At 57.4% G+C, this 70,628-nt stretch overlaps 1 long non-coding RNA gene across 1 annotated transcript; it reads left to right on the forward strand.

Moving 5' to 3' along the window:
• Positions 1–658: 658 nt before the first annotated feature.
• LOC118631215 lies at positions 659–6,794 on the forward strand. The gene is made up of 4 exons (XR_004959747.1): positions 659–1,015; positions 1,832–1,979; positions 5,678–5,800; positions 6,595–6,794. It is a non-coding gene; the product is annotated as an uncharacterized LOC118631215 (long non-coding RNA).
• Positions 6,795–70,628: the final 63,834 nt, after the last annotated feature.

Raw genomic sequence — 70,628 nt, forward strand, 5'->3', positions numbered from 1 at the left:
ACTTATTTATTGTCAATGTCTAACCTTCACTAACATATATCTAAAAGTACAATATGGTGTACTATTTCTTTTTGTATTTTGTTAAACAATACCAATAGCAACAGACACATTTTTGCTGAAAGAAATACTCATCAGGAGAGTATTTCTCAAAGGATCAGGACTCTCCTGTCCTTTGAGGGGTTTCTGAGAGTTTGTTCTTACACATCTCACGTAGACGGAGACATAGGATCAGTTCTCCCTCTCTCTGTCTCTCTCGCTTCCCATAAACTCTGAATACTTTATATTCAACTTGTTTATTTTGCCTGAGGGTTTCTAATGAAATTTTCTTGCTTATCTAGAGATCAGTATTTTTCCTTGGCAAGTAGTGACTCAGAATCTGGTTGGAGACCCACGTGCAATGAGATCGACCGTTTCGTTGGAGAATGTGTCTCTGACACAAGATTTTCCTCCACTAGAGGCTAAATGATCTCCTTAAATGAGCACATAAAAATGTCAAAGTAATAGAATTAAAAGTACATTAGTTACTCGCACTCATAATTGCCGGTGTGATTCTGTGGGTTTGACAATGGGAATTGGTTCCCGGGGGATGTGACAACGTCCGATGGTCCAGGGACCAGGCTTTGCTTTCCTTTCCGATTTCATTTCAGATGGTGGTCACCCAAAGCATCGTTCTCAGCAGAAATGTCACCTCTTCTTGCAAAGTAACGAGCGATGGCAGGACTCTTGCGGGGCTGGGAGCAGGCAGAAGTGAAGAATGATCTCTGCCCGGTTCCCACGAGGTCCAGTGTGGAATCTTGAGCCGCGATGCAAAATCCCAACCCGAAGGGCAACTGCGTGTTTTAACCTGTGACCCCGGTGTCCTTGCCACGCTCACGGACTTCCACCAGCAGGAACCGGCCGGTCGCCGGTCTGACCGGCTCACCTCTGAACCCGGCTCTGTGGTGTCTGATGGGCTCTCTCCAGCAGTCGATGACCCAGAGGTATTCTGACCACAGAGAACGCAGCCTCCAGGAAGGTATTTTTAAAATTTTTTGCATTTTTAGCCCTGGCCGGTTTGGCTCAGCAGTTAGAGCGTCGGCCTGCGGTCCTGAGAGACCCGGGTTCGGTTCCCGCTAAGGGCGCATACCTCGGTTGCAGTTTGTTCCTGGCCCTGGTCGGTTGTGCAGGTGGCAGCCACTCGATGTGTCCCTTTCACGTCGATGTTTCTCTCTCTCTCTCTGTTCCTCTGTCTCCCTCCCGCTCTACCTGAACAAAAAATGGAAAAGTGTCCTCCAGTGAGGATTAAAAAAATAAATAAATAAATAAAATTCTTTGCACTTTTATTAAAGTTCTAATCACCCCAAAATGTTCAGCTTTATTTCCTTCAGTCCCAGGAGGGGGTGGCCAGGGATGCTGGTCCCCAGACACCTTTCGCCATAATTTAACAACAGGTAATAGGATTGTTGGGCAGGTTTTGGTCTTAGCTCACCCCGATCCACACTTAGCACCGTGGCCGCCTCCTGATGGTGCATTTCTGACGGAGGACGAGGGACGTGGTCGGGTGGGGACCGCCCGGTCCAGAAGCAGTCACTGCGGTGACCTAGTGACCACAGCCTGTCGGGTGCTGGGGAGGCGTGTCTGTGTGCCCATCACGGACTGTAGGCGCCTGACGTCGGCTCGTCAGGCCTGGGTGACACCTGGGGAGACAGCCAGGCCTGGTTCCCCGAGGCCGAGTGGCCGGGGGCACCTCTGAGAGCACCCCCCTCCGCTGTAGCTGGAGCAAGAGACGGACTCGGGGGGATCCTTCTACCACCCACACTTTGACGTGTTACTTTTCTGCTTAAACTGACAGGAGCCTCCTCTCATTTGTAAACGAGAACAGTATGGCAGCTGGGACTGACGTCCGCCCCTCGGTGTTCCGGTCACTGCCTTCATCCCACCGACTGGACGAGACGCAGGGGGAGCTCGGCTCAGTGACCCGCGTGGCTGGCGATGCTGGGGTCAGTAGGTCAGAGCGTAGGGACAAACGTCCTCGCAGACAGCGGTGGTCAGGCTCGGGTGTGACAGCAGATGGGAGGGAACAGACTCCCAGTGTGATGGAGGCAGAGACGTCAGCCCTGCCCGGGCTTCTCCGCGGCTGTGACTGCGCGATCAGCTGGAGCATCGCTCGCCCGCTCAGCAGGTCTGGGTGCAGGGCCGGGAGAGCGAGCGCCGTCGTAGGTTCTGGACCTCGAGCGTGAGCAGAGGGAGCAGCCTTGCTCGGGGAGCGTGCTCTCCAGGGAGAAGGATGGGGACAGACCGATGCCACCGTGTCCGTGCTGACATGCTGGGGAGACGCAGGCCAGCGGCCCGGGAAGGCGGCGTTTGTGTTCGCGGTGGGGCCGGGCCTGTCAGCAGCCCGGCTGCGCTCCTCCGACCCCTTCGCTGCACGAAGGTCCAGTCCTCGTGTCTCCGTGAGGAGCACGGCAGCATCGAGACGGCCCTGAGTCCAACAACATGTGGGAAGGACAGGAGGTCACTTTGTCGAGGGAGGGTGTCGCAGGGGCGGGTGACGGAGTGACTCGCTCTGTGCATCGAGGGCGAGCGGCTTTCAAGGGGGGAGCCCCGGGGGGAGTCCCGGGGGAGCACCAGGGGAGCAGCGGGGTCGTGGCTGTGTCCACCCCGGTGGCTTCAGGGCCCGCACCAGGCTGCTCCCTGCAGAGGACGACGCGGGCCCGGCGCTGGAGGACGTCTGGAGTTTAATCCAGAAGGACAGAGACCAGCAGCAGGAGGACCAGGCGCCGAGGTTCGAGTCAGCAAGGGCTGGCGTTGGCTCCTCTGAGCACATGCACTGGCTGGAGCACCCAGTGCCTCTGGAAGCTAACAGCTCTCCACCCCGTGAGCCCAACACCACAGAAAGTGAACCAAGTGCTGGCGGAGGCCCAGGGTCGGGGGGCCCCCACTCACCTCCTCTGTCCCCAGGCCAGGTGACCAGCCTGAGGGCTGCTATTTCCCTGGTCTGGAGCCAGGTGGAACCTGCTTCTCCCTGGGAAGCTCTCGAAACAACCACTGTTTACACGGAGGGTGTCCAGAGACATGGAATGCTGAGCAGAGAGGTCAAGGTCACATGTATTTATAGCCTGCACCGTGCAGTTCTGTTCCCCAAATTGAAAACACATGAGGGCCCGGCGGCAGCCCACCCACCGCTGCGGCTGGGCCGGGCCGGCTGGTGGCCTGGTCCCTCCCAGGCCCTCCTGCCCCGGAGGTGCCTGAGCCTCAGGCTCTGGAAGGGGCTACGGGTTTGCATCTGAGCTTCCGAGAAGTGCATTTGTTTAAGACGGACTTGATGTTCCCCTTGGGCTTTGTGAGAAGAATATCTTTGACTTGAGGAGAAACAAGGAAAAATAATTATTTTTCGCACACACACTGAGGTCATTCAGTGCCTTCAAATGTAAACCTGAGTACGTTTCTGCAAGAAGCAGCCGAAAGGCCGTTAACCCCGGGAAGGAAGGTCGGTTCCGGAGGATGGGCGCCTGCGTGGGCTCGGGGGCACCGGGCGTGGTCCGCGCCACACGCGGGCACCGCCCGGGAAGCCCGGTCGGACGCTGGCTGAGGCCTGCGACGGGCGTTTCGCCGGAAAAGCCTCCCCTGCAGATGTCAGCGTGTGACCAGCAGGACACAGGCTCGTTCCTCTCGACGACCCCACGCGCAGTGAGCGTTCGAGACTATAAATGTCTCCAAATGATTGAATAGATCAGTCTAATGGCCAAGATGGGAAATTTTAGGTTTTGGTTCTTTTCAAATCAAAACCACTTACCCAGGTGATATTGAAAGTGCTACCCTCACATAAAAAGCCACTTAAATAGAGTTATAACCGTCGTCCAGATCAATTATTTAAAAGGACCTAATTAATAAAAATAGCGGCTCATCTGCCAGAGGAAGTTTCTCTTTGATGGGGACGGCCAGCGAGACACCACACGCTTAACGTCGCGCGCAGGCACCTGCTCCTGACGGTGTCTCGGGGCGCGGGGGGCCTCGGACCCGAGAGCAGGTGGGGGTTGTGCCCAGGATGGTGCGTGCCCCGCCCACCCTGGTCCCAGTGCACCCTGGGAAATGGACCTACAGCAGCTGGGAAACCCTGGATGGTCCCAAACCACCACGGGTCAGCCTGGCTGAAGTCGATAGAAACATTAACTCCTGATCAGTGGCAGCTGAACTTGTCCAGCTGAGCCGTCAGGTGAGGGTTGGGGTGGAGCCTGGGCAGGCCAGGGACCAACCCCGAAATGTCAGAGGTCACCGCACCCAGGAAGGGCCCTGGGCCAGCCTGCGGCCAGGTGAGGGACGGCCGCCCTTGGCCCCTGCGCCCTCAGAGGTGAAGTGGGCCGGATGCGAGATCTCCGAGGGCCCGTCCATGCTCCACGCACATTCAGCGTGCAGTTTGCTGACGCACCGTCACCCGAGGAAGTGGGGCCTTTCACTTTCCAACGGAATTACCTTGCGTTGCGCAGTCAGAGCCGGCCGCCCACCGAGAGGGGAGTGCGAGGCTCTAGTGTAACTGACACGTTTACGTGACGGAATAAGGACCAGAGCCTGCTGCTCAGCCCTGCGGGCAGCTGGATTCGTGGGGGGACCTTGGCAGTGTGGACCCCCTCCTGGCCCGGGGGCCCTGCCTGCACAGGACGCACCCACGCTGGCTCCTCGCAGCTCTGCGCGCGGCCGCCATGCTGTCTCGTCCCGCGAGCCGTGCGTGGGTGAGTCAGAGGGGACAGCGCCCCAGTGCCTGCCGTTGGGTTTGTACCCTCCACATTCAGGCTTCCTGCGGCCACTTATCAGCGTCAAGTGCTTTTAGGAAAGGTGAACCTCCAAGTTGAGTGATGCGTCGGGAAGACCTGAGTCGCGGCTGCAATGGTGGTGCCGTGAGCGGAAACCCAGCTTCTGTGCTGTTGCCAGGACAGAGCGGCAGCCAGAGGCCTGCACGTCTGCTATCAGCAGACAAGGAGGAAGAGCCTGTTCCAAGGGGCAGGAATAAACACTGACTCTCGGGTGAAAGCTCCCCTTTCACAGAAAGACCGGCCGGTGACACCGCAACGTGAGGACGAGTTTGCGCAGGGCCCGGGGTGAACCACCGCCGAGTGGCGGGCTCACACACGGCTGGGGTGTCTGCTCCCTTATATGTCCATGTTCGGAGCACGGCTACACAGCCGTGGGCCGCAGCACGAGACGTCTGCCGAGCGTGTCAGCCCACGGACAGCCCGGGACGCGAGGGCTCCAGGAGCTTCCCCACTGACACCAGTGAAGGGAAGACCCTTTGCCACCCGAACGCAAACTCAACACAACTGCGAGGTTCTCGTCGAGACCGACATTCTTAGCTTCCATTCGCCTTACGCGCTCACTTGCGTTCTCCCCTGGTTCCCAAATAAAGGCAGAATTCCAGCCGGCGCTGTGTGGCAGACCACGGCCACTCTCTTGGCCTCAGGCCAGACGGCTGCTGCACCCCCGGGGTGAGGACTCTCCATCTTCCCGTGGTGGCTCAGCGAGTGACAAGAAAAGCACGAAGATGTAAACAGCCGCCCGGGTGTGCAGGCGGCTGGAGAGAGGCCAGCCCGCCCTGCCCAGCCGGCGTTGCTGGGCTTGACCTCACGCGATGCGGGCTCGTCATGCTCACTCTGCCGCACGTGCTAATTATGAAAGGTGATTAAGATTCGGAATTCTGTTTCAGATTGGACTTGGCACTTCAAACGTCCTAAGGAAGTCGTTCTCCAAGGGCACCGAGCAACGGGGCTGAGCTTTAATCAACGGCAGGCGAGGTCACCAGCTCCGTCTTGTTCAGGAGTTCTCGACCGTAAGTCGGAGGAGGAGATCTCTGAGAAAGAAAACGTTTGCGTGTTTCAGGGTAATCTAGGTGGGGAGTCCTGATTCATATAGTTTAGACCAGGGCAAAGCAGAGATGGTGCTCTTGTTGGACTTGAGATTCAGCAGCGCAGACCAGCTAAAAAGACGGTAAAAGACACAGTACCCAGTCGCTGTGGACGTGGCTGGGCCCGTGGGTAGTGTGGACATGGCTGGGCCTGTGGACGGTGGGGTTAGGAGAGCTTCTTATCACACTGCTTTGTGCCTTTCGAATTCCATACCATGAGCATTTTAAAAGTTTGATTAACTTACTTAAAAGAAAGAAAAAGAAATCTACCGGCCCTGCATAGCAGGAGTCTTAACTTTTTCCTGTGAACTTTGATGGCTCCGTCTCTCTTCCCCTTTGCAATGATACAAGGTGGGGAAGCAGAACCAGAACACGGTTGTTTTAATTTCCTGTTTCTCTGCTCAGCTGTGGGTGTCCTGGGGGCCGCACACCTGCTCCCAGGCTGAGCAGACATCCGAGGACTTGCCCGGTGGGAGCCCTGCGCACCCTTCTCGCCTCCCTCTGCTCGTCCGCTGTTTCGAGGAGGGTTGTCCCTGGGCCTGCGCTTTGCGGGAGCCCCCGGCCCGTGGTCCTGGCTGCCACGTGGAGTCTGCTTTCAGCGTGTGGGCACTGAGCACTTGGGGCTATTTTTGGATACATCCTTCTCAAAAGTGAGTCTGGTGTGGAAACTGTTTGAAATGTCAGAATCTGCAGCTTTTGTTTCTTCCCGTGCGGTCCAGGAGGACGCGACAGGCGAAGTCAGCTGACTGTTCAGGAAGAAGCGATGAGGGGACCGGAGACCATGGACACTCCACCTGTGGCCCCACTGGAGCCCTGCCCTCTGCTAACCGTCGGGAGGAAACCGCACACCTGCAGAGGGGGCGTTGCAGCTGCGGGAGCATCCGGACGACCAGCCTCCAAACCTCTTCCCAGGCGGGTGTCTCCTGCTGTGAGTCTCAGACTTTTCCTCCATTGGGCTGACACAGCCGGTGGCAGGGCTGTGTCCGCAGGGACCCCCGAGCTCAGCCTCTGGACTATCTGAGCTCGCTCAGCACTGTTCTCGTGCCGGCACCTGTCCAGCTGCGTGAGCCCACCCCAGGCGCAGCCTCTGGGCCCAGGACCTTGTGCTCACCTGGGATTCCGCTGGGCTGAGACCCGCGGCGTGGCCAGGTGCGCCCCAGTAGGGTGGTCCGACATTTAGACGCAATATTTAAGCAGAGACGGTAAACGCAGCTTTATAAAAGTTTAATTCACGTGCTCTATGCAAATGTTAACGCACAATGAGAAGCGTGTCCCCTTCGGTGCAGGGTGTCTGACCTCTGTTGGTGTGGCTGCCGTCGGACGGCTGGGCGGTGACCGGACGTGGGCTTCGAAAGTCTGAGCTTTGCTGACAAGTCACGTGTTCTCAGCAATTCCTGATTTCCACGTGCTGACAGCGAGCAAGGGTCCACCGCCTGGTCATCCCTGGCGTGTCCTCCACTGGTCACCCCTGGCGTGTCCTCCACTGGTCACCCCTGGCGTGTCCTCCACTGGTCACCCCTGGCGTGTCCACCACTGGTCACCCCTGGCGTGTCCTCCACTGGTCATCCCTGGCGTGTCCTCCACTGGTCACCCCTGGCGTGTCCTCCACTGGTCACCCCTGGCGTGTCTGCCACTGGTCACCCCTGGCGTGTCCACCACTGGTCACCCCTGGCGTGTCCTCCACTGGTCACCCCTGGCGTGTCTGCCACTGGTCACCCCTGGCGTGTCCACCACTGGTCACCCCTGGCGTGTCCTCCACTGGTCATCCCTGGTGTGTCCACCACTGGTCACCCCTGGCGTGTCCGCCACTGGTCACCCCTGTGTGTCCTCCACTGGTCATCCCTGGCGTGTCCGCCAGCCCCAGTGCGGTTTATCCTCTTCCTAACCGGACCCAGGTGCTGGTCCCCAATAACTGTCACGAAAGAAATGTAAAGATATGTTAAGCATCTAAATCAATATTAACTTTCAGATTTTAAAATAAATTTATTTTGGATCTTAAATGAAAAGATTGGGCCCAGCCGGTGTGGCTCAGTGGATTGAACCTCGTCCCAGGGACTGAGAGGTCGGGTTTGCTTCCCAGGGCACATGCCTGGGGCGCAGCTCAATCCCCAGTAGGGGGCGTGCAGGAGGCAGCTGATCCATGTTTCTCTCTCCCATAGATCTTTCTCTCTCTCTCTAAAAAATATCAGTAAAAACATATTTAAAAAATGGCAAGATTGGCATAAAAACTGCCCCTTTCCAAGGGGAAGGCGTCTGTCTCAGGCTGTCGCACAGGAGGTTGCGAGGGAGGTGGGACAGGAGACAGCACTTGGGGGCACTGCTCCTGTGAGCGCCGGTGGGATTGGCACAGTCTGGGAGGCAGTACCGTCCTCACTGGGGTGGACGAGCCCGAGACACAGCGGCGAAGGGAGGCACCCCACTTCCCAGGTCTGCGGGGCGATCCCAGGAGGCAGCGAGGAGGAAGAGACACGGAATGAGGTGTTGGCGCCCACGGCGTGTGCTGTTGCTGGTTGAACTGGGACTGCAGTTCCGGCGTGAAGGAGCCGGCCTGTTTCGGAATCTGTGGAGGTCCGTGTACAGCGCTCAGGGTCTCTGCGTTCCCCACAGTCCGCATGTGTCTGTCCACTGTTATTCCCTAAATTTCAAAGGGCGGTGGAGGCAGAGAAGGGTGTTTGGGGGGGCATGAAGCAGGGGTCCAGACCCCCGCCCCGCACAGACGGAGCGCCCTGGGAAGCACTTCTGCTCCCCGCGAGGGCTGGTTTCCTTGGGGAACTGCTGGCTGACGCTGGCTCCCAGGCCCTCCCAGCCCTGCGTCGGCCTGCGTTCCCGGACTAGACGGACGGCGGCGCTGGTGGAAACCGGGGCGACTTGGGCCCTTGTGTGCAGGTCTCTGGACTTTCCAGGGTCTCAGAAATAATGAGAACCCCGAGGACAGAGGCCACGGAGGGAAAGCTCCCTCGGGCTCGAGTCGTCCGGTCCCGGGTTTGCCCAGAACTCCCGCGAGGAAGATGGCTGGAGAGAGCTCTCCTGAGAGCCACCGGGCTGGCCGAGGCTCCTCGCAGACTCCGCTGCTGCTCCACCTCGTCCCGCGGCCCCTCGATGTCCCAGGTGTTCCGGGTTTCATGGTCATAGATCCAGGGCCCAGGAGCCAGAAACATTATCCCCACACCCGAGGGACACCTCCCGCCGAACCTGGCAGCCGCAGGGGCACAGTCTCACCCCTCCAAAGGCTCGATGGCCACAGGGCCACCTGCCCCCCCCCCCACCCCCCGTGTGAGAAGGTTCGGTGACGCGCTGAACTCTCATGACTCAAAGGCAAACCATCGCTGTTTGTTTTTGTTCAGTTTTCAGAGTTTTATATAGCGCTCCATAAATAAAACATCGTGTTCGGAGACTGTGAGGCATGCGGACAAATATAGTGCAGCCAACAGCGCTCGGCTGTTTCTTAGGAACCCTGACTTCCATGCAAGAAAAGCTTCTGGGCTCCAAATGTTATTAAATTGACATTTTAATTTCTTTTTTTAATTTACACGTGAAGTGTTAGAAGTATTGATTATTTACGTGCAAAGTCCTTTGCTCCCACACTAATCAACGGGGTGTGGACACGCCCCGAAGCGTCGCGAGCGCACGACTCAGAGCCCCGTTCGCGGCCGTGGTGCAGTTAGGGCTCACCCGGGCCAGCCTGACATCCCCGGACACCCGGGCCAGCGTCAGGGCCGTTTCTTCATCATGAGACACTGTGTCTGTGCCCTGCGTCTCCACCCGAGCTCGCTCTGTCCACACCTGTGGGTGAACAGCCAGCAACGTTCTCAGGGGCCACTCTCCCTGGGACCGCTCTTCTCTGCTGGAGAACCTCGGGGCACTCACGTTGAAGGCAGCTACTTCTGTGTCTTGATTTCCAGCACCAACAGTGTTTCTCAGGGACATCACGGCCCTACCTGTTTGCTGATTCAATAACAGGGGTCCAGACTGGACACCTGTGAGATTTGGGGCTGTCCGTACCTCCCTCTTGATTTTCTTTTAAAGCCAAAACTGCTCTAAAAAAAATTAAGTATTAAAAAATGGGTCCTTAAGATTTGTGAATTTGCATGAAAATTTTACCTCAATTAAAAAAGATTCCTCCCCCGGCTGGTGTGGCTCAGTGGACTGAGCATCATCCCACCCACCAAGAGGTCACCGGTTCGATTCCCAGTCAGGGCACATGCCCGTGTTTCTGGCTCGATCCCCAGCGGGGGGCGTGCAGGAGGCGGCCGATGGATGTTTCCCTCTCACATGGATGTTTCTACCAATCTCCCCCTCCCCTTTCCTCTCCCTCTAAAATATCAATAAAAACATATTTAAAAAATTAAATAAAAAGGATTTCTCAGAAACAACAACAAAAGAAATAAAAACAGGCGATGTTTAGACACAAAAGTAACCACACAGAAATAAGTCCAGTGGAACCTGTCAAATCTCAGTTCCTGTAAATCGTGTCCCCAGACCCCCCCCTCGCTGGTTCCCACGCCCCACCCCCCCGGGTCCCGGGGCTCCCGTCACCCCCTCTGCAAACACCCTCCACGTCCTGGGCGCAGCGTCCTTGTCCCGCCCACGCTGGACGCAGGAGAGATGAGCCACCAGGGAGGAGCTGGGCACCTGGGGAAGAGCCCCCAGGGGAGCGTGGAGGGTTCGCCGGGGACGGAGAAGCGCAGAAGGCAGAGGACAAGCGTGTCGCTTACAAATGTCCCCTGATACTTCCAGGACCCACCCAGCCCTGTGCACCGTCACCACAACGTTATTGACTATATTCCCTGTGCTGTACCTGACATCCCCGGACTCCCAATTCCTCCGCCTTTTCCATCCGGCCAATTAAAGCGTGTGTACCTGGAAGAGAAAGGGAGGGAAGGCACACCTGGAGCTTCTTAAAGACCATGTGGAGGAAGATACTCCCTTGTGGTCAGGAATCGGGTGAGCAGTGAGTGGGTGTGGGGGTCCCAGGAGCCAGGGAGCTGCTGCCGGCTTGGGGCTCAGAGCCGCGGGGGGCCCAGACAGGGCGGCATTGGTCCCGCAGGGCACAGAGCAGGACACGGACTGAAACCCTCGCTTCCCTTTGTAGGTCAGACAAGGTGCTCCCTCTGCCTGAGGCAGTGGACGCCCGGGGGGACGGCAGGGAGGGCGGCGGGGCTGGGACCCGCCTGGCCAGCGGCCTCCTCCCCCCTGCCCCTGGGCCCACAGCCTTCTCTCCAGGGGCAGGGCCCCTCCCTTCCCTTCACAACTCGCAGGAAGTGTCCTTTCTACATTTCCAACGTTAATAAAGAAAGAAAAGGTTTAAAATAGTCTTTGTGCAGTGCAAACCAGAGAGGATGACAAAAGGTTGAAAATAACTTTGAACATGTTTAGAAATATAATTGCTTCGGAGACGCAATCTGTGGGGCTCCGCTGTGAGCACACCGGGCGCCCAGCTGGGCCGCTCCTCTGCGGACTCGGAACGGAGGCGGCAGACACGGCCGCTGAGGTCAGTGTGGTCCTAGGGAGGCCCAGAGAGAGCTCAGAGTCCTCATTAGCAGCTGGGTCAGAACCAGGACCTGCCCTTGAATGACAGCAGACGGCCGGGCCAGTCCCTGGGGGGATGGGGGGCAGGGGTCGGTGTCTGGCCAGCAGTTACTAGGCGTGTTGGAGAGCAAACAACTAGCAGACATGCACATTGGAGGACTTTGCAAGCAGAAGACAGAAAATAATGATCGTCTTAGGAGGGTTCGGGGAGGTATCAGAACCACGGGGTGAGAAGGACACGCTGTTGGAAACATCCAGAGGACACAGTGACCCTGAGAAACGGGTGAAACGTGGGAAATGTTGCCGAGGGTTCATACACAAGTAGCCCTGAAGTCACCGTGGCTGAATCATCGTTCTCGAGTGAGCGGGGACTCGAGAGAACATCATTCAAGTTAAAGGACTGATTTCCGGCTCCAAAGGACAAAACTTTCCAGAGAGAAAAACAGGGCCAAGCACAGAGGATGGGGACCCTGCCAACCCAAGCTCCGGCCTGGTAGTTCAGAACAGGGGGAGCTGGAGACTCCCAGACGGGGCGCAGAGACCAGCGACCCGCCGTCTTCGTCGCATGCAGCCCGGGTTCGGAGGAGACACGCTGTCCAGTGCGAAGCATCCCATCCTCTCAAACGGTCGTCAGATTTAGGGGTGAGGTAGCATTTTCAGACATTATCAGACATTTTGCAGGGAGCCCCGGGAACAACACACCTGTGGAGGGCGGGGCCTTTCTACCAACCTCAGGAGGCCTGAGATTCAAACCAGCCCCACTCGGACCCAGAACAGGAATAACCCTGTACATGGACTGCTCCTCCGCCAGCTCTGGCTCTTGCTGGTTGTGGCGCTGATTCTGGAGAACATTCGGAAGGTTCCCTGTGCAGGCGTGTCGTCGACAAGTGCAGATGGATCGAGTTCCCCCTTCCCCCGGGGATGCCCGGTGTTTCCTCCCTGCCTGGTGCTCGGCCGGGAGCCCCGTGCGGGGGCAGCACCTCCGCCTGGTCCGCGACTCCGGGGAGAGTCCGCTCTCTCGCGTGGCTGTCGCTGTGCGTGTCCTGGAGCCCCGTGCGGGGGCAGCACCTCCGTCTGGTTCGCGACTCCGGGGAGAGTCTGCTCTCTCGCCGTGGCTGTCGCTGTGCGTGTCCTGGAGCCCCGTGCGGGGCAGCACCTCCGCCTGGTCCGCGACTCCGGGGAGAGTCTGCTCTCTCGCCGTGGCTGTCGCTGTGCGTGTCCTGGAGCCCCGTGCGGGGCAGCACCTCCGCCTGGTCCGCGACTCCGGGGAGAGTCTGCTCTCTCGCCGTGGCTGTCGCTGTGCGTGTCCTGGAGCCCCGTGCGGGGGCAGCACCTCCGTCTGGTTCGCGACTCCGGGGAGAGTCTGCTCTCTCGCCGTGGCTGTCGCTGTGCGTGTCCTGGAGCCCCGTGCGGGGCAGCACCTCCGCCTGGTCCGCGACTCCGGGGAGAGTCTGCTCTCTCGCGTGGCTGTCGCCGTGCGTGTCCTGTGGTGCTTCGCCGTGTGGGAGACGTTCTCTTCCATCCTGAGTTTGTGAGTTTCTCCTTTACCCACGAAAGATGTTGAATTTTGTCAGCGGGGATCACGTGGTCCCTGCACCCGTCACCACCCAGGCCCCTCTCTGCCCCCTTTCCACAGTCCACCTGTGACATTTACCTGCTGCGGACTCCGAGGTCCGCGGACAGCTGGGCGGGCAGGACGCTGGCAGCTCCGGGCAGCGCTGAGGGGCTGCTGTCGCGTGATGGAGACACTTCCCAGATGGCACGTCGTGGGCACCCCCAATTCTGGGGAAGAGTCGCTCAGGGCGCCCGAGTTCCTCTCTCCTCCTGTGGAGGGGGGCCCTCGGCGGCACCCGCAGAGCCTGGGTGATTCCTCTCCCGGGCTCCTCCAGGCCCGGGACCTGGGACCCCAGTCAGCTCTGGGCTCTGAGCGCCGCCTGCTCCTGGGCCCAGGCTCCGCGAGGACAGGGACATCCGGAGGGACGCTGGCAGGGGTCCTGGCTGCGTGTAGACGCCCTGACCTTTCGAACCTGCCTGTCCTCCCTGCGTCTGTCCCTCCGCCCGACCTTGCCGGAGGGCGGGGACTCGAAGGAGGAAGAGTCAGATGGATTCTGTCAAAGTTCTGTCTGTATTTAGGACACCAGGCTGGTGTGTGGTTATTTTCCAAACACCAATTTACATGATTGGACTGAAACCCTTTAAATATTTTAGTGCATAGACATTTCAGTGTTTAAGAACAATGGCATTTTTAATTTTTAAAGAATAAAGAAAAGACTTTCACTAAAACTTTAGGTTTATTTTATAATACAGAAAGATCCTGCGAATTTTCATAGAGTATGTGAATAATTCTAACTAACTGTGTGCGCAACCATGTTAACCTCTCTGGACACCCAGTGGGTCTCGGACGCATGGGTGCGACTCGGCCCCCTGGGCGTCGCTCACGGACAACCTTCGGTGGCTCCTGTGGGTTGTGCTCAACTTTGTGGGTTTGGGGAGAGTGGGCTGGGGCTTCCTTCCCACGCCACAGGGCCTGAGTCACTAGGGTTCTCCTCGTCAGGAATTCCCCCAGGACTGGGTCACTGACTAGGGACATTTGGGCGTCATGCCCGGGTGTGGGTGCTATCATCTAACGGGTGAGGCCAGGGATGTTGTGAACACCCCACAATGCACAGGGCAGCCCCACAATAAAGAGCCATCCAGTCCGGCCTGGCCGGGGGCTCTGTCAGCATCGTCCTGTGCACCAAACAGGTTTCGGGTTCGGTTCCCGGCCAGGGTCCATGCCCAGGTCACAGGTTCCATCCCCCGTACAAAAGGCACCGGTCAGTGTTTCTCTCACATTGATGTTTCTCTTTGTGTCTCTCTCTCCCTTACTCTCTTTAACAACAACAAAATCAGTAAAGACATGTCCTTGGGTAGGGATTAAGAAGACGTCATCCAGTCCCAGTGCGAACGGCTGAGGTTCAGAGCCACCGTGTACTGTGGGGGGGCTTCTTTCCTGCCCTGGTCACGCTCCGTCCACTGAGCGAGTCTCGCCGGCGGCTCGATGCGGCCACAAAGCTTCACTAAAGCCCGAGAGCATTTCCACTCTGTGCGCGGACGTTCTCGGTACACAGGCTCCGGTGCAGGTAACAAAGTGCCCCCAAACCACGCCGCTCGTTCCAAACCCAGACGCCGTGCTGGGAAGGCTCTGGACCACTCGGTCCACATGGGAAGGGAAAAGGCTTCTTCATGAATATTTGTTCTGAGGACATTACCAATCTCACATTTCAAATAACACTATCCCCCAAATTTTAAGAACCGTGTCATTAGGGTGCTAAACATTTGAGCTGGGTGTTTCAGGGATCACAGAACCATCTGGCTCGGCGACTGTGCCCCGCAGGTCGGACGTGAGGGTCAGGCCGGGCTCGGGTCCCCTCAGCCTCACCTGTTCGGTTGTGAGGAAAACGTCCGCGTGTCTGCCTGTTCGGAAACCAGCCCACGGTGTCTGTACGTCTCACAGTGTAGACACGGAGACGTGGCTGTGGAGGAGACAGCACCCGTCCGGGCTGTGGGCTCGGTGCCTGGCTCCCCTCTGCGAGACGGGGGTCACTGGGTGGGTGGCAGGGGGCCCCACGCCCAGGCCCGGGCCTCCCGCGGTGAAGGAGGCACTGTGCTGACCCCCAGGGGCTCCCAGCCGGCGTGTCGGCGTCAGGAACCGGGGTCCGCCCGGGTGCTGGTGGGCGTCGGGGCTGCGCGTGTCCGTGCTGTGCTCTGTACCTGGCATTCGATCGGGATTTCTTAGTCCCGGGAGGACTTGGCAGATCAGCTCTAACTTGCCTCAGTTAGGGTCCTCGTGAACGGCTACTGTTTTCACCCCGAGGGGAGTGGAGAGAGAAGCCCCTCACGACGGAGCTGTGAGCAGCTTCGTCCTCCCAGGTCAGACCCCCTCCCCCGTCCAGGTTTCCAAACACGAGCAGACGAGAGCGTGCGGGGCTGGACGACGCAGTCCAAGCTGCCGTGTGCGCAGATTCAGACAGAAACTGTCAGGCAGACCTTCGCCTTGGAGCCGTGAGGACTTTGGCCACGTCGGGGACCCTCAGTCGGAGGCGCCCGCCTGCCCCGCGGGACGTGGTGGAGAAGACGCCCCGGTGGCCAAGCCCGAGGGGAGCCGCTCTGCGCTCCCGGCCCGAGCTCTCGGCTCCCGTGGGAACGGACATTAAAAGGCAGCTTCACACGTGTGGTTGCCATGAAAATGCCATTAATTACAGATTCATTAACTTTGTTTTTGTAGTTTCTTTTCATTCTGTGGAGCTATTTTTTTAACCTGAATGTGCTCTTAGCTCCAGAGATGACCGTCACAGACACTAAATGACCCCGACCTGAAGAAGAGCTGCCTGTCCACGGGCCACGCGATGAGCCCGTGACACGTGGCCTGCCCACACTCCTGTCAACGGAGGAGCCAGCCCTCCGCACGGGATTGAGACATAAATGGCTCTTTGACATTTATTAGCTCCATCGATGCATCAGACGTCGTGGCAGACATCATCCTGGGCCCTGATCAATGAGATCGCATCTTAATCAATCACGAGTCAGGCCACAAATAGAAGGGAGCGTCCTCAGCTGACAGAGGCCGTGCCCGCCAGGCTGTCCGCAGCGTGTTCTCTGCCTGCGTTTCCGAGCCCCGATCAGTCCACGGAAGATCAGGAGCGTGTGCAGGCCCACGGGGCTGGCCCGGCCTCGCAGGACAGGGGCGGAAACCCAGGAGGGGGCTCCCCGGGGACGGGGTTGACCTGGCCCCCAGGCCTTCAGGGTGCTCGTCATGTTGCTAGTTCTCATCTGTTACATCAGGACAGGAGATGGCGGGACTCTGGTCTCCGTGTCTGAGCTCCGGCCGAGCTCCCCCTGGAGGACCTCAGAGCTGTGAAGAGAGCTGCCCTGTCCCAGAGGGGAGGGAGGCTGTGCGTCGTCAGTGTCCCAAACAAACCCCGAGAAGGCCGTGGAGGGACTGGGTGCCCCCGACCGGCTGCTGCAGTGAATCCGCGGAGACGTTCCCCAGGTCCGGTCTGGGGGAGGGCCCCGGGCTTGGGTCTGCAGGGAGGGACGGAGCAGCAGAGAGTGGCCGTGAGGCGTGTGGCCTGAGCGTCTGGAGACGCGGTTTCTGTGCAGGGGGTGCGGGGGGGGCACCAGCATCACGGCTGAGAGGTGTGCAGGGCAGCCAGAAGCAGGCGACGGGCACGTGTCTGGATGGGCTGCCGAGAACCAGGCTCAGATGGGAGCGTCCCCAGTGTGTCTGCCCTGGGAACACACCTTGGAGTCCAGCCAGGTGCGTCCTTCCCGAGGTGACCTGGGCCGCGGGCCGTGAGTCTGTGTGAGACTCACCGGCAGAGGAGTGACGGGGACCCAGGGGCTGAGGTCGTAAATGAAGCATCTACTTGAATGAATTGATTGATTGATTTATAAATCCTCACCTGAGGATATGTTTTTATTGATTTTAGAGAGAAGGGAAGAAAGAGGGAGAAACATCAGTGAGAGAGAAACATTGATCGGTTGCCTCCTGTATGTGCCCTGACCGGGTTTTGAACCCACAACCACAACCTAGGTGTGCACCCTGATCTCTATTCTGCTCAATGTATTTTGAGGTTCAATGTGATGACAAAACCCTAACAGAGCGAACTGTGCACTGGTCACGTGCTGCAGGGCCACGCCGTCTGTGGAGCCAAGAAGAACCGTTTACTGTGGGTTCTGTCCAGGTTCATGGTCCAAGCACAGTTTTGTGAGATGAGCTGGCTTGGCTGTAGCCGTTTTGGCCGAGAGCTCGTTAAGCGAGACGCCTTCTCAGGCCGATCACATCTATTGGGCCAGATTATTTTTAGGTGAATCTATGGAATGTCTCCAGTGTGTAGTTTGTCCGAAGACCCTGGGGCTCTGACGTTTCCCTGTGTCTCTGTCTCTGTCTCTCTCTGATGTTATTCGAAGTAAAAATGCATTTTCGCTTCACATGTTTCTGAAGACAGAGGAAATTCAGGACATGCTTAGGGTTTTAGATGCAGGTCACAGAGGAGCAACTCCCCACCCCAGAGACGCGGACAGCAGGCCGGCGGAAGGAAGGAGCCTGGGCAGACCACTGGCCCGGCTGCCCCGGGGACGCCCTGCTCCGACAGCGTCGCGGGAGGAGCAGCTGCGAGACGTCACTTGGACAAGGGACAAGATTCCAGTGTTGTGTGTTCAGTGGTCCCTTCCTTTGTTCACCAGCAAACCCGACTTGGTGTGGACCCCGTGGCAGCCACGGAGCCACGTGCCACAGCGTCCAGGTTCCATTCACAAAGCCGCCCTGCTCGCTGCCCACTGGGGTGAGCTCAGGGCGTCAGCCTGTTCCCCATCCCCGAGCCGTGAACTCCCCGAGAGAAAATCTTCCCCTACAGACACTGGCTGGCTTTCAAGCGCAGGAATCTCGGCCAGAGGGCACGGGCTAAGTCTGGACAACTGAAAATAAAGTGAAAACTTTGTTTCTTAAAATTATTATTTTTGTTTTAAAAGCCACTTTTGAAATGTACTTATAGAGTGGACAAAATCAGGTGAACAAAATGTCACCGTTGTCATGAAAACCGATGTGTCTTTGGCCTGGACAAGATGGATGAAGAACCTCTGTGATGGCTCCTTTGACCTTCTCTCGGAAACCAAGGTACAGATGCTGTGAGCTGCTCAGTCCCCCGTGTACAGGCAGAAAGTGGCGGTGGGGTGGTGGGTGCAGGGCTGGGGGAGGGGTGGTGGGTGCAGGGCTGGGGGAGGGGTGGTGGGAGCAGGGCTGGGGGAGGGGTGGTGGGTGCAGGGCTGGGGGGAGGGGTGGTGGGTGCAGGGCTGGGGGAGGGGTGGTGGGAGCAGGGCTGGGGGAGGGGTGGTGGGTGCAGGGCTAGGGGGAGGGGTGGTGGGTGCAGGGCTGGGGGAGGGGTGGTGGGTGCAGGGCTGGGGGAGGGGTGGTGGGAGCAGGGCTGGGGGAGGGGTGGTGGGTGCAGGGCTAGGGGGAGGGGTGGTGGGTGCAGGGCGGGGGGAGGGGTGGTGGGAGCAGGGCTGGGGGAGGGGTGGTGGGTGCAGGGCTGGGGGAGGGGTGGTGGGTGCAGGAACTGCGCATCATCAGCGGTAAAAATGGGGGTTTCACGTTAAGTGCATTTTACCACAGCAACTCCCAGACCCGAGGCCGTGTGATCTGTTGGAGAAATAAGGATGATAACTGTGACCGTCACACACCATCTTCAACCTGCTTGTCATCCTTTCTTGAAAATCATCTTTTCCCTCGAGCACGCGCCCTGCGTCACCACACAGCCCACGTGGGCCTGGGCTCACCTACTGCCACGTGGCTTCCTTTTAAATATCACCTTTGTAACCTACACTGAAATATGAAAAACGAAGGCGGAATCTGAAATGGCCACTCTGGTCCCTGCTTGTTTTCCTGGAGAAAATGTGGGGTTTCACGGCCGCTGACGACCGATGTCGAAACCCGAGCGCGTTTCCTGGGTCTGTCTGAGCGGGACGACTCTCGAGGGCATTATGAGACGTCGGCAGTTCCACGAAGCGGGTTCAGATGTGGGTCATAGAACAAGGTTTTGGAAGCACAGGGTTTCAGCACAGCTCCATGGACGTCCACGCCCACCCCTCGGGACACGAGAGGCCACGGGGCCACGCGAGCAGCTGTGCTGGTCGACGTCGTTCCTGGTGCTGGAGGTGACGTAGGTCTGGGCCCCGGGAGGAGGCCCCCAGGCCACGCTGGTCCCGGGCAGGTCACGGCTCGGACGCAGGGCTGCGGTCCCACGGACACGTCCAGTGGGGGATCGAGCAGGTCTCAGCGCCAGAGCCCGGGGTGCGGCCACACCCCGAGGACCGGCAGACAGGCCCCAGAGCTGAACCGACAGGCAGCGCAGACGTGGGCTCTGGGTCCAGGCAGCTTTCTGGTATCAATTGTGAACCGTTTCCAGTAATGACACAGGAATTCATGATTGAAGAGAAAATAAGCCAAGATCAGTAGTAGAACTTGGTGTCCCCAGGGTCTGTGGCCCTCAGCTCAGCCAGGTTCACGGGGCACAGCAGGTCCCAGGGCAACGTATAATGAGAAGCTTCTAGAAGGACCTCTGTCCTGAGCATGTGACTTGCTGGCCTGGGCCTCAGAGACTCTGCAGCCCCGGAGACGTCTGGCTGTTTTCCACGTGGCCGGCCGAGGTCCCGGATTTGGAAGTGGTGTAAGGACCCGAACCACACATCTGCCTCACGCGGAAGTCTGCGTGCTTCCCGCTAGGCCTCCCCAGACACGGTCAAACAGATGCCTGGCGCAGTTCCACCCGGAGGGCTGGGGGCCACTGCCACGTCCAAACCGTGAGCCCAGGGGACACGCGCCGCCAAAGCTCCCACCCGGGAGGGGCGGTCTGGGCCGTGCTCTGTCCCCGAGGGCTGGACCGGGAAGTGGACGTGGTCTCTGAGACTCGGGGACTTCGTGCCCCTAAAGTTCCGTTTCTTTCCTTCCCCATTTCACGCAGGCAGTGAGAGAGGCTTTGAGGGTGCAGGGTTCGGAAGAATTGTCCTCACAGCAGGAGTAGCAGGTGCTGCGATGTGAGTGGACGCAGGTGGGCCCTCGGAGACTGGACGACCCGCTGCAGGTCCGAGTCGGATGGACCTGTCTGGCTGCAGGTAGAGAAATCTCTGACCCTCCCCTTGACCTCTACGTTCTGCTTTCCCTCTGCGTCCGTATAAAAACCTCTGCCTGGCCGAGGCCCTGAGGCGGGCTTTGCAACAAGAGTCCTCGTCTCCCCAGGTGACCGGAGTGTGACCCCAGGTGACCTTTCTCACCAGCATCCGTCTCACGAGTTTGGCTCTCGTGGCAACAGGCAGTGGACCTTGGGCTCTGGTGGCACCGTGACGTGACAGGGTCCCCTTTACGCCCCCAGCACCCCTGGACTTCATCCTCGACCCTTCGGATGGTGCTGGTCTAGAAGAAAGGCCTGTGAGAGCATCGGACACCCGGGACTGGTCCTGAATCTCCGTCGAAGTCACTGGCCTTTCGTCTTGCCACCGCCGTGTCTTATTGGGCGTTTAAACGCTGACCTTCAGTGAGCAGTGCGCCGGCCCTGCCCCTGTCCGGAGCGTCTGTCCCGAGGGCCACGGTCAGCCCAGACCTGCAGGAGGGGGGAGCCCCTGGCGTCCCTGTGAAGGGTCTTCCTGACATGTGTGGCTTACGACTGTGAGAATATTTTTTTAATTATTCTCCTGTTTGTAGAAATTCTTAGAAGTGCAGTTTTCTAGGGTGCTGCCTTCCGTCTCCCTGGGGAAGATGTAGTGTGAGAAGCGAGTGCAGAAGAGAAGGGAGGATCGGTCAGGTAGCGTGACCGAAAAGGTAGAGAGTACAGGAGTGCGTGAGCCGCTCGGACATGGGCTGGGGCCCAGGGCCAGGGCTCTGTCCTTCTCTGGCTGAGAGCACAGATCAGGGCGTAGCTGCTAATACCCGGTCCTCCCGGGGGGGCACGGCCGCAGCGGGACCATCGCAGCGAAGGGAACCGAGCGCTCCCTCGACTTAGTTACTGGACGCCTGTGAAGTGCTCTTTCTGAACGAAAGGTAATTACAGTGTTAATAGCAAGTCCAGGAAGTGCGTTTTCTCCTGCAACTTTGTTTCCTTCTCTTCGCTAATAGAACTCGGAGCAAAGCCACCGGCTCCTCCGCGGATCGGGCTGCGTTTGGGCAAAATCCCCAACGTAGCAGCCCCTGGAGACAGCTTTTCTTTGACGAGAATATAAAAAGAGAGAAGGCTTAAGAGAGCAGGGGAGACAGGAGAACAGGAGGCAGAACCGTTTCTTCGTTCCTGGTGCAGAAGCCGTTTTCCGAGGGGGCTCTGACCCCGGGCGCCGGGGAGGGCCCAGCCGTGGGTCCACCCTGTTCACCTGTCGGACTGGGAGACAACAAGCATTTGTTTGAGATCGAGGAGCAGTCCAACCCCACTGAGGTGACCCCTGCTGTTTTAATGGGATTTCCTCTGCTCTCATCCAGTGTGCGGTTATACAGCCATACCTGCAACATGCAGGCAATTACACACATTTTCATCCTCATAGCTCAGTGGTAAGCATGTCTTCATTTTCTCACCTGAGAGGGTCGAGAGGGAGAATCAGAATTGTTCTCATTTTACTCATCTATTTTCCACAACTTGTGTTATTTTTCATGCACCCACCGCCCCCCACACGGGAGGAGGGACACCCACTGGGTGACTCCGGGTCCTGGAGTTTCGCATTGATTGAGCTTCTTGGAGGAAACACTCAACCGTTGGGTCTCTGGGTGGGGAGGCTCAGCGGGGTGTGGCCTCTGGAGGGGTGGGGCCGTGGCCTCTCCACAGCGAGGTCCCGGGCTCTGAGCCCTCCTTCCCTGGCCCTCCTGCCCCCCAGCCACTGCCCAGTGTCCCTGGGGGTTCTCAGCCTCTCCTGACGTTGAGGAGCCTCCGTCCACATTCCCAGGTGCTCACTCAGGACACCTACTTGGACACGTCTGCCTGCTGGGCTGGGGGCGCCACACCGACAAGGGGCGCCCCTGGCTCTGCTCAGTCAACTGGAGGACGCACATCCTCTGGGAGCCCCTTCTCCTCTGGACTTTCCGTAGGGCCTCAAGATCCCCTCCTCAGACTCAAGAAATAAGAGGTCTGGGCTCTGAGCTCCCAGACCCGCCTTCTCCTCACTCAGACTGTTCCTGCCAGAGGGGCGCCCAGGCCGGGCAAGAGCCTGACCATCCCCTCCGCCCTTCCCGCCCATCGCCTCGAGGGCCCGCTTCCGGCATGTTGAGGGCTTTACTACGTGTGCGTGCGTGTACACGTGTGTGCATGTGTGTGTGTGTGTATATGCGTGTGCGTGTACACGTGTGTGCATGTGCATGTGTGTGTGTGTGTGTATATGTGTGTGCGTGTACACGCGTGCGTGTTTATATGCAGGCACATATTCACACTTTCACAACCTGACTTTGGAAACGTGGTCTCAGGAGGGCTGCTGCTGTCTCATTTTGCTCATCGGAGCCTGAGAGATGCCCCCTCCTCTCGGTGCGTTGCAGGCTGTTCCCTGATGGAGAGGGCTCTTCCCGCTGACCCGGGGAAGGTCCCAGAGGAGTGGGAGAGAAAGCACATTAGCTTAATTATACTTTTCAGTGATGTCTCAGGTTTCCTAGACAGTTGCCGGGATGGACCAACTGGATGGCGCAGGGACGCTCCACGGCCGGCTCGTGTGGCCCGGACAGAGGACACTGCCTCCCGGTCGCTGGGCAAACCTGAAGGACGCCGCCCCCCCCCCCCCCACGCCGGGCTGGAGGGCTGGGCTGAGGCCGCCCCGAGACCACACCCTCTCAGCGGGGAGCACAGCTGAGTTCCTCCCGAGGCCCCTGTGGGGAGAGGGTGCTGCTCCCGGGGCCCTCGTCCTGGGGGTGGGGGGAGGGTGTGTGACGCACGCAGTCCTGCGACATCAGCCTTCCTTTCTGTAACGTAGACAGTGTTTGAGCCCAGGAAGTCTTGAAATTGCGTAAGATAAAATAAAAAGTTATTTCCATTTACCCAAACCCAGTTCTGAAAGCTGGGGGACCCCCGAGCTCGGCTTCCTTTCTTGCGCCCTGCTGTCCAAGGAGACAGCTCGCCAGGCCGGGGCGGCTTTTTCCGACCCACGTTGACAAGGAAAACCAGCGACCATCCCCCGAAATGGCCAAGAACAGCGGGATTCAGGGCACCACGCCCCACTCAGAGCCTCCTGGGGCCCACAGGACGCCCGGGCTGGTGGACGGCCTGGTCCTGAGCTGGCCCAGAGGCCGCCCTGCCGTCCGAATGGCACGCGGGGGCCGCACTGACTGCTGCACCTCCTCCCAGCTGGGGGTTGTCACGGTGACGGAGTCCTGTCTCCATGGCCTCTCAGCCGAGCAGCCTCCAACATCTAAAAACAATCACAGAGCCGAGCGCAGATGCTGAGGCTGGGCTGCCATGGAGACGGGACATCCTCTGATCCGCGGTGAGGATGACTTCAGGGCTGCTGGTTACGGAAACGGGTGTTTTCCGTCAACAGCGCGACTCGACCCTCCAGCAGAAGGAAACCCTGTTTCAGCCACGTCCGCCTGAGACCTTGATCTCTTCCAGGCCCAGAATCAGCCAGTCACCTCCCCGGGAAGTCCGGCGGTGTCCCCTCGGTCAGCCCTCGTCCCTCCATGAAGGACCCCGATTTCACAGCTAATCTGCCTTCGCCTCCACCACTGACGACGCGGGATGCTGGCCTCCTCACAGGGCGGTTCTGGGCAGCGTCCTCCAGGCCGAGGACAGACGGCGTCTGGGAGGTGTGGCCGCCCATGTCTCCGTTGCTCTGAGGGAGACAACCCCATACAGGGCGGGGTGGACATCCTCGGAGTCACGGGGATTTCGGGAGCTATGAAAACCTGAAACAGGTTCTAAGCTTTGCTTTAAAAACTGTTCTTTAGGGACCTTGGGTCAATTGCAGCAACAGAGACTTGGATCCTCTTACGGTTGAGAAAATGTTTCTCTTTCCAGGGTAGATCTGTCCTGACGTGGACAGGTGTGGACCAGCTCTCACGAGGACCCACCCCGCGCACGTGGAAGGTGGTGGGCACAGGGAACTGGGTCTGGGCCCCCCTCCTCCAGAGCTGACAGATACTCCCGGTTACGCCCCGCACGGCCGCCAAGCTGGCTGGACCGGATTCCTGGGGAAGCGTCGTGAGCACTCGGCTGGGAACAGCAGCGACAGCGACCCCTCCCCGTCCCGTGTTTGAGCAGTGACAGCGCAGCACCCAGACGTTCTTCCGTGTCGTCTCCACGGGACCCGTGCCCTCACCCGTGTTCTCCGGGTGGTTCTCGGTCCTTCCTGTCGCCGGTTTGTCTGGTTGAGAGGTCTGAGCTCGCAGCCCTGTCCGGTCCCTCCCCAGAGCTCACTCCAGCACCAGGCCGAGCGTGACGGGGACGGGCACCTGCCGCCTCCCGGCTCACCCAGGAAACGCATCGCGCTGGCAAGTCAACGTTGTGAAGCTTCTTCACGGACCTTCTTCGACAGGTTATGCATTTTCTCCTGTTTGTTGTTCACTGAGTATTTTTTCTTTCTTTTTTTCTTTTGATCACCAGAGAACGCTGACTTTCACGAAACATGTTTCTTCTTCTGTTGAGAGGCTCCCGCCTATTTTCTCTGCGGCCGGGACCTGCTGCCCTCCTCGGTGACAGCCACAGACTCCACAGCGTGTGCCGGCCGAGGAAAGCGTATGAGCCACACACTGCCGCGAGGCTTGTCGGAGCAGAACTCCTGACGGACGGACCCGGCGGGTCTGTCCCCGTGCGCAGGTCTCTGCTCCAGACCCCTCCAGAGCGGGCCGTGCCCCCGGAAAGTGGGCCCAGGTCACCTGTCTGGGCCCAGATCTGTGACTCCCCAGTCACCATTGTCCTGGAGGTTTCTGATCTCTCTCACCGAACATCCACAGTTCCGGTCCACATTTTAACTTTTTTCCCTGAGCAGAGAATTAGTGTAACCATTTGAAAGCCCACTGCTGTTGGGACACATATAGAAATTGTGAGGGCCTTCCGTCGTCCACACTGTTCCTCTTCTCTGCAGGCTCGCTCCAGGGGATCTGTGACTTTGGGCCTTTGCTCCAGACGCGTCTCATTTGTGAATTTATGTGGAGCTGCAGGGCTTCAACGTGTCATTCTGTTCTGTGGAGACGAGAATCGTCACTGAACTAAAGAAGATAAGAAATCTCTTTAATAAAATGGCCTTTGGAAAAATAATGTCTCAGCACACATGTGCTTCCTGACACCCTTGTGTGGGTGGCACGGGGTGTGTCCTCCTGGCTCGGTCCCACAGACCCGCTGGCGCAGACACGGGAGTGGCCGGGGCGTTGGACGGGACGGCTTCAACAGCATGAAGCACTGAACTCTCCTTGGCTCTGAGTCACACGCATGTTCTAGAACACGTGTGCGGAGCGTGTGGCTGTTCACGGCTTACATTTGAACAAAAGAAAAAGTTCCGTGGTCAGAAGACCCTCGTTCTTGGTCCAGCGGAGCTGTGGGAGGTTCTGCTTTGCTGCCGAGCACAGGTGGGGCGGCTGCCCGGACCCTAGACCACCACCTGGACAGCCAAGGGTGATGCTTCTCCTCAAATATGCGGAGCAGCAGCATTAGATACTGAGGTCACGAGACAGCTGCCCGAGGCACGGCTGGCCCCGAGTGGACACTCTGATCTGTCCACCCTGATCTCTGTTTGGGACTCAGGAATCCGAGTCAGGTCCCTGGGTCTCACCCGCAGGGCCACCCGGGACGGAGGATGAGCCACACCATGAGGCTGAGCCGGGACCCGCTGTGTCTTGTTTCTGGGGTCACAGGAGCACAACTCAGGGTAGTCACACATGAGCGAGACGAGGCCGGGCCCCCCAGCACCTGGCCGCCCTTCCCTTCGCCAGGTCTCGTTACAACTGGCCAGCCCACGTCATTCTTTCTGCTGCGTGGTCTGTAGCCACGGCAGCCACGGATGGGAGAGGGGTCCCAGCGTCTGCTGGGTCATCGCTCACTAGGACTCGGTCAGCATCTGGGACGTGATTTTTGTTGTTTCTCCAGAATGGGACCGTTGCGCACCGTGGTGGCCCCGGAGGGCTCTGTAGGTGGCAGGTTTGGGCGGGGAGGGGCACCTGGCAGACCTCTCCTGGGTGGCTCTGTTTCACCCAAGTTCAGCTCCAACTTCCGTGTAAGACTGTGTCGGAGGGAAAGCTGTACGTCAGTGATGCATTTGAAGGACAAACTAAGCTTTGAAAATGTGAAATGCAGATTTTGCAGAAAACACCGCCTCCTGGAGCGTGTGCGCCGTGGCCGTGGTCACAAGCTCCCGACGAAACGCAGCTGCGCTTGAGCCCGCTCTGCTTTGTGCCGAGTAATGGACAGCAATCAAATTACGTCGGACCCAACCGCTGCCAAAGGAAATCGTTTTCTAATTATTGAAGCCATCTTTCGATGACACTGGAATTCAATCTTTTCAATTTCTTGTAAATGAGAGATTTCAAAAAAATAGATTTCTTGCTGAGTTTATGGAATCTTGCTTTTCCCTCTGACTATTTTTAAATTTCTTTTTAAGTCTTCCAAGTTTTAGATGTGAAACGGTGGGAGGGCATCTACTACCAAGTGACCCAGGGGGGCAGGAGGAGGCCCTGGTCTAGGTGAGGGGACGACACGGTGACCCCGTGCCCAGCTCCGCTGGGGTCACTGCAGAAGCACCACAGCCTGGGCTCCGGGTCAGGGCCTGCCAGCTGCCCACTGTCCCGGGGCTGGAAGCCCAGGGTCAAGGTGTGTGCAGGCTGGTGTCCAGTGAGGACCGTCCTGGGTCACAGGCGACATCTCATTGCTAAGTTCTCAGTGGGGAGGGGCAGGGAGCTCTCTGGGGTCTGTGCTCAGGCCACTGACCCATTCATGGGAGGTCTACTCATGACCTGGTCACCTCCCGGAGGCCCCACACTCAAGTATTTCGTCCATAACACCAAGAAATTGTGTTTTTAACTACACGCCCAGCAGGCAGAGGAGGGGGCGAAGGTGGCCAGCGCGGGGCGTGTCAGAGAATCACAGTCTCCGCACAGAGGCCGGATGGACGTTATCGGAGGTTCTCACACGGAAAGTGTGACAATACGTGAGCTTTGCACCCAGCAGTGTTGTGTCTGTGAACCCGTGACAGGGGGGTGAACGCACAGCTCAGCACAGGGTTTCTGTGCAGAGGTGAAGCTCACGTCCCCAGTCCACGGACCCTCCGTCCAGGTGAGCAGAGTGCGTGGCGGCCCCGCTCACGGGCCGTGTTCTGTGGACTCGGGGTCTGCGCACAGGCCGGTGTCCAGGGAGGTTCCCTGAGCAGCCACCGGTGGGAACTCCTGTGACGCTGCCCTGAAGGAAGATGCGGCTTCACAGAAAAGGCAGGGCTTCCGGACTGGAGGAGCGCGGCTCGGGGGCAGAGGCCAGGTCCCTTCTCTTCTGAAGACACGTGGGTGTGGGCAGCGTGGTCTAGTTCCCAAGGAAGAGCCCCAGAGGTCATTCTGCTGGGTCCCTTTCCTGCCCAATCACAACCCATCCGACAGTGTGACCTGCAAAGTCACCTGCAAAATATCTGTGAATAGCATGAAAAGTTCTCACGTCCACACTGTCATCCACGTTCACAGTGTCATCCACGTTCACAGTGTCATCCACGTCCACACTGTCATCCACGTCCACCCAACATTAACCTCCCAGCACTGCTGGTCTTGCCTGGGGAACCAGATAATCTCACAGTTTCTCTCTTTCCAACCTTAAATTTTTCAATTAAATGTCCACAGAAAAGTACAATTGATCTTAAATTAGCCACCGGAGCATCTATGCACAGATGGTCAGTGACGTCCCTTCACAGAGGGTGGGTTCCGACTTCCCTCCCCACGGGGGCCCTGTGTGGTCTCGGGCTGACCGGCCTCGAGGAGCCCCTCTCCCTGGGAGGTCCCCGGTTACACCGACACGTACGTTCTCTCATCACAGTGAATCTTCTGATCTATTTTCTGCTGTTCTGTCTCTTGTGCTCTGAGTTCAGAGAAATGTTCAAGCTCAGAGATATGATTAGTTATATTTCCTTGTGGTTTTATTTTAATTTTTAGCTTTTTGGTGATCTGGCTTCTATTTCTGTGGGCGGTGTGAATGGTGACCTAGTAGATTTCCTGCCAGGACATTTATAAAACACCCGCTGTGGGAAGGGCCACGGGGCCCGCAGGTCCCCGGCGTAGGGTGAACAGCTCCATGATCTTCATTATAAACACAAGACCAGGTTTATCATCAGACACTTAGTGGCGTTCATTCCCATCTCTGCTAAATGTAGATTCCTGAAGTTATTGCTACAGCTAATATTTTGAGGCCAAGAGCGTACAAATTAGGTAAATGGGCACAGTATTTCCAGGTTTGCTTATAACATATTAAGAAATATTATAAAGATGCTTTAAATAACAGGGCAGCGTTGTTACAAAGGCAGATCGATCAATAAAACTAAAATGCATCTTGGAAAGTGAAAACCAAATCGAGGCCCCACAGTGTGTACACGACTGACCAGCAGGTCGGTGTGTATGAAGGTGACACGGACGGATCTGACCGCGGAGCTCAGGTGTGCGGGGACCTGCCCGCCGCTCCCCGGGGACGCGCAGCCTGTCTGAGGAGCTCCCGTCACGGCTGAAATACGCCAACCGCTCTCATCGGCTGGCTCTTCTCATATGTTCTGGGCGTCCAGGTGGGGTCGGCCATGGTGCTGCCCTGGGGAAACCATCCGTGCGCCAGACTTGGCATCCGTCTGAGGGAGAAGCTTGTTTCTGCAGTGGCTGCTCTCGGGGGTCTTGCCTCGGCCGGAACGGGGAGCCGGCATGACCGAGGAAACTGTTCCATGGCGCGTTGCAGATCAGGGTGAGCCCCCCGCTGAGGTGGGGTCGTTTATTCAGGGAGGGGCGCAGCCAATGGGGGGTCTGCGCTGTCCCCGTGGGGAGTCTTTCGGGTGAGCCTGGGAGCGCGGGCACTTGCTTTGCCTGGAGGCTCGGCCGACGGCGCCTTGAGCACAGGGTTTGCTGGGGGTTTGGCTCAGACACAGGCAGGAACCCTTAGGTGTGAGTTGTCATCAGAACTTTGTTCAGAGGGCGCAGGCCCAGGTGTGGGGTAATCTTGTTTGTCAACTCCTTGTTGACCTAACCCTTGTATTTGTGGAAAGTACTTGTATTTACTAGGCTGAGTGATGGGCAGGATAAAAGACATGTTTTAGAGCATCTGCCACGGTTGGTGACCAACATATTTGGTTTTCAAGAGAACAGGAGAGGTGGGGAGTCAGGGAGGCTGGTGGACCTGCTGGGTCTGGGTCACCCCAGAGCAGCCTGCAGGCTCCGCCCACCCGCTTGCTGCCGGCTCCCGTGTCGGAGCCCTCGCCCCACTGGGGACCCGGTGAAAGCTGACTCTGCCCGTCGCTCCGGCAGAGCCATCTGGCGCCAGCACTGGTCCCCTCCGGCTACCACAGCCCCTTCGTCCAGACGTCCACTGGTCGCAGGCCCGTCCACGGACCTGTCTTTCCTTCGGCACCTGCTCCCTGCGTCAGAGCCGCTGCTTGGCACCGACTTTCCCGGGGCTGAGAAACCAGAGGCCTGTATGACGTCCTGCCGAGCAGTCCCATTCGGACGCGAGTCCCTGTCACACAGGCCGCTCGAGTGACAGGCGGCAGGGTGGGCCCCGGGCCCGTGCACTGTGACAGACGGCTCAGGAAACCCAATCAGTCAGTTCAGTGCCATGCAGAACATCGCAGAACCAGGGAGGACGCCAGTCTGGGCCCGAGCCCGCAGGACGTGGCCGACGGCTCCGGTGTGCGGCATCTGCCCAGAAGTGACGGCCAAGACGGCGCGATTCTACCACTGAGCAGGCCTGAGGTTTGAGTCTCCAAGGGGAAGGGGCATCTGCCCATTTACACGTCGCCTGACAAATGGAGGAGACCGTGAGAGCTCCCGCCGGGCCAGGCTCGCCTCGCTCCGTGGGCTCTGTGGACGGCTCGGACTTTCGCACTGGAATTCAGTGCGACTGGGTGAGCACGGGCCTGGCGCCGTGTGTTTTGTTTGAGAAGGAAGGTCACGTGTACGACACCCAGGGACCTTCAGAGAACGGGGTGTCGCAGGTGTGCTGACATCACTGCCCAGGGAACCCGGAGGGACAGGTCCCTGGTGACGCCCTGTGGCCTTCGCAGCAGGGGACTCCCTCCCCAGGGCTGCCTCTGTCCAGCTGCACCCGCGAGGGTGCACCTGCACCTGGGCCGTCTACGCACATGGACACTGGACACACGCCGGTCGGACTGGGCGCCCGCAGGGCTGCTCGCCTGTGACCGACAGCACCGTCTTCCTGGAAAACCAGCCGTTTTCGGAGGCTCATGGCCCCACTGTCCCCACGATGCGGGTCCACGTTGCTAAGGAGCCGGCCCCTCAGCAGCCCTCCCTCCACGGACGCTGGGTTGGCCCAGACAGTCCCAGGAGCCCCGCCCATCCCCACCCTTCCCAAGTCCCGTCTTGACCGCAGGCTGTCGGTCGGTCACCTTCTGGCAGGATCTACAGTGTCCCTGCATCTCGTTTGGACAAAACGCAATCACGTGCCCTGTGAGGCCAAGAAGGACCTGGACACAAGCCGTCAGCACGCCGTCCTTGTGTCCTCCGGGCCGGCGTCTTGGGTGGCGGCGCCCACGCCAGAGAGCGCCGCTGTCTCCGTCTGTTCTGCTGGTCGCGGGGCTGTGAGTGAAAGACGGGAATCGATCATTTCCAACTTCCAACTGCGACTCTAAAGGTCCAGGGAATAGGAGGCATGACGTGCGCGTCGGATTGGCCCATTGCTGTGGCAGCACCCCGAGATTCTGGTGCTCGGCCTGGGACTGACCCCTCCCTGCACAGGCGACGGTGCAGCCGCTTGGCCCCTGCCCCCTGTGGACACACACAGGCCCGAGGGGCAGGAGATCTTGTCCAGCAGTGAGCCCGGCAGCGGTGCCCGGGAGGAGAGTGTCCCCCGTCCTGCCCTCCACGGTGGGGACCACGCTGCCGGCTCTGAGTCTCACAGGCCACGTTGCTCCAGCAGAGACAGGACAGCAGACGGGTCCGGAAGCCGCTGTGGCCGTGTCCTCGGGGACCATGCCAGGCCCTTCATTCCTCCGAGTTCTCGAGCTGTTGGTCCCTGGGGCGCCCTGAGCCTGGGGCTGGGCTCCCACATCTCACGGCCGTCGCCAGCGCCCCAAGCGCAGCTTTGGGGTGCAGGAGAGAAATTCACCCCATAAAACACACATGGCAAAGCGATTCTGACACCGACCTTTGTACAATATAAACATAGTCTTTTAAATTAGAGATAAATTAATCAAAGTACTGATGAGAATTTTATTCTCCCACTGATTAATCAGAGAATAATAATGTAAGTTGGAATCTGGATTTTGACTATTAGACGGACATAATTTCTCACCACTGGGCTGCCTTTCAATGAGCTGTTTAGCAGGAGTCACAGGGTTTTATAAGAAACATGACTTAGAAGCACCGCTGCCCACCAGCAGGTGCCGGCGGGGTCAGAGCTCCAGCCAGACCTCGTCCCTGGTCTCGAGCCGGACACCAGCCGGCTCCATGTTGTGTGAGCGTTTCAGTGGAGTTGGCTATTCATAGTCCTGGTTTTTTTTGAAATTAGATGTTATTTTTTATAGCAATTTTAGATTTACAGCAAGTGCCCACCCTACCCCCCCTCCCCCCACCACACAGCAGCGTCGGCGCTCCTGTGGTCAGTGGACGAACCAACGCCGCACGAGGCCCAGCCATTGCCTGGGGGAACATGGAGGCACCATCCGCGTGTCCTGCCCGGGGCATCGCAGCCCAGCCAGGCTGCCTCCCCGACCCAGGTCCAGTGTCTGCAGAAGCCGACGCTCTTCCTGGGCTGTCGCCCACCCCGGGCAGGAGCTGAGGGTTTTCCTGGGACCTTTGCTGGTGGTCAGTGAGGCCCGCTGCAGTCAGAGCGGAGGGCTGGGGGTGCTCGCGTCTCCTCGTGCCCCCTGCCCCCTGCTTTCACTTGAATCTTAATTCCTTTCGGTGACGACTCTGGAAAGCGACGTGCCAGGTGCTGGTGCAGAGACACCGCTCAGCCACCAGCACCGGTGGGCAGCGGTGGGCGACCGAGGACCCGCCGCCCTGCCTGTGCGCTCTGCCCGCCCTCCGGTGGGGGTGGCGAGGCGGCCGTGTCCAGGGACGTGGAGCTGAAACGTGGGCACGGGGAGGGTCAGCCTGGACACCTGACTCAGTGCAGAGAGAGTGATCCCGGAGCAAGGGAACAGGACAGAGGAACAGAGCAGGTTGTTCCCAGCGACTCTGATGGGCCTAAATGGCAGACGGTAAACAGAGGCCCACGTGAGGACAGGGTGGCGGCCGCGGCGACCGTGGTGGTGGCAGAGGCCGCGGTAAACAGGAAGCCGATGCGAGGGGCAGGCAGAGTCACCGGGTGGCAGGGCCCCCCGTGTGTGGTCTGACGTTGGAGGTGGAGTCGCTCTAATAGCCGCTCCGGGCCGAGCCCGAGGGAACATTCCGGCCCGCCTGCTCCGTGGCTGACTTTGAACACGCTGGTGAGCTGTAGGGTGATGAATTCTAGGAAAAAGCAAACTCAATATCCAGCCACCGGCACCTCTGATTGGTGCCCTTCCGTCACATCTGCTTGTTTTCCTTCCTCTGGCCGTGCTTCAGAGACAAAATGACTCTCTCCCCTGATTATTCTCTCGAAAAGCTTTGCTTTGAAGCTCCCAGGCCAGAACACTTGTCGAGGCTGCAGAGGGGCCGGTGGCGGGGCTGGAGAGACAGACGCCACCACAGGAAGGTCACAGAATACGGACGGGAGCAAGCGTTGAGACTCAGGTTATAGACACACATCTTTCACGGACAGAAACCCTGAACGTTACACGGGGAATGCGTAAATTCACTGCATCAAAGTTAGAACCCGCTGGTCCTCACAGGGCACCTAGAGAAAGTGAACATGTGCGTGTGTGTACAGGTGTGCGTGCGCCTGTTTCTGTGTGCATGCGTGTTTCTGTGTATGCATGTGCACATGTGTGTGCATGTGTGTGCACACGTGTGCATGTTTGTGTGCACGTGTCTCTGTGTGCATGCATGGTTTGTGTGTGCATGTTTGTGCGTGTGTGTGCACAGGCGTGCGTGTGTTTGTGGCTCTATGACTGCGTATTCAGCTCCTCCTCAACAACGGTTTCGTCTGTATCTGGAGCAGTAAGGATCCGTGATCAGCCAGGTATGCTTCTCTCATCGTCCTCCCTTCCTTCTCCAGATGTCCTCGCACATGGGACACCCTTGCTGTGAACACTCATCACTCCCCTCATCAGTCCTGGCCCGTGGCGGGTGGGGGCCCCTCACGCTCGTGACTGGGGATGACCCCTGAGTGGGGCACCTCGGGGTGCTCTGCTAGCCCTTCCCGCCCGCACACGCCCGTCCTCGGCCCTTACACAGCTGTCAGGACCATGATCACTTGTCTGAACTGTCCTCTTGTTCTAAAGCAGCAACGAGTGCGTGGAAAGGGTGGATGTCATTTCACACCATTCAGTTCCGACACGATGAGCCCTTTCCAAACAAAAGTACGCCGCCAGGCATTTCACACTGTTTCATCATTTAAAATTCTGTTTTGTTTGCCACCATTTTAATATTAAACATACACCCTGCAGATGCGTATTCTCGCAGACTCAGGTTCTCCATCGCTGCGGTTCACGCCGGCTCTACCGTTGCGAAGCAGGGACCTGTCACACCCCGAAGGAGCTGGGTGCCCGCGTCTTCACGAATTCAAAGCCGAGAGAGGACCCTGTGGCAGGAGCCAGCGCCGCGCTCTGACCGTGAACAATCTCGTGACCTATAATTTCGCGAAAGAACGCACAGTCAATATCCTAACTTGAAGTTCACATACATTATGAAATTATTAAATAATATATATTATTAAAACTCAGTAGCAACCTCAGCAATTATTCAGAAGTCAGCCTACCAAAAGCGTCTTTGGAGAGGAGCATCTTATTCTTGACACCCTCGGGAACCCCAGCCCTCGGGGGTTGGACAGAGCAGCCCGCAGTGGGTTTGGTTGTCACGTATTTTAAAGTTCTCTGGCCCAGCCGGTGTGGTTCAGTGGTTGAGTGTCGACCCTGCACCAAGAGGTCGCCGGTTTGATTCCTGGTCAGAGCACACGCCCAGGGTTTGGGCCTGGTCCCCAGTGGGGGGCGTGCAGGAGGCGGCCAGTCGATGTTCTCTCTCATCGATGTTTCTCTCTCTGCCTCTCTCTTCCTCTCTCTCTAGAATCAATAAGGAAACATAAGTAAATACAGTGAAGTTTCTGCACAGCGGCACCCTGGCTGGTGTGCCCCAGCCGTGACAGGGTGCACGAGGTTTTGCTAGGAAGGGGCCCTGGACCTACAGGTCGTGAACTCAAAGTCTGTTCCCAGGAGTGGAAATGGGTCAGTGCACAGACATCACCACGTCAACGCACAGCACTTCTCCGGTGCTTCTCAGAAGTGCGGTGCGTCCATAAAGCGAAATACCTTTCCCGGCAGTTTAAATTTTGGTTATTAATTCTACGAGCCTGTCCTGTTTGACTTCTGGCTGACACATTCCCCCTCACAGCGAGGGGCTGAGTTTCTCCCCACACCCGAGCTTCAGACCGGAGAACATTCATCCCGAGAGACAGGCGGGGTGGGGGGGCTGCGCAGCTGCCCCCCTTGGCCACGCAGCGTTTCTCCGGGACCCTCTCGGGAGCTTGGTCCTGTCTGTGGCACAGCCCGGGCCCAGCGCGTCCCCACCCCCGCCCAGCTCCCTGCTAACAGGAAGGAGCAGCCCTGCCGACGTCCCCGCGGGCCCGGCCAGTCTGCAGTGTCATTTCCTCCCGTGGTCCTCCCAGACCACTTAATCGTTCATGTTGGCAATTAGCAGATTCTTGTTATTTAGTGCTAATTTTAAACATTCCACTTATTTTTGTAAGAACGCTTTTCGGTAAATAAAATAACCACAGTTTCTTCTAGGTGCTCATGCTCTTCTTTCCGTGTACGGTCGCAGGACGGCTGGGTCACCCCGAAGCCACGCGGCTCTGCTCCCCGAGACACTCACTGGTGCTCCGACCTGCTGCACAGTCCCGAGCACAGGTGGAGGGGCCGACCGCGGCCAGGGAGGCTGAGGAGCCGCTCTGGGTTGTGGTGTTGGAGTCGGTCGGCTCTGAAGGCCTCTGCAGGGCGGGTCACCCGCACGACCAGGGCCTTTGGGAGAGGAGCTCACCCCGGCGCCCTGGGTGGGCCTCGCCCAGGCAGCTGAAGGTCCGGCCGTGGCACTGAGGTTTCCTGGGGAGGGGTCCACCTCGAGACAGAGCTTCCCGCGGCCCGTGCCCCCAGCCGCCCTGCTGCCCCACGGCCTGTGAGCCAGTCCTCAAAGCAACCTCCTTGTTTGCGTCTGTGCCCCTCCCGCGGGCCTGTGTCTCTGCCACCAGGGGCTGCAACACAAGGGACGACCAGCATCAGCAGACGTCCCTCAGAATACCCCGCCTGGGACCTTGCTGACATCCAGTCTCAAGTTCTGTTGCCCAGACTGATCTGGGGTCCCAGGAACAGTGGCTGCAAGGCCCCTGCCGGGCCGGGGCCTCCTCGGGACAGGGAGAGGAGCCGGAGCAAGGGCGGGAAGCCAGCCGGCGAGCCCGGGACAGACTCCGTTTCTGGACCCAGAGGCGCTCGTCACGCAGGAATCGACAGAGACATCGAAGGTCATTAAGAACCTGTGTGTGTTGTTTTAAGATGTTCACGCAAACTGTTCGTCTTTGGCTGCATAGCCCTTTGGAAGCAGGTTTCACACTCCTGCGAACAGTCGAGACCGCTTCTGCGCGACAGCGGAAGAGCCGCCGCGGCCCTCCTCTCCATCGCTGGGGCGAGACAGGGTGTCCCCGCCGCTCTGACAGCTTCCAGGAGACGGTCAGGATGGGCCGGCTGTCAGAAGACCGGGAGCAGCTGCGGTCAAGACCATCACCTGAAACCAAGTCGAGCGTCCGTGTGGGACGGGGGCCTGCAGAGCCGGCCAGACACGACAGCCCCTGTGGGCTCACCTCTGCTCAGAGAGAAGCCAGTGGAACAAATCCACGTGGACAGACAGGCGTTGTTTACCAGCTTCCTCAACGCAGCAGCTTCTGCACAGAAGGTCGGAGGCTCTGCCACCGGAACAACCTGACGTGGGTCATTCTGCGCACCGCTGCAGGGGGTCTGTCTGCGGAGGAAGAAACCGGGATTTAGGAGACACAGTCACTTGGTCTAGGTCACCGGTGTCACCGTGGCGGGACCAGGACTGGACCCAGATGGACCGGACACTTGATTTCCGTGTGTGCTGTGAAGACGGGCTGGGTGGAGAGCTGGCCTCCCAGGGCTTTGCCGCCCGGCGTCCTCGGCGGCCGGAGGCCCTCACCGCCCCGCTCCCCTCACAGGTCTCTGAGCTGGTCCTGGAGGAAGCGGCGGGTATTGCGCAGGCTCGGCCTGCACCCCAGTCCCAGGGGGTGCCCCCACCCACAGATGGAGCCAGCGGACCCCAGGAGGGGAGGCAGCTGAGGGCCACACAGACCCCCGTGGGAGCAGCACAGACGGGTCGTTCGTGGGTTGTTCACACTGGTTTCTGCCACTGTCTCTGACTGTGGGGAAGGCATTTAGTTTCTGTGACCCTGGGTCATCACAGACACGCACGGGCACGCCAGGCCCTGAGAGAGATGTCCCGGCCGCCCAGCCCCTGCCCTCCCCCAGCGCTGTTCGTGGTATCTCCTGTGCTCGGGCTGCACCTCTGCCTCGGACGCGCCCTCAGTGCCCCAGCGGCACCTGCCCAGACCCTTCGATGCCCGTGCTCCAGGCCCTTCCCGGTGGAAGGGAACCTGACCTCGGACTGAGTCCAGGCCCTTGGCTCTCGGTAGCACTTGTGTTTAGCAGAGGGTTTTGCTTTTGGCCCCTGGGAATGACGGTTCTCAGGTGGAAGCCTGGTGCTGGGGGCTCGGAACGCACCTGTCACTGCCAGTGGCCCTGCTTCGGGGTGTGCGCCCCTGCCTTGGGCCTTGGGGAACCTGCTCTTGTCTTCTGAGGGGCGCGGCGGGGTGCGGGGAGAGCGGCCCCAGCTGTGCGCCGGGGACATGGTGCTGCTTGTGTCTCCACTGAAGCACCATCACTCTGTTTCATGCTTGTCATTTCCAAAGTAAGACGTTTGGTTTATTGGTGGGTATGAATTTTTAAATGTAATTTTGCCTTGGACAGAATCCTGACTACCCCAGAGGGGACACATTCTCTGCGTGAGGACACAGATGAGCAGTGGCTCTCAGAGGCTGATGGGGGCTCAGCTGTGATACCACAGGAGCTCGGCCGGCTGGGGAGCTCCACAGCGAGGCCATGAGCTCACCTGTGCTCCGCAGGCTCCCCACACTGCACCGGGCCTCCAGGGGTCAGCGGTCAGTCCATGCCACCTCCTGGACAGGCTGCCTCTCTCCACGGACCTTCCGGGGGCTGCACAACCGGCTGATGGGCTGGCCGTGAATTCTGCCTCCCGAGCAAACCAGTAACCATCCGTTTCTGCACTGAATGATCAGCACGGGCTCCACTTCCGCCGTGAGAGGGCCGGCAAACACCGCGTCTCCCTGGAAGAGGGAAGCGAGCTTCAGCGGCAGAGGTGCGTTAACCGCACACGTGCAGCTCCGTCCTCTCCAAACGGCCCGCTTCCTGGGGGCAGGCCCCGCAGTGAGCACGCGGCCACAGTGAGGCCGCATCCAGGCCGGGCTAGCGGGTGAGCCGCAGGGCACAGGGCCGCCGCTGCCGGATCCCAAGGTCCTCCGCTCTCAGGGCTTAGAAACACAGGGAGCACGCGGTCCACGGCCCAGTGCACGCAGACTCCCCAACCCACCCGGGGTCGGCTTCATGGGCAGCGAGTTCCAGGCGCTGTGGTGGATTCTTCCCTCGGTGCCCTCAGAGCTGGGCTCACAGGGAGCAGTTGGGAAAGTGCAAACCTGTAGCACAAGGAGCTCCGCTGTGTGTCACCGCCCGGCGTCCCAGACACGGAGAACGCTGACGCTGACGTGCAGCCCACTGGAGGTCTCTGGCCTCCTCGACAGCAACGATTTTCATGTCATTCGTTTTAATTTTAAGACCAGGGTTGAGCCCTGGCCGGTTTGGCTCAGCGGTTGTAGCGTCAGCCTGCGGTACAGAGAGACCCGGGTTCGGTTCCCGCTAAGGGCATGTACCTCGGTTGCAGTTTGTCCCTGGCCCTGGTTGGTCGTGCGGGTGGCAGCCACTCGATGTGTCCCTTCACATCAATGTTTCTCTCTCTCTCTCTTCCTCTCTCTCCCTCCCGCTCTGTCTGAACAAAAAATGTCCTCGGGTGAGGATTAAAAAAAAAAAAAAAAAAAAAAGACCAGGGTTGAAAACATGGCATTGAAATGGAAACAGAAAATGTAAACAGTGGTGGGTTGATTTTTGGGTCCCTTGTGGGAACTGTCAGGGAGAGAGCCCTGTGGAGGAACTGGATTGTGACGTCACAGGGAAGACCTGCGCGGGCCTGGCGGGGGCGTCTGGCCCTCCCTCCCTGCCTGCACCCTCTCTCCGGTGAAGAGACACAACCGGACGTGAGTCTGTCTGGCACCAGACAGACATCAAGACGTCGTGAGGCGTTTCTGGCCCCACCCGCCGAACACAGGCACAGAAAACGGGCGAGATTGTGGCTAAATTAGTGAAGGCCCTTCATGGCCCTAAACGCAGAGCAGTGAACTAGTATTTTCTTACGAAGTTAAAGACGACAATTCATTGTCCTTGGCCGGGTGGCTGGGTTGGTGGGACAGACACCCCACACACCAGGAGTTTTCAGGTTCGGTCCCGGTCGAGGTGCACACGGTCAAGGCGGCCGATGCGTGTTTCTCTCCACGTCAGTGTTTCTCTCTCTCTCAAATCAATAAAGAAAGCATGTGCTCAGGTGAGGATTAAAAGAAATTACAGTTCATTGCAACTAACCGGGAACGCACTGTGGACGTCAACGCCAGGGACGAGGCCTTTTCCGGCGGAGCCGGAGACTGGACAGCCTGGCCAGGGGCCCTGAAGAAGGACGACGGGCTCTGGGTGAAGAACCCACGATGCCCGCAGACGCCTCTGGTGAAGGGCAGGCCGTCCTGCAGCAGAGCAGGAGTCCTGAGCGCGGCGGCGCTGGTGCTGCCCCTGGCGTGGGAGACCTCGGCCTGCACCTGCATCGTGATCTCCCCGGTCCCCAGCCGCCCTTCTGGCTTTGCTGAGGGCCCGTCGGCCCCCAGCCTTGTGCTGCGTTTGAGGCCACAGTGCGAGGATTCGCTGTGACAGGACTAGTGGCCCTCACCTCGCCTGCTCCCCTCACCTGCTCACCTCACCTGCTCACCTCACCTGCTCACCTCACCTCACCTGCTCACCTCACCTGCTCCCCTCACCTCACCTGTTCCCCTCACCTCACCTGCTCACCTCACCTGCTCCCCTCACCTCACCTGCTCACCTCACCTCACCTGCTCACCTCACCTGCTCCCCTCACCTCACCTGCTCACCTCACCTCACCTGCTCACCTCACCTCACCTGCTCCCCTCACCTCACCTGCTCACCTCACCTGCTCCCCTCACCTCACCTGCTCCCCTCACCTGCTCACCTGCTCACCTCACCTGCTCCCCTCACCTCACCTGCTCACCTCACCTGCTCCCCTCACCTCACCTGCTCACCTCACCTGCTCACCTCACCTCACCTGCTCACCTCACCTCACCTGCTCACCTCGCCTGCTCACCTCACCTGCTCCCCTCACCTCACCTGCTCACCTCACCTGCTCCCCTCACCTCACCTGCTCACCTCACCTGCTCCCCTCACCTCACATGCTCACGTCACCTGCTCACCTGCTCACCTCACCTGCTCCCCTCACCTCACCTGCTCCCCTCACCTCACATGCTCACCTCACCTGCTCACCTGCTCACCTCACCTGCTCCCCTCACCTCACCTGCTCACCTCACCTGCTCCCCTCACCTCACCTGCTCACCTCACCTGCTCACCTCGCCTGCTCACCTCGCCTGCTCACCTCACCTGCTCCCCTCACCTCACCTGCTCACCTCACCTGCTCACCTGCTCACCTCCCCTGCATCTCTTCTCTCCTGAGAATCATCAGCCTTCATGATGCAGGTTATATTCTGGTGGTGTTCAGGTGTTTGATGGTGTTCGGAGTGAGTGGGTGCCCGGCTCCTGCTCCTTGTGAGACTGTGACACGCACAGAAGAGCAGCAGGCGGAAGAAAATAAGAGGGAAACTGAGTCTGACTCTGGTAACCGTGGCCGGAGCTGTGGGCCTTCTCTGTGCCACCTGAGCCCAGAGGCAGACCTAGGCCTGCGGGCTGTGAGGAGGGCTCCCCAGACAGAGGGGGCCACCGGAAGATACGGTGGGCAGGACGCAGAGAAAGACGCTCTAACCGCCTCCCTGCGGCTGTGCCCTTGCCGGGTTCGCCCTGCGGCTGGAGACCTGACCGGGGCTCCTCCCACCAGCAGAACAGACCTGCCCCGAGGCCCCTCCAAGGTCCCTCCGTGAGGAGCAGGAGAGGTGCAGGGCGGGTGGGCCCGCAGGGGGTGCGGCTGGTGAGTGCGGTCCGGCTGCCTGTAAGGCTGCGGGGCGCGTGCCCCGGGTTCCTGTAAGCTCTCTGGTGCTCCCCGCGCCTGGGCCTCAGCGCCGATGAGCAAACCACAGGAGAGGGGTGTGTTGGGAAGCAGCTCCCTGTTCCAGGGTGTAATTACCACCGCAAACCCTCCAGAGAAACGCCCGGAGCGCAGAGATCTTTGCGTAAATGGGCGTGGGGAGCTCCGGGCAGCGACCGAGGACGCTGGGCCGGCCTGTCTCAGCCGACAGCTGGGGTGGAGATGAGCTCTCTCCGGACGCGCCGGGCTCGCCTGCTTTTCATCACCGCCCGCACGGCCGCCTTAATGCGCCGCGGCCCCAACGGCGGAGCTGCACTTGCACCCGATGCATTATTGATGCCGCATCGAGGTGTGAAGGGAGCTGCAGGGTCATGTGACTTCAGGTCACTCCAGCACTTTCCCGGTGTCGGACACGGCGTGAGCCCCGCGGCCCTGGGCACGAATTTCTAGCACAACACCTTACGGCTGGTTTTACGCAGGTTCTGGGGGTCACAGGACCGTGGCCCCGCTGCGTCCCTACCGACGCTGAGGTTCCCTCTGCCCCTGTTCCTGCCGCGGGTCCCGCCGTCCACGCTCCGGCGCTGCGACCACGTCCTGGTCGGGCTCGATCCGGGCATCGCGGAGGGCAGGGTCTCCCGCGCCAGCACCCCGTCGGCGGTGGGGGCTCAGTCCGGGACCCGCAGACCACCGGGTCTGTCACACAGAGACCTGCCCCCCCAAGGGCAGGGGTGGGCAGAGGGCTGAGCTCAGCGCGCAGGGGTGCGGCCCGCCCTGCCCGCCACCCTGCGGAGGCCGTGGAGGAAGGCAGGGTTCACAGGTCTCCCCGCCGACGCCCCAACGCTGTATTTCGATCAGATTTCTGTCTACTTAGGTAACTGGAGGGCAGCCTCAAAACCTCTCCGCAGTTTAACCCACGATCTGCCGCCGCCGCCCCCCCCCCATCTCTGGCAACAGCCCGAGGGGTGGGAGGCAGGTCCTGGCCTCGCCTGTATTTATTAGTTCCCACCCAATGGTTCAATGGTCGCCGCACATGTTTTTATTAGACACTCCAATTATGTCTAAATGTACTTATTTGGAGTGGTTTCCGATATTATCTTCATTATAAAACCCACAAGAAGGAAAAAATCTTTAAAGGATGAAATTAAGAACTACTTTATTTTTTATCCTCACCCAAGGACATTTTTCCATTTTTTGTTCAGGTAGAGTGGGAGGGAGAGAGGAAGAGAGAGAGAGAGAGAGAGAAACATCCACGTGAAAGGGACACATCGAGTGGCTGCCACCCGCACAACCCAACCAGGGCCGGGGACAAACTGCAACCGAGGTACGCTCCCTTAGTGGGAACCGAACCCGGGTTTCAGGACCACAGGCCAATGCTCTAACCACTGAGCCAAACCGGCCAGGGTGAGCTACTTTTAAATCTGGTTTGTTCTATGTTCTGCGTGTAACTCCTCCTGGAGCCGTCTGAGCTGCCTGTCATGAGGGGACTGGAGGGACCCCACACTGCCCCAACCCAGCTCAGTCGCTGTTCCTCCACCGTGGTCACAGGGCTTGCTGCCTGAGCACATGACCTTGGTCTGTGTGGGGGTTTTCCTTAATTTCTATTGCAATGCAGAGGTCATGGTGCCTCCCGTGTTTGATGGGTTAAACCGGGTTTGCCAAATCGAAACAGAGAGCCAGAGAGTGTTCAAGAAGCAGCTGAGCTTGGTGCACATATCTCAACCGGAGGTCACCACAGCCCAGAACAGGACGCAGTCCGGGAGGTGCCCAGCAGTGACGTGTACCTGGTTAAAATGCAGCCTGCAAATCGGTGACCAATGGCTCTCGACTGCAACCAAATGTGCTCAAGGCTGCAACCCTTCAAAACATGCTCATTTAACAGTCGTACCTCTGACATGCTGTCCTCGGTAGACTTGTTTGCTGGTGTGCCAACTTTCAGTCACGTGGTTTAGTAAATCGTTCAACAGGTCACAGATGCCTCAGACCTCTTAACACCTCAGGCTGCTTAAGGCCACCTTGGCCGAATCCCTGGCGGGCGTGTGGACCCTGCGTAGACTCAACGTTGGGGTCACAGAGGGCAGGGACGGACAGAGAGGTGTCAGACGGCTGGGGTGGCGTCAGAGGGACAGGTGCCCCGTGGCTGGCGAGGACCTGAGACCCTGGGAAAGTCGTGTACATAAAGCGATTTTAGTTTTTTGTTTGTTAATTAGGAGATGAAAATGTCAGCCTAGAGCAGCTCCAGGGATAACTAGGTAAATCTGTTCCAAAACTTACGTTCAGCACAAACACACGAGCATCATCCAGTCAGCCATCCGCTCCCTCACTTATTTCTTTACTGAGTAGTTTGTCCTAAGTGGTGGAGACTTACATGAGCGGAACCGACTGTCAGGGACCACGGACGACCGGCAGGGATGATGACGATAACATGGATGTCGGTGAGCTCCGGATGCTTGACATCTGCCCCAATAACACAGTGATGTATGGGTTACGCCCTTTTCCATAAATAAGTTAGAGAGGCTTTAAAGAAATTAACGAAGTGTTAAGAGTTTGCTCTAACTTACGGTTGGCACCAAGGGTGAGATATTCCTGACACCAACATAGTCTCTGTCATTCTAATTCATTCTACCTAAGAGGTAAGAGTCTGTAAATGTGATTTTAACAAAAAGGAAACAAAATACTCAGTTATCCCAAGAGACTCAGGAAAACCAGGTTTTCACAGTACCTGGCAAGGAGCTGTGATTTCATGTGTACATCTAAAGGATCTTTTTCAATCAGTGTATTTCAAACTAATAAGTTTAGAAATAATATCAACACTCAGTAAGGATTTACGTGGAGAATCACTTCAACATTATTGTCGCTGTTTAGTTAAGAGTTTCTGTCCCTGCACAGAAATCTAACCAACCCGGGAGGCCCTGGGCATCTGGCCGCGGGCCCAGAGCGGAGCACCCGCTGCAGGAAGGCTTCCTGAGCAAACCCCCGGAAACCAAGGGAACCAACAGGTAAGAAGAAAGGTGAGTGGTCAGAGGCGTCCGGAACGCACGAAGCCCGTCGATGAGCGGGTTCGAGGGACACCTGCGGCGAGTGTGCCCGGCCCAACACCGGTGCCCGGGGAGGGAGGCCGGCACAGTGCACCGGGGCTGCCCCGGCACGGGGCCACGCCCATCTGGACAGACGTGTAAAAGCTCACAAATGAGATCGTAGAGTCCGAACATTGAAAGATGTTGGCGTACACGTCAGACACCACTGGGGAGACTCTGGGCGGATCCCACGTGCCCGCTGATGCACCTGAGAGCGTAAATGCTGCAGGCGGCCAGGCCGCCGAGCCGAGGTGGCCGAGCCCGGGGCTGGACGGGCCCGGATGTGGGCCTGGGGTCCCGATGACAGCGGGGTGAGGGGCTCAGGGAGTCAGGTTTCCCTTCCAGGATTTGTCACAGAAAAGAAACTCCTCTCACTAATGAAGGAATTGTTATTCTTTTCCACATCAAACCAATGTGTGTGATTTACCAGCTTGACTCTCGAGGGTCAGTAAGTCAGAAAGTGCCAAACCAAAGAAAAGTTCATGTACCAGCAGCCACAGCTGGCATTAAAAATCACAAATCCATTTGCCCGTCACAACACGAATTCAAGGAGATTCCTAACGATGAGTTTTCCACTGACCTGTCCCCCCCACCTGACATCAGAGGGACCTTGAGTCCGGACCCTCAGGGTCCTCCCCTGCCAGCTCCTTTCGGTTCCGGACTCGGGGGTTGGATGGACAGGGTGGCTCCACAGTAGTTAGTATGCGAAACAGTGTTTATTCCTTTACTATTATTTATTAATCAGTGTATGATTTTCCATATAAACAACTGTAAACCTACTTTTGTCACATTGTGTATTTTTTCAATATTTTCTCCCATTTTTTAAAAAATACGTTTTTATTGATTTTTTAGAGAGAGGAGGAGAAATAGAAACATCAATGTGAGAGAGAACATGGATCAGCCGCCTCCTGCACGCCCCCTACTGGGGATCGAGCCCACAACCATGTGCCCTGACCGGGAGTCGAACGGGGACCTCTCAGTCCCTGGGACGACCCTCTATCCACTGAGCCGCACTGGCCGGGCTCCTCCTATTGTAAAATATAGTTATCACTAAAGGAAAATCACAGGGAACGGTTTCACAGTTCCTCACAAGAACCCGTGAGGGGGCACACTCAGAATGTGTAATCTTGATGATCTAATAAACAAACACCCACGGAGCTCGTCAGGACGAGTGTGGCCCCCCACCAACGTGTGCTCAGGGTGTCTCCCGGGTCCCGGGGCCTGCGTTTCTGACCCCCAGTGACTTGAAGGACCCCAGGGGCCATGATCGGAGGAATGCTCTAAGGACGTGCTCTGAATTTCTTTGTTTCCCCTTAAAAGAGCGTCCCTCTGATTCCAGTCATGGCCTTAAAGGCTGCACCTCTAAATACAAATATTTTGGGTTCGCCTGTTTCTTTCTCAATTCTGTGTGGATTGAATCGTACACTCGACACCTCTGACTGTCTGGCTCCTCTCACGAGACTCTGTCGAAGGCAGAGACCCCTGACCCCTACCTCGGGAGGTGCCAGCCAGGCCCTTCACAGCCTCAGGGACGAGACCCTCCACGTTTAATCGCAGCGATTTCTGGAATTACTTGTGGTTTTTATACAAAGAAGGATTTGGGTTCCATATGTTCATAGGTGTTTCCAGTCGAAATAAATGCACTTGACAAGCCTGGTGGTTGATCAGTCATGCTCATCTGCTGTGCGTTTTTAAACATGCTTCTTTCTGATAGAAGAGGGTAACAACTCCGCTCATGGACGCTACTTGTTTATCTAGTTTGGTTAATTAAAATGCTCTGGTAAGGCTGACTTTAGAAGGAATTTTAACAATGTTTAATAATAGCTAAATAATTAATAATGTCCTATGAATAGACATGCATATCTGTACATGTTATAATTTATTAAAAGGAACGGAGTGAAATACCACATTAATTCATAAATCTCACCGCGATCTGGTGACTTATGTACATTTTCATGCTCTTACTACACTGCTTCCTTTTCCGTCTGTGAGAAGCACTTCCCTTGGCTTCGGTTCGAGCGTTAATAACCCAGCAGCGATGCCGAGGACAGTGATCCCCGGACGGCACGTGTGGAGGCCTCTGGCCCCTTGGCCGGCGAGTTCCAGGTGGGAGCCGCGATCCTCGGGGACAGGCCGTGAGCTGGCACAGCGCCGTGTTCTCTCCACTGGCCTCGGGCCTTTTCTGTAATGTTTAATGGAATGCGCTGAATTGTTTTTGTTTTGTTTTATGGAGGGGAGGTATTTTGATGCTAACATTTTGATGCATGAGTGTTTTTTTACAAACTAAACTTAATTCCCGACATTGTTCCCCAAAGGTGCCACCAGCGATCCGATTCAGTGAGGAAGCTGCGTCGGGTTATTTCCGCGCGTAAATTACGAGCGACCCGAGCGCACAGCTGTTCCCGGGACCAGCAGAGGGATTCGTCCTGGGGGAGCGACGCTGCATCCAATCTGTCCTGCAGCTCAGCTCGCTCCTCCCGCCGGCCTCGGAGCGGGTCTCGGTGGCCGTGCAGGCAGGTTCCAGTGAAATGAGCACGGACGTCAGCCTTTGCTCACGGACCGGCCGAATATCGATATATACGTGTGTGTATAATGCTCACATTTTTATTCACCCCAAATAAAATCACTACTGGTTGTCAGGATGCGTCGTTGTTTCTTTCAGGCAGGAAAAACACAAGCACACCTGTCCTACAAGCAGAAGGAGCGTGAAGACCGTGGGGAGCTGGGCTGGTGCTGGAGGCCACCGCGGTGGCTGGCTGGTTTGGGGGCACCCTCGCTGGGCTCGCTCTAAGAATCTGCGGCTACAAACCAAGGTGCACATGAGCCACTCCTACACATTTTATGTATTTGCACATAAATACATTTTATGTATTCGTGTAGCTTTGCATGAAAAACATTTTTTCCACAGAAATTCCCTCTCAGGTGAGACAGGTGCGCCTCGCTGAGCATTGTGTCCACTCTGGTGGTCCCATCCCCTTCTTCCCACCACCTGTGAGGGGGTCCTGTCCAGGGGGGTCCTGCTCAGGGGGGTCCTGTCCAGGGGGTCCTGTCTAGGGGAGTCCTGTTCATGGGGGGTCCTGCTCAGAGGGCTCCTGCTCAGGGGGGTCCTGTCCAGGGGGTCCTGTCTAGGGGAGTCCTATTCATGGGGGGTCCTGCTCAGAGGGCTCCTGCTCAGGGGGGTCCTGTTCAGGGGGGTCCTGCTCAGGGGGGTCCTGTCCAGGGGGGTCCTGCTCAGGGGGCCATCTCACCCACAGAGCCTGTTCTGTGTTGCCCTGTTCTTCCCCACAGTCCTCATGGTGACAGGAAGCCCACGCCTGGCCGGCCGCTCCCGACCGCGATCCTTCTGGAAACTGTCGACAGAAACGGTGCGCCCAGCACTGAGCCACCCCCCAGCCACGCGGTCCCCGTGCTGCGCCCGCAGGTTGTGTGCACCCCGCCTTTCCTGTGCAGAAGTTCTACCTGACGACAGTCCTGGGCTGCAGCAGCCGACAATCGTCACATGTTCCCTTGAACAGGAGACGCAGCCAAAATGACTCAGTTCCGTGTACAAACAGCAGAGGCGTGTCCTTCACAATAGAAAGAGGAGATGCTGAGGGTTTGGACCTGCCCTGGGTCTTCATCACGGTTCTGCTGCTGCCGAGGCCCGACCCGAACCTGCCGACAGGTGTGCCAGGACTGGAGATGGACCTGCACGGCCAGTTTTCGGTCTGGATGAAGGGGTAGGAGTCCAGCCGGGCCAGCACTCAGCACGTCCTTGTCACGGAAATGCAGTGGGCGTCCCAGCCAGGCTCACGTCACGTGTGACCTGACCTCTGTCCATCTCTGAGTAATCTGAGTCCTAGGTTGGTGTTGATTCTTCTATCAAAGCGCTGAACGGACAGGGTGCTGTCCATCCTGTTCATGGGTGTTCTTGGCCTTTTCTGGGGCCCCCATCAAACACAGGTGTTGAAAGAATGAATGAAAAGCACCTCGCTTTGTGGATGCTAGTTACTATTTCTATTTGCAAAATCTGGACGCGGCTTATTTTCCCAGCCACCTGTGTGTTCACTGAAGCACTGGATCTCTCCCATGGCAATTTGAGCTCTGAGAGCCAAAAAGCCTCATCATTAAGAAATTAGACTTTCTCGGGTACATACGACCCCACCTGATTCAGGTCCATTACCCGCCTGCTGGGGGGCAGGTGTGTGGTTTTCAGAGAGCTAATTTGAGGAAGAGTCACTTTGAAATTTATTTGAAATAGAGAAAATGATACATTATGTATAATAAAAGTGGTTCTGGTCTTAGTGCTTTTCTACAGATATGCTTTGTATTTTCAGGTTGCCTCACCATCTGCACACACACACATGCACACACACACACATGCACGCACGCACGCACACATGCACACGTACAGACACGCACACAAGCACGTATTGTTCTCTGCAAGTCCACTGGGCGCCTGCCCCTCCCCCAGGATGGTGAGAAACAGCTTAATTAATCCTGAACTAATGTTTCTAAACAACCACTGAGTCACATGACAGGCAGGGGGTGGGCACACCTGTGTTCCGGGCCAGGCTCACAGGCCGAGGTGCCGGTGTCTGCACAGGGTTTCAGAGCCTTGCTCTCGTTATTTCAGGGAGGCCGTGATCCCCTTCAGACGTTGCCTTAATATCACAATTACGTCCATTTTAATGACGAACAAGCTTCAGGAGTCGGGTAGAAACTTGCCGACTTGTCCGACGCAGGGCAGGTCCCGTGGTCCCAGGGCCTCCGGCCCAATCCCGCTTTCTCTGATCTGTCCCTGCGGTGAGGCTGCCTTCGTGACCCCTGCCTCCGGGTCCTCTGCTCCCCAGCTGCAAGGCCGATCTCTGCGCCTGCTCTGGGCTCTCAGATGGCCGGGGTACCCGCTCCGTCACCCTCGAGGTTGGACAATCACCGGTGGACGCTTCACACTACATTCATTCTCCTGCAATGGAATTCAGCTCTTCCCCAGATTGCTGGATCCCCAACTCACACCATAAACTACAGTCCAGCCCAGGTGAAGGGTCTGTCTCAAGGTGCTGGAAGGCAGTGCAGGACCAGGGGCACCACCTGCCCGTCTGCCTGTGCTTCAGCCCCGCACGGCCCCGCATGGGGGTGCTGCTGCCTCACTGCACCGCGTCAGAGCTGAGGCCCGAGAGGCCGGCGTGTCCGGCTGGCTCTGCTCCACCTGGACGGGCTCGTCCTCAGACGGGCTCGGGGCCAGCGCTGTGCCCGCAGCTCTGCCTTCCCCTGTCCTCCGTGGTAGAGCCCATCCCTGCTCACGACCAGGCGGGAGACGGGTGCCCAGCCCCGCACCCCTGAGCCCAGGGCCCAGCAGGCTGTGGGTCCGGCCCACTTCGAGGACCAGGGACGGGCCTGGCTGCCCAGCTCAGTCACACGACGCCAGGCCCGTCTCCTGTGGCCGCGGGCCCTCAGCCACAGGCTGTCCCCTGGGGTGGGGGTGGTCTGCAAAGGCACACTGGCTGGTGTGTGAGTACGAATAGCAGCTTTTCTCTGAAGTGGTTGGGGTGAATCACCCCTCATTTGAGGAATACAGTCTCCAGATAAACACTCACTCAAAGTTCACATGCGGCCCCTCCCAAGCCCCTCCCTGCTGGTGGAGGGCAGAATCGGACCGGACTCCCAAGGCTCGGTCCAGACACGCACGCCTCACAGTCAGGCCTCTGGTCCTGGAAACACGTCTCGGGCAGCTCTTGTCGCACAGGGGAAGCCGAGTCACAGAGCCCACGAGTTGGACCAGCTTCACCCCGTTAGTGCTGGAGGCACCTCTGAATCTGCGACCCTGAGTCCAGGGCCTCACTCCTGACAGTCGTGCGTGAGAGAACCTGACTCTGATCAAGGGGGCGCTGCTTGGACCCGAGATCCCACCTGGAGGTCCCACCTGGAGTCCCACCTGGATCAGCAGCAGGTGGGCCAGGAAAGGCCATGAAAACTAGCTGAGTCATGAAAAGAGGAAAGGGTTCAACAGCCGAGAGCTGGGCCAGGTGGGCAGTGAGGAGGCCGGGTGGCAGGAAGCAGCAGGGGCCCCGGGGAGCTGAGCCTCGGAGCAGACAGGGAAGGCAGGGCTGCTCTGGCTGGATCCTCCCAGGAGCTCGGGGTGTGAGGGGCAGAGGGCGTGGGCCTTCCCGTGAGCAGGTGTGTGCCACGACGGCAGGGCACCGACGTACGCAATGCACCTGTGCACGGCCACGCGACAGCGTGACCCAGCGTGGGACATGTGGGAACAGGAGCAGTTCTCACACCGGGCCCTCCCCCGGGAGTGCTCTGTGCTCTGGGGGTGCCCAGGGCCGGTGGCGGAGGGTCCAGGCCTTGGCTGCTGCGGTCCCACCGCACGACCCCAGGGCAAATTCTCTCGCACAGGACTCTGAGCCGGGAAACGCAATGGCCCCATCCTGAGTCACCGCCAGCCTGAACCTCGGACCGCGGAGAGTGACGGGCACTGCTCCAACGCACAGTGACGGGGGATTCACAGCCGACAGAAAGTCTTCCGTCAGCGCCAGGAACAACTACAGATTTTCAGAAAGGAAAGCAGGACTCTTTCCTGGTGTAAATAATAGATAAAGAATGAAAGCGAATAAACGAACACAATCCAGCAGGAAACGCCTACGGGACAATGGAACCCGAAACATCCAGTTTGTGCAGCAGGCCCACGAGGCAGGAAGCTGGTGAGCCAGACCTGTGCTCGGGCTCCGGGGCGGGGCCTCGTGTGGGGTTTGCCGCCTCAGAGGAGAACTTCGGGAGGAGGGACTGTCCCCGTGTCCCCTCGTCAGTGCAGCCTGAGCCAGTGTTGTCCCAGCTGCTTCCGGCACCCGGTCGCCACACCGAAAGCGCCGGGTGGGCCACCAACTGCCCGCGCCGTGACCCTGGCCGAGCCGCGCCGGGGAGGCAGGCATGTCCGCACGTCCGACCCCTGCGGATTCTCGAACCCTGGGTGTTCACTGGGCGGCCAGCTCACACTCTGTAGGTAGCTGTTTTCTGTAGAGGTGACTTTCTTGTCAAGAGAAGTCTTGTTTTTAAAGAGGAGGATCGTTTAAGAAACACACACGTTTAAAGCATGTGAGTGGGATACACCTCCCACGTTCCTGTTCGGGTCGAGAAGAAAATTCAGGGGTTTACATTTTCAGCCTCAGTCCACGGGGCCATTCCAGTGACAGCGCCCCCCACACAGGTCCTTGTAGGCATTCATGTCTGGGGTTCTCACCATCTGGGCCCATCTGTACGTCTTTCTAGGTGGGTGACTTCAGCGTGTTCTCGGCGTAAAAGGTGAGCCTCCTGCAGGAAAGGTCGCTGTGTGCTTCTGCGATGACGATGCATCTTCGCGGATGTTTTGTGCCCGAGCCCCTCGGAGGGGCGGTTGGGAGAGGCCGTGGAGCTGAGTGAAGTCACGAAGGTGGTGAGGTGCACATTGGCTCAGGGACCCCGAGCCTGCCAGGCCCACAGCCGTCCCAGGGCTTGCGTGACGCAGACCCCACAACCTCTTACGATGCAGCGTCTGTTCCCAGGTGCGTCGGCTGATGTTTCAGGGAAACTGCCCAGAACAGACCTGAACTTGGAATATTTTTCTGTCTTAGCTCATTGTCCACGTGCCCAATTCTGTAGTGATGTTTATGGGTATCTGCCCGAATTTTAGAAACGAGCCAAGTAAACAAGGCTCAAGCTCATTTTCACGTGGCCCGGCCTTGCACCCCACTTTTACCTCACCGGCTCCTTTTCAACCCAGAGCCCTCGCCTCCGACCAAGTGCGTGTTCCGCTCACACGGTCCTTCCGGGCAGGTCCTTGGTAGGAAAGACACGAGGAATCACGGCGGACGTCTTGCGTGGAGTGTTTCAGTCCTGAGCTAACTCAGCATCAGAGTTTTCCGGGATGTGTCTGTTTGAAGAACGACAGTCTTATTTCATGTTGTGCCTGTAGCTTCGGGAAACCCCGACGGGCCTGGATACGGACAAATAAAACATATTTGTATCTGGTGAAAAATGAATATTTCCATACATGACGGGGGTAGAATTCGGGGTTGCTCCTTTCTCACATCACATTTACGACTACTGTTCTAAGGAGTTCATGGAACCGTGCGACCTACTGACACACCTCTCTCTTCCCTCTGCCTCTGGTCCCAGACACCCGTCAGAACACATCAGAGCTGAACTAATTAACTCTGGGGCCCCCAAAGCGTTGAGAAACCCCGAGTCTGAGTGGGTCGCGCGGTCACACAGCCGAGACAGAGGTGTGAGGCAGCTCCATGCTTTGCCACCCAGCGGCCCCTCTCCGGGGAGCCTGCCCAATGGGGCCCGTGTGCGCCCCGACACTGAAGGTCTTAGCACTGCCCCCAGATTCTCAGGAGCTGCCAGAGCGGGAGCCCCCGTAGGGACGGGACCACCAGGGCCATCGGGACCGACGCGGGGACTGAACGGCTTCAGCCTGGATCGTGAGGCTCGGGCCGGGCCCGTGAGGTTCCTGGGGGCCCCTTGGCGGCGGAAGGAAACGCGGACCGGCCACCGAGCGCACCCCGGCAGCGCGTCCTCCGTGTCCACACGCGCGGAAGAGGCACCGAGAACTACTTTCGACGTGGAATCGCGGCTGAAGTGCGTCCTGCCTGAGACCCCCCGAGCGCCCGCACACCGACAGGCCCTGCGCCGGACTCGGGGTTCGCGAAATACGCGCGTCCTCGCTGGGCCGCGGGGCCGCGCGTGGGCTGCGGTGCGTGCGGCTCGATCTTACTCCCCCGCACGGCCGCGAAGCAGCGCGGACCCCGGGGAGCCGGGGGCCAGGCGCCCGCTGTGGGCTCCGCTGCTCGGTCACCCGCGGCGGCTCAGGGCCCTGGGGGACCCCGGGGCACCCTGCGGCCGGAGGTCGGGGCGGAGCCGGCTCGGGGCCTGTGGCCACCGCCTCGCGGAGCCGTGTCCCGGGTCTGCGCTCTCCGCGCCCGCCCTGCGGGACACGGTCCCTGTGGTTTGCAGAAGGGGAGTCTCTGCTCTGCGGCCTGTTCAAGGAGCAGCCTCGGCTCCATGCGAACCCTCGGAGGAGGAAGATCTGCGTGGGGACCCGGGGAACCGTGGACAACGCCGGGCAGCCGGCGCTGACTGTGCCAGGGAGCGTCCTCCGCACCCGAGGGTCCTGCTCGCCCGGCAGCAGCGCACCAGGTCCCCCTCATCTCCCCTCACAGCCGGGGGACGGGGGGGCCCCCTCATCTCCCCTCACAGCCGGGGATCAGGTCCCCTCATCTCCCCTCACAGCCGGGGATCAGGTCCCCCTCATCTCCCCTCACAGCCGGGGATCAGGTCCCCTCATCTCCCCTCACAGCCGGGGATCAGGTCCCCCTCATCTCCCCTCACAGCCGGGGATCAGGTCCCCTCATCTCCCCTCACAGCCGGGGATCAGGTCCCCCTCATCTCCCCTCACAGCCGGGGATCAGGTCCCCTCATCTCCCCTCACAGCCGGGGATCAGGTCCCCCTCATCTCCCCTCACAGCCGGGGATCAGGTCCCCCTCATCTCCCCTCACAGCCAGGGACCAGGTCCCCCTCATCTCCCCTCACAGCCGGGGATCAGGTCCCCCTCATCTCCCCTCACAGCCGGGGACCAGGTCCCCCTCATCTCCCCTCACAGCCGGGGACGGAAGTGGGGCCCCGTCTCTGGAACAGACACCGGCTCTTCCTTCAGCCACTGCTGCTCTGATGCGTCTGAGACCAGATGTCAGGTCCCCGCCCTCTGCTTTCCTGGGGCGCCGGCCCCTCCCCACCTGCAGTGTCGGGGGGCAGGTCTCACCACCGCTGGTCCCAGCAGCATCCACCGACTCGCCCTGTGGTTAGTGCCTCTGAGCCCCTCGCTCAGCCTCCGGGTGCTTCCCCAGAACACAGACAGGATCAATCACCCTTGTTGGAAACCGCCTCCCAGTCCCCTGCGCCAAGACCACCTGGGCCCCTGGACACGCCTCGCTCCTGATGGCCTGACGCTCCCCTTGCAGCGCCCGCGTGGACTCCAGGCGGCTGTCCCTGCCCCCCCCCCTTCACCCCCGGCTGTATCTTCTCCATCCGGTGCCCTTGGTCACACCGCGCTGTCTGTCCCGGGCCTCTGGGCACCGCCCACCGTCCTGGGGGTCTCAGCGCCAGAGGACTGGCTTCTGGTTAGACCCGCCTGCCCGCTGGTCCACTGCGCCCTGTGAATCTCTCCACACTCAGTCCTTCTGGCCACTGACCTGCTCAGGACCCCACCTTCCCGACAAGAAGTCTCCTCCGTACTCAGACCATGTCCACCACAGGCCCCTGCCCACCGCAGCCCGTTGGAAGGAGACACGTGCTGACTGGAGCTAGGGGAAATGGCATCTGTCTCGTGGAAATTTTAGGATAAAATGAAGCAATGGTTATAAACGTGATGTAAACAGTTAAAAATAGTTGACAGACATCAGTGACAATGTTTGACGATGGTGACGATGTTGACGACAGTGAGGACAGGCTGTACCGATCGCTGGTGTCTGGGACCAGGACTCGGGAGGGAGGTCTGAGCTGGAAATTTAACGTCACTCATCACGAGATGAGTCGGCCAGGGACAGCTGCAGAGGGTGGGGCAGAGGGGACGGGGGACCGACCCTCTGAGGGGTGTTCAAAGTGGTGGACAGAGAGCGAAGCATCAGGTCAGAGAAGGGGAACCGGGACATGGCCCCTCAGGGGAGCTGTGCCCCAGCAAAGGGGGCACATGGGGGCCGGCGTCCTGAGGGCTCAGTCAGAACTGGCCGTGTTTCAGCTGCTTTGTCGACTCAGACCCTCTGCTTCCCTGTGACCAGCACATTCCCTCCTTGGACTAAATTTGCAATAACAGGAAATTCATAAACTATTTATGCTAGAATTTGTTGTGCTGGGTGAGGCAGGACTAGCGCCTGGCTACGTCCCTCCACCTGGCAAGTGGTTGGCACGCGTAGGTCGTGCATTTACAGGGTTTGCAACGAAAGGAGCCCAGGTGGGCAGGGCAGGGCTTCTCGCCGGTGACCTGTCCTGAGATGATCCTGGGCCTGAATGTCGTCCGGTGTCGGTGTCATGAGATTTTCTCCGGAACATTAAGTGGGTAAAATTCTGTGTTTCTGGAGTCAAGAAGTGACTTTGTAAAAATAAATACATATTAAAGTCACATGTGATGATAATTGCTCCCTGATCACAGCGTGTTTTCAATTAGTGGGTGCATGAGGCCTTGCTCAGTGAGGGTCGGTGACCCGGGTTCTGGAGTCTTTCCTCCTCCCTTCCGAGCCCCTCCCCCTCCCCTCGCTCAGAGGGGGCAGTTTTATCTTGGTTCGTGGAATTTTAAATGCTGGCATTTCACTTCTGGGCCTCAGGGTACCCCGGAGCAATGATTGCATTTTAGGTACATGAAATGCAGCCAATGTTAAAATTGGTTAAATATGCTGCCCCGAGAGCTCTCCTGCTGCAAAAGCAAGGGTGAGAGCGTTGCCCACGAACAACGGAGATTGAAATCTGATAACGTCCAGCGCGGGCGCCACACCGACAGGCTGGACGCACCGCGAGAGGTGGATCCGAAACTGACCCGAGGGAGGCAGGTGTGCAGGGGCCTCTTGCTCCATCCGGGCAGCAGGGTCAGGAAATGAGACTCAGATGTAGCCTGATAACACCCCGCTCCACAGCCCTGACGGGGCCTCCGCTCGCGGGCCGACCCCGTCACGGCCCCGTCTCCCAGACGGACCACTGACAGCCTCACCCAGGTCCCTGCTCATAGCTCGGCGTTTGTTTGGCTGAACCCCTCGGGTGAACGTGACGCTGTAGGTTCCACAGCTGTCCTCCAGCTCCTGAGCCTAGACGGTCAGCAGTCACAACCAGCCTCCGTCCTGGTCACCTTCTCGGAAGGGCGGTGGAGCTGCCTCGTGACCACGCACTGTCCCTAAAGTGGGCTTCCTCTGACCCTCCAGGCCTGTCTTCTCTCGTCCACCCTCCGGCCTCCAGTCTGGGCCAAGGGCCTTGCTTCCATTTTCACTGGGTCCAGGGTCTCCCCGGCCCCGCCGCCCCCGCCGGTGTCCTGAGGAGCCTTCTCCGGGGTGCAGGTTGATTCCCCACCTGGCAGGAACCCACCCTCCATCTTCTCAGGAACCGCCTTCAACCCTCTATTTCTTCCAACATTACTTTTTCTCTTTACTGGATAATTCCCATCAACAAACTTAAAATAATGTTCGTCTTTAAAAGAAACATAAAATCTTTGATGACACCCCAACACCCCCAGGCTCTTTGCTCTTCTTTGTAGAAAACCACGCTCCAGAGCCTCCGTTTCTCCCCCGTCTCCCTGCTGTGGACCCCGACGTTCCCAACAGGGCTCTGCTCGTGGCCACGAAGGCCCTCAGAACACAGACGCCGTCGGCGGGTTTTGAATGCTGCTCAGATGGACCACGTCCGACCCGGTGTGCGTCTGTGCCCTTGGACACAAGTCTGTCTCGAGCTGGCCGGGACCTGCTCCTTCCTGCCCGGCCCGGCGAGTCTCCAGGCTCCTCTGGCTCGTACTCCAGCTGCCCCCACCTGCACGCGGATGACTTCAGATTGAGGCCCCCCGTCCGACCCCTCTGGCCGCACAGGTCGTCCTGCCCACAGCACTGAGCCCGTCACCCTCCTGACCCTGTCTGTGACACGTCCCCTTTCTGTCCCGCTGCCCGATTTATCGTCACTGTGACCACTTGTGTCTGTCGCACCCTCGTCTTCGTGTGGATGGAAGGGCTCTTTCCTGTCTCGGGTGTGTCTGGTCTTCACCGCAGGGCCTGGCACAGGGCGTGTCCTCCGCACGTTCTCTGGTGAATGAGGGGTGGGAACGTGGAGGAACCGATGTCCAGAGCGAGAGGGATGGTCCGGGCCGGGCTCAGAGGGGACAGAGGCGGCACCCCGGGGAAGGCACCACACACACCTGTGTCCGCCGACTCTCCCACAGTGCTGCGTCCGCGTTTTAATTTCACAGGGGGGAAGACAGACAGACACGTTTGTACGTGGGGGAGTCTCGTGTTAGTAAAGTGATCACAAGGTCACCGGCACCGGTTAGGCCTGAACCTACAGGCGGGACGAAAGCTTTGTGGCTGCTCCGGGGGCTTTGCCACTTTTCAGAACCGTGAGTTCTGCTTACAGAGTCTGACACTGTCCCGGAACAATCTCATCTCCCTGCTCCGTCCTCTGTGGCCAGCGGCGCCTCCCTGACCTGCACCGCAGCCGGTGTTTCATCGTCAGCAGCTCCAGAAACAAGTTGTCATAAGTTTGGCCGAGGACACAAAATAGCAAAGAGGGGGCAGGAGTTCGGACTCAAAGGCGCACCGCCAGCCAGGACAGAAGGCACGGGAAGCCGCCTGGGCCTCGGTCGGGGAGGGCCCTGCGGACGGACGGGTCACCGAGGGTCTCTGCGGGGCCGTCTCTCCAGAAACTCAGCACCGGACAAGTGCCTCCCCACGAGCCTACAGCCACTTTGAAGATGCTTTTTCATGATGAACTTACTAAGAAACAGCTCATCTTTTTCTTTAATAGGCTGGACATCCCTTGGAGAGGCATGCTTCTGTTTTTTTCCTTGAAAATAGAAAAATAGCCAAACATCTGGGCACCACATGCAGGGAAAGGAGGAAGGTGCCAACTCCTTTGTGTGGCAGAGGCTCGGGGCCACCCCCAGCTCCAGGGTGACCCCCATCCCACTCCCAGCCGTGGGAGTGGCGCTCGCGGGTGAGTGCAGGGGGTACGGCGAGGAGGCTCAGAGCCCAGTCATCTGCCCGTAAGTGTTTCCATGTGGCCCTCGGATCAGCGGGGCTGCCACCTGGGGCGGGTCCTGAAATCGCTCCTTAACAACAGCAGCGTGGAAGAGATTCCCAGGTCTGCTCACCAAGCACACCTGTCCCTCGGTGACCACGTCAGCTCGTGCTGCTCCGCGGGCCTCATGTTCCCAAGAAGGAAGGCCTGGAGCTTGAGGACTGTGGGCGAGAGCGTCAGGCCAAGGTCTCCCTCAGCACACGCCCCGAGACCCGGGGTGTCCGTACCAGCGTCAGGGAAGAGTCTTATAGAACCAGGAGCCGTGACTCAGATCATGCTCACATGGAGATTAGTGGTACTTTGATAGGATGGCCAGGCCTTCATTTTCTACTAATTAACTAATCACTGTGTTATTGTTGCCTAGTATGTGTTCACAAGAAGAGGAGGGGTGTGCGTGCATGTGTGTGAGTGTGCATGTGAGCGTGTGAGTGTGTGCATGTGTGAATGTGTGCATGTGTGTGAGTGTGTGCATGTGTGTGAGTGTGCATGTGTGTGAGTATGTGCATGTGTGAGTGTGTATGTGAGAGTATGTGCATGTGTGAGAGTGTGTGCATGTGTGAGAATGTGCACATGTGCGTGTGCATGTGTGAGAGTGTGTGCATATGTGTGTGTGCATGAGTGAGTGTGCATGTGTGAGTATGCATGTGTGAGCATGTGCATATATGTGACTGTGCGCATGAGTGGGCAAGTGCATGCATGTGTGAGAGTGTGCATGTTTGAGTGTTCATATGAATGTGTGAGTGCACACATGGTATTCATGTATCTATATGAGAGTGCACATGTGTGAGTGGGCATGGGTGCATGTGTGGTAGTTATGTGCATGCATATACAGGTGTGTGCATATGTGTACACATGTGTTCCATATTCTCTTTACAAAAGCCATGCAGTAGGTACTCATGTCACCATTAATACAGCAAGGGGTGCAGCATCAGCATTACCCTTCGTGTGCACACTGTGCAGGTGAAATAATAGGGCACCGTGGAGACTGGAGGTGCTTCAGAAGGGAGGTCCATGGGCAGAGCGGGACCTGTGAGGATTCAGTGGGGGGCAGACTGGGAACTGGGGGGATGTGGGTCTGTAATGGGGAGGGGGCACTGATAACGTCGGGTATTGTTTACCCATCATTAGAGAAGTCCTGTGTGCTCTCTGCACCAAACGAAGCTCATTGGACACGAAGCGTCCAACCTCCCCTGCATGTGGTTATCATCACATTGAAGGTGACATGCACACCACACGGCCCGCACCAGCCTTTGGGAACAAGCTGGTGTCGTTTGGGCCGCAGGGGAGAGATGACTGTGAAACACGAAGGAGTCAGGTTGTTCTGTTCCCGTACATTTTCTGTCCCCGGCTGGTCCCTTGGGTCATTCCCCCCACAAAGCCGACCTCAGCGGCTCTCCCGGTCTGTGGGTCTCTGTGGTCCGCCCAGGGGCTCTGTCCACCTGCTCCCCATCAGGCCGTGCCATTCTCGTGCTTCCCACGGACGTGTGGAGCTACCCACGTGTGGCAGTGTGGGGCTGACCCAGAAACAACTCGTGAGAACGCTGAGCCTTCCCGGTGGGTCGGGTGGTAGGTGCTGTGCTGCTGGCTCACACCCAGCCTCCCAGGATCCTCAGCCTCCCCCATGTTATCACCCCCCTTTGTGGGTGGGGCCTCAGGGGTACCGAGAGAGAAAAATAACTTGACCAAGACCACTGGCTAGAAAACGTGGGCGCTCCACCAGATCTGTGCCTTCATTCCACACCCGGAAACAGCCCTCTCACGGAGTCCCCTGGGCAGTGCCCACCACACAGCAGGGCAGCCCTGACGCCTGCACCCACAGATCCAGCTCCAGGCTCTCCAGGAAATACGTGCTCACGGGGTAAGAGAGAGAGTTATGATTTCCCCAGAGCCACCAACTCCCACGTTTGAGGTCCCCTCTCGACCAGGAGCAGGAGGCGGGTGGCTGCATCGTGTGTGCACTTCAGCGGAAACTGGGCAGGGAGGGGCCTGCTCTGCCCACAGGGAAGCACTTCTACAGCCCTTGGACCTGCTTCAACCAGAAACCAGCAGGTCTTGTCCCTGCTGCAGAACCCAACCCCCCCCACGCCCCAGGTCCCTGCTCTCAGGGTGCTGACAAAGCTCCCCCATCCCCGCGGGCTTGAAAGTTTAGTCTCCTGCTTCCAGAACGCTCTCTCTTTCCCCAGACATGGATGCTGAGTCCCAGCTGAGAAAATGAGAAGCAATTCAGATTTTCGAGGCGGGGGGTGGGCCCAGGCTATAAATCACACGCAGCACATCCAGACGTCCTTCTGACCCATGCTCTGAGGTTGACCGAGAAGCCGAGCAGGTCAGGTCCAGGGTGGTCTTCAGGGGCCTGCAAAGTGCCCACCCCGCAGTGCCCAGGGTCTCCTGTGCAAAACAGAATTCATCATTCTCTTCCTTTGTTTCGGACATACATTCAAAATACCATAAGGAAATTGATGTCAGTAGCTAAAGTCGATTCAATAACCAATTAGTTTTTAAATAACTTTATTGGTCAGGCTTATTTTTTTTCTTGTTTCAGAGTATTCAGTTTACTATGCTAACAGAAGATGATTTGGAAAGAAATGACTAAAAGCCAGATGTTCAGATGTCTGTCGTGATGTCCAGTTCGAGAAGGAAAAGATGCTAAGAAACAAGTTTGTTTCTATTGTTTCGTGGTGATTGAAACAGCAGGAGGAGACCTTCCTGATGGGAGGTGTTTTGTTCACTTTAAAATGCCTTGGTAGGTCCCCCAGAAATACTGTGTTTCTTTGCTGACATCCTTTGTCCCAAAGGAGACCGTCCCTCGTGGAAACCTTTCCCTTCAGGCAGAGCTTTGGTTTGGGAGACTGTGTAATTACCAAGTGATCCAGTGTAACAATGTATCAACATCAGACTTGTTCTATTCACGTTCACCTGGAATCCAGTCTCACCACCCTTCTCCCCTCTGAGACCTTCCACTTATGTTCAGTTCGAAATGCCACACTTTCCATGAAGTGACCTAAGATGTCACCGACCGGAAGCTGTCTCCCTGATCGGAAGCGTCACCTACTTTGCACCTCATAAACGCAGGTGCTGGCTGGACTTCCGCCCGCGTGGGCCAGGTTTCCTGAGGGGCAGCAAGACCCGAAACTTGATCGAGACACCACACTTGCTCCTGGTGAACTGGCAAGTGAGGCCCACTGGAGCCACGGTCACCGAGCGGAGGCAGGGCCATGAGACGGAATTTCCTCTGCTCTCCGTCCACTGCACAGACTTTCAGTCAACGGAGCACAGGCCTGTGACACGGGCCTCTGCTACTGTTTCTACTCTCAACAGTAATTGTATTCACACCCACTGCAGTGTTGTGCCCTCAGGAGCCGTCCTAGGAGACACAGCGGTAGATACACTGTCATGATCCGATGGTCCAGAAGAGTTGTGTGTCCCCCACAGCTCACGACTCCCGCACAGGAAGACACCTCGGATGGAGAGTGATGGAACATTTACAGCATTAGATCGATTCATAGGCGATAACGTGGAAACAAGTTTTGAAATTACACCGTTGTGTTCCTCACTACATAGGGGGAAAGCACACTGATACTTGCAAAGGTAAACACAGTAGGAAAAGTCTAGATGCAGGCGCCCCGTGTCCCATCATCGCAACAAGCGCGTCCCGCACCGACGTCAGCGCACCGTCTCGGGAACTCGCAGCGGTGGGCTGGCCTCCGCTCTCCTCACACAGAACCTCATACCTGGGAGGTTAACGACGATTTCTCATCTCTCAGCATCCGTGTCAACGCCTGACACACAACAGGTCGGCGCGTACAGTGGCCCAGTGGGCGTAGGCGAGTGGGTCGGGCCGCTAGACTGAGTGGAAAAGAGAAATGTCGGCGAGAAGTTGTTTTTCCTTTGAACACTCAAAAAAGCGACATGGTTTTTCTTGGCCATGCCCCTGTTTTGGTTGGAAGATCAGATACCCCTCCCCCGGGTACAGCCTTCCCTGGGTGTGCACGTCGATTTCTGTTCTTTGCTTGTTTGGTTGGATGCGAGTCTCGTTTTCCTGTGTCAGTTCTCATAAGCTTGATGTGATGCTTCTTGAGAAAATGGCATTGACGAGTCAGCGGTGGATACTTGGTGTGGCTCCAAGGAAGGGCTAACCTTCCACGTGCCACGTGCCACCAGCCACCTGCCGCGTGCCACATTCTCAGGGAAATGGGAGAATTTTCAGCACAGAGTCAGGATGTGGTTTCACGGTCTGTCTCTCTCAAGGACCCTCCCATTTTCAGCCCCTTTGGAAGAGTTGGGGTAGCCTGTGGTTCGTGTCCACCCAGCAAGTTAAAGGCGCTGCCCAGCTGAGCCAGGGCCCGGCACAGAGCCCAGGGTGCTGCAGAACTGAAGCCTGGAAGCCCGACTTTGCTGGAGAAGCTGCTGGCACCAGTACAGACAGGTGACCTGGGAGTAAGCGCTGGAGGCTGGGGTCCCGCAAAGTGAAGCAGCCTGTGGTCCACATCCAGAGTGCGCCCACCCCCTTGGCTTTCCTGGGAGGCCAAGCCCACAGGCAGCATGTTGAGACACACCGCAAACTGACCGACTACTCCGTGTTGGGAAACGTGCTGTCCATGTCACACAGGAGGAAAGGACGCCGGCAGGTCGGCCGTGGGGCTGTAGAGGAGGAGACGGTCGAGGTGTGCCCGCCACCCACCCCCAAGGACACATACACTTTGGGACAGGCCCAGCCGTGCAGTCATACCTCCTCATTCCAAGCTGGCCCTGGGACCCCAGAACTTCTCCTCAGTCCTTTTCCTAACAGCATGGAGTGTTCCTCTGTGTTCTCTATGTATTTTATCATTTCTAATAATGTGGCCTCTGGAGAGAGTTGCAGAGCATGCTATTGGTCATCGAAGCACTCAAATACCCTGCTCATTTCCCACGATGCGGCCTTTGAACCCAAGCCCTGCGATCGGGGCTCCATTGTTCTGTCATCGGGCTGTGGTCTGTTCCCCAGCATTCACATTTTCATGGATACTTATGCTAGTTCTTTGCAGCAAAGAAGACCAAGTGACAATGTTATGACTGGGGGACTCGGACGAGCCTGCGTGACTGTGTCGCATGACTTCGTGTTCAGTTGCAGATGACTGGACTGGAGTCCCTGCCGTCCCCACCAACCCAGGGCGGGGACGTGCTCCGCTCATGTGGAAGCGTTCAGACTCTGAGTGGTGCCTCTACTCCCCGCACATCTGATCCTGCCCATCTGCACATGTTCAGGCTCATCTTTCCAAAGGACAGTTTGCTCGCTGGGAGAGATGGTCTTCCTCACACTGCAACTGGGCATGTAAATGAGGTGTCTGGATGCAGCCAATGTGGGTGTTTTCAGGTAGAACTCGAGGCCGAGCTGCCTGAGGACCACCTGGAACCTTGTGAAGACGCAACGTGTGTCCCGTCCCAGACCCTGAGCTGGAAACTGTGTCATCTGCACGGAACCAGCAGAGTCCTCCGCAGCCCACAGGGGAGGGGACAGCACAGTGAGCAGTCCATTTCATTGTGGGAAACTCTGGATATTAGAAAAATGCTAGAAAGTTATGCTCAAAAGAATTAGAAAAGAAAAACCCTAATAGCTGCATCTTCCTGTCTTATTCCTAGTTGTAAAGAAGAAAGTTGCCAATGTGGTTCTGTGATTCTGTGGTCTGTGTGTGCCACATGGTCCTGTGGTCCCATGGCCCATGTGGTCCTATGGTTCTGTGGTCTTGTGTCTCTGTGGTCCATGTGGTCCTGTGGTCCGTGTGGTCCATGTGGTCCATGTGGTCCTGTGGCCCTGTGGTCCATGTGGTCCTGTGGTCCATGTGGTCCATGTGGTCCTGTGGTCCATGTGGTCCATGTGGTCCTGAAGTCCATGTGGTCCTGTGGTCCATGTGGCCCTGTGGTCCATGTGGTCCTGTGGTCCATGTGGTCCATGTGGTCCTGAAGTCCATGTGGTCCTGTGGTCCATGTGGTCCTGTGGTCCATGTGGCCCTGTGGTCCATGTGGTCCTGTGGTCCATGTGGTCCTGCAATAGGGCTTGATGCTGTGGCCACAAAGGAGGGTGGGTGTGAGGCCAGAGGCTACTGCTGCCTCTTTTCCACCCTAATCGAAGGAGCTCTGCTCTGATTGAGTCCAAGGTGTCTCACTGGACTAGGGGCCCCCGGGCTAACTTTTTGCTGAGATCAGTGTACTTCCAGGCAGGTTCTCACAATGCCCACACGTGGTTTGAGAGAATGGAAGGAATGTTGTGGAAAAGTCATTGTCCTTTAAGTTCTTTTCCCTTCACATTGAGGGTTCACCTTATAGTCTGAAGAGACCTCCAACCTAGATTTTCTTCTTTCCCATAAAAATAGATTATTTATCCTTAATTGCCCTTGACTCCAAGTGTGAGATGAAACAGCTTGGAGCCTTTTGTGAGTGCCTTCATGATGTGCGCTCGTAAAAGCAATTTTTGAAGTTTACAAAACTAAAAAGGGTGGTAGCAGCACAATGCGGGCAGCAGGGTGTGTGTCTGAGCCCATCTGTCATCTCGAGAAGGGATGACGCCAAATTTATAACTTAGCTTCTGAAGTCTAATAATCACCAAATGTTCAGCCAGACCCCTTGGCTACTTCCCTGCAGCAGAGACGTGCAGACGCACTCGGCGGGGAGAGAGGAGCGTTTCCACGTTGTCCTAACTAATGTCGGCCACGTGTCCTTGTCTTAGCCTCCGGGATGTTCACCCTGACATGGCACACGACTCGCTCTCCCCCAGGCGCTGACCCCGCCTCACACACACGCGTGCACATCTACATGCAAACACGAAAACACACGCAGTGATGATGAGTACTGAGGGAAGATGCTGCTGCCGTGTAGTTATTTCTCTTGAAGATACAGTCACGTTAGCATTTCCCAGCATGGTAACTGCTCGGGGGATAAATCTGATGTAACTTTGTCTGGACGACCGTTGAGATGCTCCCCATTTGTGGCCATTTAATTTTTTTCACTAATAGATTTCATTTCTTAGAGCACGCTTATGTTTACAGGAAAACTGATCACGGAGTAATGACAGATCCGCTCCATCCCTCCCCACCTCCGATCCCAAGTTTTTCTGTTCAAATGTCACCTGTGATGTGTATTTATGACAGTTGGCAAGTCACTACTGACATATTTAATTAACGATCATCTTTCCACAGTTGGTGAAGCTGCACTCTGTCCAAATGGCTTCCTGAGTGTTGACAAATACACTGTCACGAATCCTTCATTACCATGTCTCGGGGTACACTGTCACCCCCAATGTCCCCTCACACATTCCTTCTCTAGCACCCCTGCATTCATGTAGATTCAAGTTCAGGCCTATAAAATTTCCTTCTCTCTGCAGAACTTTAAAAAAAATTTTTTTCTTTATTGATTTCAGAGAGAGAGTAAGGAAGAGAGAGAGGGAAACATCGATGAGAGAGAACATCAATTGGCCGCCTCCCGCACGCCCCCCAGTGGGGATCAGGCCCACAACCCGAGCATGTGTCCTGACCAGGAATTGAACCAGCGACCTCTTGGTGCAGGGTCAGTGCTCACCGGCCAGGCTGTAGAACTTCTGTTACAGTTTCTCAAAGGGCAGAACCATGGAACCGAATCCATTCTTGTGTGTCTGAGAAGGTCTGTGCTTCTCCTTCATGTCTGAAGGGTGATTTTGCTGGGTACACCATTCTAGGCTCCTTCCTCTCAACACTTCAAACACCCTGCTCCATTTTCTCCCTGCTTGTGCGGTTTATGAATAAAAGTCTCGTATAAGTCTCACCTTATTTTGGGTCCTCGCTGGGTGAGGCAGCTCCCCACCTTTGTCTTTGGCTCTGAAGTTCGGATGTGATGAGCTGGGTGCAGATGTTTTGGTTCTGTCCTCTTCCGTGATCTCGGGCTTCCGGAGTCTCTGGTTTGGTGTCTCACTGATTTTGAAAACTTCTCCGCTAGACATGTTTACTTTAATGATCTTGTTCTGTTTCTTTCTCTCTTTCTTCTCCTTCCAGTATTTCTATTATGTACCTGTTATACTTATTGTAGTTGTCTGACAGTTCTTGGACATTCTGGGTTTTTTCTTTTTACATTTCAGTTTGAGAAGTTTCCGTCAACCTATTTTTGAGCTCACTGGTCCTTTTATTGGCCACGTTCAGCCTGCAGATGATCCTATCAAAGGCCGTTTTCTTTTCTATTACAGTGTCTTCAACGCCTGGCATTTCCTTTCCGCCCTGTCTCAGCTTCCATCTCTCTGCTTACATGACTCGCCTTCCCCACATTGTCCGCTTCTTCCGTTGGCGGGATGTTCACTGTGGATCAATCTGGAGCATGTCGCATCTGGTTCTGCTGTTTTCTTCGTCTCTTCAGACACTGTTTTTTGCATAGTGATATGTCTTGTCCTTTTTATTGAGTGGTGGACACAGCGCAGTGGGCTAAGGTACCCGAGGCACATGGTCCTTTAGCCTGTGGTTGTATGTCTGTCTGGCTGGGAGTTGGGCCTTGCGCACTGTTTGCTGTAGCTGTGATGTCCGAGGCTGAAATTTCATCTGGTGACCTTTGTTTGTCTTCCCCATTTTCCTCTGGTTTCTCTAGAGACGTGTTAAATAGTATCTGCGACATGCACTCCTGTTACCACACCAGAGCCCTGTCGACGGGGTGGTGAGATGCGGGGGAGGGGCAGGGTTCCACAGCCCCGTGGTCAGGTCTTCAGCAAACAGTCAGACTGAGCCGTGGGTTCGACCCTCACAGCCCTCAACCCCCAGAGTGACCCAGGAGGGCCGGAGCCAGCTGGGGCTGGGCATCTCTTCTCCCCGTGGTGAGGCACCAGGAAAACCCAAATGGTCAGGCTTCGGTGGTGGGTTCCCTGGAAGGAAGTGCTCTGGGCATGTTGCGGAATGGCCGCCCTTCCCTCCCTCCGCCAGGAGCGCGAGGCGTTGTTCTCTCGGGCTCAGGCTGAGGGCCTGGTGGAGCTCCTGGAGGTCGGACCCAGAAGAGTGGGGCTTCCGATGGCTGGACCCCCGGAGTGTTTCCTTACCCCTCTCGCTCCCGTCTCAGGCGCCCTTTGGGCACCCCTCCCAGCCCTGGATCCCGAGGACCCCGTTCCCCGGGCTGTGGTTCTCTGCGTCTGTCTGTGACTGCAGTGTCGGGGTGGCTGCCCGCCCTGTGGCCTCACTCTGATGAGCCGAACCAGCTGCTGATATTGTCCACCGGGCGGTTCTCTTGCTGTGAGGGTGGGAACAGCAAAGCGCGTCCCGTGCTGGGCCCGGCATGGGCCTGCCCTGGCTTTTCTTTACAGGCAGCAATGCAAGTCTCACATTGTGCACCGGAAGTATTTCTGAGCACTAGTCTGCCCGGTTCTCTTTGTTAGACATTGTGTGTACGTGAGCTGCGCGACATGGCGCCTTGGTGGACAGTGACGTGGCCACTGCAGTCCAGCCGGTCTCTGCGCCTCCTCACAGCCGCTGTGAGTGTGCGAGTGAGCCTGAACCCACCTCGCCGACCCCGCGTCCCCCTGGTCACACCCAGCTTGGTTTCCGTCTATAGAGAGTGTTCATAGACTCCGGAGAACTTGGAAGAAATGTAAAAAAATGCATATTAAATTGGTCATTTCGTTCTCAGTATTAAAATATCTGTTAACTATGCTTCCATCACAGCATTTGCTTGTTACTGAGCGTAGTGAAATTTCTGGTTATGATTCACAATTCCTCCAAAATGCAAGACATAAGTACCGCACAGACAGCGCCTCTAAATTCCCTCTGCTATTTTTTCCAGCTCCTTTCTCGGTGATCTCACAGTTATTCAGAGAGACAATCAGCCTGTGTGGGTTTCCATGAATGGGCGCGGGAGGGACATCTGCGTGTCGCAGCCGCCCCTCCAAGCCGGGCTCTCGGGGAGGGACCGGAACGTCCTGCCGCCAGCGATTTTGTTTCAAGTTGTGCTCGGGCTCCACCTCCTTAATCAAGTGGATACTGTGGGTATTTTGGGTTCTGTGAGCATGTGGCTGTGAATAGGAGCAAATCTTCCCGTTTTCAAAGATTCTGGGTTTCTTTGAGAAATCTACATGACCGTCACCAAGCGCATTTGAAAGGGTAATTTCTCTTGTCCAGGCCTGAAAAGGTTTGCTCAGAATAGCACGTGTTTCCACCCCCACTCCGGGAACTTCTCCCCCAAGGGCAGCAGCCCCGCGGACCTGGCGTTTTCTGTGAAGAACGTGTTCTGGTGGACATTTTCAACGAACTGCAATGCTCTTTAATATAATCGACTTCCTGTGTTCAGCATTGCTTTAATTTAAAAAATCAGATTGTGGGGCTGATTTTCTTTAGGAGACAGACTATTTTGATCAGCACTGAAATGTTCTGAGTAGCTTCAGTGCTGTTTGAACCACACCCATGACCCCGGGGTGGGTCCCACAGTGAAGAGGTCAGACCGGCTGCCCCCCCCCAAAGGGTCTCTGTTCTCCCACCTGCACAGCAGCCAGAGGACGAACACCTGCCCTTGTTCTGACAGCCACTGTTCTCGTGAAAACCAGGGAGGGTGAACCTGGTAAACTGGTCTCGTCTGACATAAAATACTTAACAAAGAGGGTGACTGAATTCTTTAAACCAGCTTTCAAACGGTGTTCCACATGGCCTGATGGGAGAGTATTTTCAAACAAGTGTGCCCTGGAAGGAAGGTCCCAGACCCAGGTCTGCCCCCTGCATGCAGTCGAGGCTGGAACTCAAGGCCGTGGGTCCCACAGAGAAGGCGAGGGGGAGCGTGTCTCTCCTGGTCCCCGTCCGGGACCCTGATCCACCCCTTTGTTTACAAACAGTCCATTTCGTTTTTCTTTAACCGTTGTGCTGTCTGCTGTGCACTGTAAACAGGAGGAAAGCTGTTCGTTAGCCTCTAAAACACACAGAAATAGCTGGGCAATGAGAATTGTGACTGAGGTGTCGGAGCGGAAGGAGTGGGAAGGGGGGGGCGTTGGCGTGGAGAGATTCGGTTCCCAGCCTGAGGCCACTCGGGGCTGGCAGAGCCAAGTTCCATCGTTTTGTGTCGTGTTTGCTCTCACCACAGGGCCTGCGTTCCCACGAGGACGTTGACATCCTGCCCCCAAGGCGGCGAACACCTCTCCCACGCACGTGTTTGCACACAGTGTTCCTCCCAGTGCACACGCAGGCCTGGGGCCTCCTTTCAGAGTCTGCCGAGCTGCTGGGCAAAGTGAGCTCCGTGCTACAGGACGCAGACGAAACCCCCGAACTCGGCGCCTTCGTGCGGATGTGCAGGCCGGGCACCGGGAGCAGGGAACTGGGCCAGCGCGGATGCTGGCAGACATCGGCTTGCTTCTGGACTTGCCAACATGCCAGATTTCAGGCCCGTGACTGACCCACAGATGTGAAGAACAGTTCATCCTGAGCCTAATGCCACACAGCCTGAGTGGGTCAGATACACTCTGCTTCCTGGGCCCTGAGGGAAACGGGCCAGAGGAGACAAGGGCCCCATTAATCACACAGGCGCCCATACACAGACACATACATATTCATACACATGCGCATATATCATACGCATACACTCACACACTCACATGTGTACGCACTCACACGTTCGTGCACACACCCATACCCATACACATACCCATACAACATGCTCTCATGCACACTCTCAACATAGTCACATACCTGCACACATTCACACATGCATGTAGACATACTCACATGCAAACACTGACACACACTCACATAGTCACGCGTGTGAATATACACTCACATGCAAACACACATATATGTACATGCTCGCATGCATGTACACATACTCATGCAAACACTGACGTGTATTCATACATATGCATGCACTCACACAGTCACATGTGTGCACATACTCACATGTGCATGTACACCCACTCACATGCAAATACACATGTACATGCTCATACACAGTCACATGTGTACATACTCACATACAAGCACTGACACACATGTGCACTCACGTGCACTCTCTCACACACACACAAACACACACACAAACACACAGAATGACAAATAACCTGGTGGGCTGAGTGGTAGTTACCATGAGTGTGTGGGTTGGGGGCACAGTAGGAAAGTTGGGGAGAATCACTTCCTTGAGTAGACATTTTGGCTAATTTCTTAGCAAATACAAGTTCACACTGATTTTCTACATTTAATACTGTTCCTGTTGTTCCCAAGACCTGCCTTCCGATGCTGAATAAGTTGAATAGTAACCACTGATATCTGACGTCTTATTTTCAGTCAGTCATAGCAACTGGCCCCTGCACTTTGCTTTAACACTTCTCTGGGGAAATATTCATGTTTGTTCTGATTTTCCTAAAGTAACAGTAGTGGGAGGGGATGTTTGTCACCTGGAATGGTCCTTGCACATTTCGCCCAGCTGGCTGTAACGGGGTGCTGTCCGCCCTCAACGGCAGCGGGGCGGCACGGTGGGTCCGGCGCGTGCCTGTCTGTCCAGCACATGGCTCCGCCTCCGTGAAAGTTCAGTCGATATGTTTCTAAGAGGCTTTTTCTCTCGTCCTTTACCTTATTTTCCAGGGCACACTGTCCTTGTTTATTATAAACCATTTTGTTTTCTACTAGAGGTTTCTGTTCTATCATAAAAATGATCACAGTGAAGTCATGTAATATTTAGGATTTTTAATGGGAAGAAGCACCAGGAAATGAAATACTTTGCACAGGAGGAAGTTCAGACCTGGAGCGAAGGCCAGGGGAGTCTCCCTCCTGTCACCCGTTGTCAACTGGAGCCCAGCTGGGCCCGGTCTCAGGGTCTCAGGCCTGGTTCTGCAGAGCTACGTGGAGACGGACCCCGTGAGAGGGACGCAGCAGCGTGGCTGCCGAGTTCTTCGGGAGAATCATCGCTCTCGGGAGGGTTCCTTCACCCAGCATCACACACGCCCGCCGCCTGACGAGGAAATGACTTCACTCTGTGTCAGGGGCCCAGACCCCTCCGTGTCCGGAACACCCACACACGTTTATTCACCAGCAGAACGACCGTCAGGAGTGAGAGATTCCAACGGCGCGGTTGGGGATTTGCTACTTCCTCTTGGACGCCCACCCCGACCCCACAAGCTGGAGAAAACCCCAAATGAGACCCCTGTGGCCTGGTGCACCGAGCAGTTGGCTCATGTGCTCACTCGGTCGTAGTTTTCTGAGCCCAGGGGCTGAGACCTGTGGACAC

This window comes from Molossus molossus, unplaced genomic scaffold (genome assembly GCF_014108415.1).
Source record: "Molossus molossus isolate mMolMol1 unplaced genomic scaffold, mMolMol1.p scaffold_m16_p_15, whole genome shotgun sequence".
In the NCBI taxonomy this organism is placed as follows: domain Eukaryota; kingdom Metazoa; phylum Chordata; class Mammalia; order Chiroptera; family Molossidae; genus Molossus; species Molossus molossus.